Source organism: Aotus nancymaae, unplaced genomic scaffold, assembly GCF_030222135.1.
Source record: "Aotus nancymaae isolate 86718 unplaced genomic scaffold, 86718_ANA_hifiasm-v0.15.2.pri h1tg000029l, whole genome shotgun sequence".
In the NCBI taxonomy this organism is placed as follows: domain Eukaryota; kingdom Metazoa; phylum Chordata; class Mammalia; order Primates; family Aotidae; genus Aotus; species Aotus nancymaae.
Window position 1 is genome coordinate 75,924,054 of NW_026988442.1, and position 64,985 is coordinate 75,989,038.

General features: G+C 40.5%; 1 protein-coding gene and 1 long non-coding RNA gene across 2 annotated transcripts; one reads left to right on the forward strand and one right to left on the reverse strand.

Annotated features, from left to right (window-relative positions):
• Window positions 1-370: 370 nt before the first annotated feature.
• Window positions 371-46,918, reverse strand: UBXN4 (UBX domain protein 4). Its single transcript, XM_012476738.3, has 13 exons — window positions 46,736-46,918; window positions 39,390-39,492; window positions 28,854-28,882; window positions 28,140-28,258; window positions 27,013-27,187; window positions 20,067-20,160; window positions 13,698-13,752; window positions 12,779-12,943; window positions 10,995-11,122; window positions 7,537-7,639; window positions 5,389-5,520; window positions 4,123-4,325; window positions 371-2,913 (listed from the first exon to the last, which is right to left on the reverse strand). The coding sequence occupies exons 1-13, from the start codon at window positions 46,815-46,817 to the stop codon at window positions 2,775-2,777; spliced, it is 1,527 nt and encodes a 508-aa protein (XP_012332161.1). The 5' UTR covers window positions 46,818-46,918; the 3' UTR covers window positions 371-2,774.
• A 1,221-nt stretch (window positions 46,919-48,139) lies between these two features.
• LOC135277000 (uncharacterized) lies at window positions 48,140-51,822 on the forward strand. The gene is made up of 2 exons (XR_010344618.1): window positions 48,140-48,491; window positions 49,285-51,822. It is a non-coding gene; the product is annotated as an uncharacterized LOC135277000 (long non-coding RNA).
• The last annotated feature ends 13,163 nt before the right edge of the window (window positions 51,823-64,985 follow it).

The window sequence follows — 64,985 nt, forward strand, 5'->3', positions numbered from 1 at the left end:
AAATGGACATTCTCATGACTGTTGGTGGGGGTTCAAATTCACACAGCTTGTAGAAGAGGCAATGCAACAACAGCATCTTTCATAATCCAAACTGCAAGCACTCTCAGTTAGTTAGCAAGTTATACAAACATATTCTACGGGTATATTTTCACAGTAAAAGACTCTACTTCCCACCCAGGTTGCTTATGGTAGCAATGTTTGTAATAATAGAAAAACAAAAAATGTGTAATAACCACTGAATGCCACCAGAGCATGGACAGTAAGCTCAGTGGGGTACATTCATCAAGCAGAATGCTATGCAGCCATTAAGAATGCGGTAGCTCTGTGCCAATAGAAAAAGACTATATAAGCAAAAAAGCAAGATGCAGGGTAGAATATATAATATGATCCCATTTATTTAAAAAATAAAGATTCATATTTGCTTATATACGCATACAAATTTTCTGAAAATTACATAAGAAATTGTTAATAGATTACCTCTGGAGAATAGTACTGGGTTAAGAGGTGAGGAGGGAGAATTCTCATTTTACAGCCTTATACACTGTTGTGAATTATTTTTACCATGTTCTTTTTTAAAATACAAAATTGAGGAGGGATCCTCCTACTCCAAAATTATGAAGCATTCTTTTATGTACATTTCTCTAAGAGTTATATTTGATATTTTTCAAGGCAAACTGACTTGAGGTACTCGATGTTTTTCCAAATGTATTTCTAATAATTAATAGTAGGGTCACAACTATGAGACAGCTTTTTAAAATCACATATTGCTGTATTTTTAAAGATGACAAACCTTTATTTAAATGGGATGCTTGCTGGAGATTTTTTTTTTCAAACTCAGTTTTTAAGTTATGGCAATATCACTGCAGAAAATTGGGAAAACATATATAAGGGTACCAAAAATAACCACTAAAATCACATAAACCAATCTTACCATTATTAATGTTTTGGTGTGTTTTCTTTCCTTATATATATATATATTAATACCTAGTACTATCTATGTAGAAAATGTGTTTACAAAGCTGAGATCACACTACCTGCAGCTTTTCCCCCAACACTTAACAGATGCTCAGTAAACATGTTAAACCGAGTTGTTAATTAGTATTGTACCATTTCTCCTCATCAAAAATTACTTCTACAGAAGGCATTTAGTTGGTTTCCAGTTCTTGAGTAAAATAACAATATGTCTGCATTTTATGATTTAGAAAAAGCTACTGGATCAAAAGAGTATGAAATATTTTAAGTTTTTGATAAATGTTTTTCAAAAGGATTATACTGTTTTCACTTCTACCAACAGCGTAGCCTGCGTCACTGTTTCCATGCCAACACTCACCATTTTTAAAAGTCACTGTTGGGGCCGGGCGCAGTGGCTCACGCCTGTAATCCCAGCACTTTGGGAGGCCGAGGCGGGTGGATCACGAGGTCAAGAGATCGAGACCATCCTGGTCAACGTTGTGAAACCCCGTCTCTACTAAAAATACAAAAAATTAGCCGGGCATGGTGGCGCATGCCTGTAATCCCAGCTACTCAGGAGGCTGAGGTAGGAGAATTGCCTGAACCCAGGCAGCGGAGGTTGCGGTGAGCCCAGATCGCGCCATTGCCCTCCAGCCTGGGTAACAAGAGCGAAACTCCGTCTCAAAAAAAAAAAAAAAAGTCACTGTTATTCACGGGTAAAACACAGAAAGTCTGCTCTGAGAAAATTTCTTCCTCTCATTACAAAATAAAGTCACAGTCTGTCTTTCCATACGTTCACTCAAGAGTGCTATCTTCCAATCTATCTAAAACAGGAATTGTTTTTAAACATCATTAGCTTAGTGGTCTCCACTAACAAAAACATAGGGAAAAAGTAACATGTAAGTCAGATTAAGAAACGCAAATTTTTAAGAAAAACCAAATGACTAAAGGCGTGTCTTTTATTCTATACTTCTTGTCCTATAGGTACTCTAGGTCCTTGTGTGATTACTGAGGACAAAACTTCAGTATAAAAGTGACAGAGAAAACTAGGTTGCAGACTAGCAGCTGTTTTGCATCTGATGAGAACAAAGACCCTAATGGTAACGTTACGCAAACAAAGTAATGCCTCACTGACTCAGGAAATTTCTTTCTTCAGTGATATTTAAGGTAATGTAACCAGCTACTTTCCCGAGACATCTCCAGGGCAATGCTGGGGGGGAAAAAAATCAGACATAGGACATCAACAGAGCCCTGTGCAACAAAAAGATGCTAGGATAACAAAACTCAAAGCAAAAATAACATGATCATTCCGACTTTTGGGAAAGTTTTTTTTATTCAGTGTTTAAAAACTACAAGATTTTGCTTGCAGCTGATGAGCAAAAAGAGAAGTTAAACATAAATTCTCATCTGATTGGCTAGTTAAAATGCTCTGACAGAGTCAAGTTGCTCAGTGACATACCACTTACTTTGGGCTTAAGAGTCTTCGAGCAAAGTAGCTCTAAACAAAACGTGTCATCTGACAGCAAAGGGCTAATGGGCATATGAAATACTGAATAAGAAGCCAATGGAGGCAGGCTGTAGCAGATCTTTTGATTCTTTTAGGCTTCTAGCAATGGTTACCACATATGCAAGGACCTAGCAGAGAGTTATTTCCTGTCTTTACTTTTCTGAGCTAAACACCTTCAACCCACACCCACTAAGCAGGAATAAGACACTTTATAGACTAGTTGGAAAACATAAAGCAGTCCACTTCTCCAGTAGAATTTTAGTTGAATTAAATCATAAGAGAAATAATGATTATTGCACATATTATACTTGTCACACTACATCTGTTGAGTAGAATTTCCATTCCAAGTGTTGTTTTCATCTTCACCGTCATCTTGAGTCCTTAATCTATATATTTTCCCCTCCTTTTTAAAGTCGTCTCCACGTTTTTCCAGCACTCTTTTTCTCACTGGTTCCCTGATATGACAAAAGAGGGAGGAAAGGAAAGATGACATAAAATAAAAACAATAGTAATACAAAGCTGTTTTCTTCAAACTTCCATCAGTATAGGCAACTAAGTTTTACTTTTAATGCCATCTAAAGGAAAGTAAAGTCCACAGGAGACCATTATATCTAACGCAGTACTAGACTTTATAATTTATTAGTCTTTGGTAAGTTTAGCTTCATCTGATCTCTAAGTCAAGCCAGCCAAATCGTATTTTCCATTTCCATTGTGTTTCTTAGTGACTTACTAAGCTTTAGAGGAGTGTGACCATTTGCCAACTCATCTTTCCTTGGTTATTTATGCAAGCTGATACAGCTACTAGAATATTTATAACTTAGCACCCTAGAGACTCCAAAGCTCCAGTCAGCTTGACAGAAAGGGTCAATTATTTTTAATCCTCGAAAAATCATTTTAAGAATGACTTATTTATAAACAATTAGGAACAAAGAGGACTTCCTCATCTGAAAATACAAAGAAATAAGGATAAAATTTAAGCCAACAGACTTTTATAACCCTAGAAGGGAAAGAGAAAAGGAAAAATAATAGTGAAAGACAAAGCTTCACCAGTTAGACATACATTTTATTCCATCCTTTGCTCCAATCTAAGACCTTTCTGTTACTTAAAAAGTTCAGACAGGGTCTCCTCTCTGTTGTCCAGGGTAGAGTGCAGTGGCACGCTCACTACTCACTGCAGCCTCAAAACTCCATTCCAGGGCTCACACAATCCTCCTGCCCCAGCTTCCCAAGCAGCTGAAACTACAGGCACATACCATCACACGCAGCTAATTTAAAATTTTCTTTATAGAGATGGAGCCTCACAATGTTGCCCAGGCTGGTCTCAAACTCCTGGCCTCAAGTGATCCTTGTGTCTCAGCTTCCCAACAAGCTGGGATTACACGTATGAGGTACCACACCCAGCCTGAAAAAAGTTTTTAAAATCCACACAACAAGCTATCTTACATTACAGTAATTCAGGATTGAATGCTCCCACCCATTGCTCAGTAAACGCTGTAAGATTCAGCCTAGTTTGAGGTTCCCTGTGTGCTCACTAGAGTAATGTACTTAGTAGATAACTGGTCTTCCTGCCTAACAGTTATGAAATAAGGTAAAGGACAAAGCAGCCCAATCACCATACTCATGTAAGTCATTACCTTATAAATGGGGAAAACATACAAAGATACCTTTTTTCTGATTTGCTAGATGATGCAGGGTTTGGGGGTTCTGACGATGCTACTCTCACTGAAGTCTGTGCGGGAGGTGGATTACTAAACAAGAAATTGCTAATCAGTCTCCAGATGGCAAGGAATGGATAAAGTACTGTTCCCAACAAGGTCCAAATGTCTCCGCTGGAAGAGTGTACAATGGATGCAGTTGGTCTTCCTGCCTAGAAATTAAGAAATAAACAAATCTAGATAAAGACTACATCAGCATAATCACATCACACTGAAGGTTCTAGATGAAACTTTTATCTGGAAAAGGAGGTCCTACTGATTTTAGTTTACTTCAAGAGGGTAAAATGACTATCTTTTGATGTTTTTCAAGTATATATGAACTTATGGAGACTAGCAGAAGTTTTCAAAGAGGAATTATACAATATTATATAATTGTATATATATAATATTGTATATAATTGTATATATAACATACAATTATATATATTATACATATAATTAGAAAATTACATATTATAGTATTTGGAGCTCTGTTTAAGAAAAATTATAATATACAAACTAGAAAGTAGTTCTCAGTGAAATAAGCCAAGTATTTTTAGGAATTTTAAATTTATAAGAAAAGTCTTTCTTGCTGATTAAAAAAAAAGATTCGAACCTCAGTAAATACAATGAAATCCTGATTATTGGAGAGCTAACTGTTTTGGGGTGGAGGGCACATCTAGTATAGGGCAAGGAAAACTGTTAGCCAGGACACAGAAGACCCAGGCTCTCATCCCAGTTCTGGCACTTAAGGTGGGACCTTGGCCATAGTCATTTAAGCTTTCTGAGCCTCTTTTCTTCACCAGACATTAAAATATTGTTGTGCAGATTAAATGGGATAATCTGTTTGAATACTCTTGTTATTTTCATGTTAAAATAATGTTTTTTTTAAACTTGGTAAACAGTAGAGCCATATATAAATAAAAGACACTAAGTGTGTGGATTAGGCAGATAATCTGCATTTCTTATTGTCTTCTCCTATTGTTCATTTTTTGTATACAAAAATATGTGAAGAAAAAAGTTGAAAATTAAACTATTTCATGTCTCCCAAGCAGTATCAACAATGCAAATAAAGCACAGGATAATGGAATTATAAATTCATCTAATTACTGGATAACTTGAATCTTAATTACCCACAGTATACCTCTGTACTTCCTTTGCCCTAATTATAAGAAACAGAGAGTACAATAGGCAGAAAACTGTAAGAACAGAAAAAAAGCATCTGTATATACATACTGGCAGCAGTACCACCGAAGCACTTGGGGCAAGTTCCAAATCCAGTAACTTCTTTTTATAATCTTCTTTGGTAAATTCCCTCCTGGGAAACATGGTTGCTAACGAAAAATTACCGTATGTGTTGCCAACAGTCTGTAACACAAGTTTTAAAAACTTACAAGGGTGCCTTTAAAACTAAGATATTACATTACTCAGGTGAATCCAAAATGACTGCTTTAAAATTCCCTCAAGTTCAAAGTTCATTACATGTAAACTCAAAAAAAAAGGTATAAAATTGTGCTTCCATCCCCTGAGCATCTGAAAAGCTATCGAATCCAAATAGTTTTTAGCTTTTACAACTCAAAGATGACCACTAAATAGTAAAATGTAGTTTGTAAAACCACATAAATAAATTGAGTAAAAATGGACAATTGTGTATCTCCATGACGCATGGTTGCAGTTCACCATTAGGTTTTTACTATCCTTTGGCAAACGTATATTAATGTCTCATGAACACATATTTGGATTACAGGTACTCCCTATTAAGAATCTGGACTAGACCAGTATTTCCCTCATATATACCTTCAGGAAGTGTAACCTCATCCTTGTCTCAAGGCACATATGGACCATAATCAACCTACATGATACACACAATCCCATATCCAGGAACCTATATTGGACAGCACCATAATCACCCTCATAATTTTAAGTCCTCCATATACAAAAATCACTTGTAAAATCTTAGACATCTGTGTATCTTTCCCTAGAGAAAACTAAATTATTTCTTGTAATTTTTTTTAACCATAGATCGCACATACCCCTCACTGTACTAAGGACATACAAAAATACAAAACTTGATAATTGTACTTAGGTGGAGTTTTACTAGATGTAAGCAAAGATCTTTTTCCCATATAGTCCCTTCTCCATTCACCTGTGGCAAAAGCAGTAAAACTCAGGACAGGCGACACACTGGGGGAGGCTCCAAGACAAAAGAAGAATGAAAGAGCCTGTTTGAGACTGGTTCTACTATAAAACTTAGGGGAAAACAGTTTTTAAAATAAATTTTTATATTGTCCAGCATAGCTCACCAGTACAACAGGGTGAACAGCTTTTAAGGTGTCCTTCTCTTGAAACCTATAAGTAAGAAGACTAAATGGGAAGAAAAGATCTGAACCCAACACCCAACTCCCTAATTATAACCTTGAAGTTTTACCTGTTAGAAAAATACTGAGCCTAGAACCCAAAGGACTTCTGATGCTTAGAATCCATTTTGAATAAGGAATCAGTCAGAAAGTAAAAACTAATTGGAAACTACTCGTATCTTAAAACATATATTCCATGCAGATTTTGAATAAGGCCACATTTTGGAAATAAATTCCTTTACTTCTAATTCCACATTCCACATTTTGGAAGTAAAGAAGGTATTATTGTCAAAGTTTACTGCGTCTTTTTGCTTAGCCAACAGGTAGATCGTAGGAAAGTGACCAGCCCGTAAGCAATCTGCAGGAAATGGAGAGAGGACTGGGAAAAACTGCTTCCATTTCAGAGGAGTGGAACAACTCCCTTACATCAGACCTTCGGGAAATCACTTGTTTGTCCCTCCTCTAATGAGTCTACTAATCAGTGAGAAAAGTTCCCAGTGGCTGGGCCAGGTGGCTCACAGCAGTAATCCCAACACATTGCAAGGCTGAGTGGGAGGACTGCTTGAGCCCAGCTATTCAAGACCAGCCTGGCTACATAGTGAAACCCTGTCTCTATAAAAAAGTACAAAAATTAGCCAGGTGTGGCAGTGCATGCCTGTAAGTTCTAGCTACTTGGGAGGCTGAGGTGGGAAGGTTGCTTGAGCCCAGGAGGTCAAGGCTGCAGGGAGCTGTGATCACACCTCTGCACTCCAGCCTAGGCAACAGAGTGAGATCCTGTCTCAAAAAACTTTTAAAAAGTTCTCAGGGCCTATTATACAATATCAGCAAATTCCTGCTTCCTGCACACAAAGCACATGTTACTCCCATAGGCACTAACACACGACGAATTTCCACAGTATCTCAGGGGTGTCTCCCTCCTGGAGATGTCAAAATTTACTCACATTCAACTAATGCTTTGAAATTTTCCCTTCCTGCAATTTAGTAACCTACATATCTATTGTTACTACAACTCAAAACATAAATTTACCTGTGCAGCAAACTGCCTTGCCTCTTCTAGAGGAGCATCAGAAGGGAACTGATTTGTAAAGGAAGAACCATCAGGAAGACGGAATTGAATTCTTGCAACAGTGCTATGAAAAAAGAACATTAAAGTCACAATCTTCACCTCTACATATTCTCCAACAATATCATCAAAAGTTAGAGAAAATGGAAGTGGAAATGTGCAATGACAATAGTTATTTTCTACCATATCAGATCTTTTTGTTTGTTAATAACTGCTTTACTGAGATTCACATCAAAAAATTAACCCTTTTAGGCTGGGCTCGGTGGCTCACAGCTATAATCCCAGCACTTTGGGAGGCCGAGGCAGGCAGATCACCTGAGGTCAGGAGTTCAAGACCAGCCTGATCAACGTGGCAAAATCCCATCTCTACTAACACATACAAAAATTAGCTGGGCATGGTGGTGTATGCCTGTAATCCCAGCTACTTGGGAAGCTGAGGCAGAGAACCCAGGAGGTGGAGGTTGCAGTGAGTCGAGATGGTGCCACTGTTCTCCAGCCTGGGCAACAGAGTAAGACTCCATCTCAAACAAATAAAAATTCTTTTAAGGTGTACAATTCAGTGGTTTTCAAATATATTCAGAATTGTTGCAACCATTACCACTATCTAATTCCAGAACATTTCCATCAAGCCAAAAAGGAACGCGAACCCCATTAGCACCCACACCCCATCCTTCCCCCTCCTGCAGACCCTGGCAACCACTAACCTACTGTCTCTATGGATTTGTTTATTTTGGGCATTTCATATAATAGAATCATACAATATGTGACCTTTGTAACTTGCTTTTTTCATGGAAATTGTATTTTCAAGGTTCATCCAGTTGTTGCATATATCAGTTATTCCTATTGCTGAAAAATATTGTATGAAATACAGTTTACACATTCTTCAGTTGCTGGACATTTGGGTTATTACCACATTTTAGCTATTTGACTAATGCTGCTATGAGTATTCATGTACAGGTTTTTGTGTGGACGTTTTCAATTCTCTTGGATATAAACTGCTGAATAAACTGCTGCTGTAGAACTGCTGGGTCCTATAATAATGCTATGTTTAACATTTTGTGTTACTGGCAAACTGTTTTCCAAGGTGACTACATCATTTTACAGTCCCACCAGTAACAGAGAAAGATTCCAAATTCTCCACATCCTCACAAACACTTACTACTTTCTCTTTACATTTAGGCATACTTAGTGGGTGTAAAATAGTATCTCACTGTGGTTTTGATTTTATTTCCCTAATGACTAATGATGTTGAACATCTTTTCATGTGCTTACTGGCCATTTGTATATCTTCTCTGGAGAAATGTCTATTCAAATTCTTTCCACATATTTGAACTGGGTGTCTTTTTATTATTGAGTCATAAGTTCTTTTTATTTTCTAGACAAGTCTCTTATCATCTTATCAAATATATGATTTGCAAATATTTTCTCCAATTCTATGGGTTGTTCTTAGAACTTTTTTTTTTTTTTTTTTAGACAGAGTCTTACACTGTCACCCAGGCTGGAGTGCAGTGGCAGGATGTCAGCTCACTGCACCCTCTGCCTCCCTGGTTCAAGTGATTCTCATGCTTTAGTCTCCCAAGTAGCTGGGATTACAGGTGTGCAACACCATGACTAATCTTTGTATTTTTAGTAGGGACGGGGTTTTGCCATGTTGGCGAGCCTGGTTTTGAACTCCTGGCCTTAAGTGATCTACCTGCCTCAGCCTCTCAAAGTGCTGGGATTACAGGCGTGAGCCACCACACACCCATCTTCTTTGCACTTTCTTGACGATATCCTTCAAAGCACAAAAGTTTCAAATTTTGACAAAGTCTAATTTATCGATTTTTAAATTTTGTTCCTGTGCTTTTAGTGTCAGTCTAAGAAGCCATTGGCTACTCCTAGTTCAAAAAATTAATACCTTTCTTTTTTCCTCTAAGAACATATATTTTATGCAGTTTAAATTTTTGATAGATGATCCATTGAGTTAATTTTGCACATGGTGTGAGGTAAGGGTCCAAACGCATTATTTTGCATGTAGATAGCTGGTTGTCCAAGTACCTTTTGTTGAAAAGATTCTTTTTCATTGAATAATCTTGGTACCCTTTTCAAAAATAAACTGTCCATAAATGTAAGGGTTTATTTCTAGAGACTCCATTCTATTATACTGATCGATATGTTCATCTTATACCAGTACATCACTGTATAACTTTGTAGTAAGTTTGAAAATCAGGATGAGTCATCCATCTTCATTTTCTGGATTTTTTCAAGTATTGTGTTTCTTGCATTTCCATATGAATTTTAGGATTATAATTTATGAAAAAAAAGCCAGCTGGAATTTTAATAGGAATGTTGAATCTATAGATCAGTTTGGGGAGGATTATCATCTTAACAATATTAAGTATTCTGATCTATCAACGTAAGATATCTTTCCATGTATTTAGGTCTTAAATCTTTCAACAATGTTTTGGTCATTTTTAGCCCACAAATCTTATACTTTTGTTAAATTTATTACTTCATTATTTTTGGAAAATTGTTTTTAAAAATTAATTTTTCTGATTACAAACTACTACTTGTTAATTATCCAATATGGAAATATGAAAAGGCAAAGAGAAGAAAGTATTAATCACAGTCCAGCTAGCAGGTGTACTGGAAATGTGAACTTCTGTCTTCAACAAAAGACAAAAACTGCCTTACCCCTGCTATGTGTCATTCATTCTGTTATGATTATCAATAACATTTCCCCCACCTCCTTCACCACAAGGTTGGGCACGTCACCTCCTCCAACCAGAGGGCCCACACAAGGGACACTGACTGGTCTGAAGGTGGCCACATGACCCAAACAGGGGCAATCAGAATTCTCAGTGACTGATACAAGCATGAGAGAGAAAATCTCTTCTATCTGGGATCGTGAATTCAAGGTCCTAAAAGTAACATGAGGTACTGGGCTCTGCTGACACCATTTGGAGAGTTTCTCTGAGAATGAAGCTAAAACAGAAGAAACCAAGAGATTAAAGAGAGAGAGAGAAATTTTAATGATATCCTTTAGATTGCTGGATACAACTATGCCTAACCAAATTCACCCTTGGATTTCTGAACTGCAGAGCCAATGTATCTCCTCTTTTGCTTAATCCTATCTGATAGGAGATTCTGACAACTAAAGAATCCTAATACATATGAGATAAATATTTTATTCATTTTGGTTACAAATCATTTCTGTCTTTGGAAAATAGATTTCTTAGGCCCTCTTTTAAAGTTATGTATGTAGTTATAGTGTACACCCACACTAAATGATAGATATCACTGGGAGCTGTCAAATTGATCAATATGTTCCTCTGGAATTGACTGCTTATAACCACAGCACACATCAGTGTTAAAAACTAGCCTATAATCATCCCCCCTCAGCCTCTAAGTGCACAGAGATGTTTCAGCATGAAATATAGTACCTTCTTTCTCTTGCATAAGATTCCCTCTTGACTTCCATTTCTGTCTGTTTGGCTAGCAAGGCAGCAGCTTTGGCAGCCTCTACTTCTTCCTTTGTCTTTGCAAAACGAGCAGCTCTCTCAGCACGGTCCTTTAAAACATCATTAAATACCAATTACCTTTACTGCCAGAATGGTCAATTCATACAATTCCAAACACAAGGAACAAACACAAATATGCATGGAATTATTTTATTATTAAGAGACAGTGTTTGCTCTGTCATTGAGGCTGGAGTGCAGTGGCACAATCATCGCTCACTGTAGCCTCTGAACTCCTGGGCTCAAGCAATCCTCCCACCTCAGCTTCCAGAATAGCTGGGACTACAGGTGCATGCCACCATGCCCAGCTAATTTTTTTCTTTTCTTGTAGAGGTGGGGTCTTGCTTTGTTGCCTAGGCTAGTCTTATACTCCTGGCTTCAAGCAATCCTCCCATCTTGGCCTCCCAAAATTCTGGAATTACAGTTGTGAGCCACTGTGCCTTGCTGCCAGAAATTCCCTTAACACCATATGTGAACTTTATCATTCTGGACCTGTTATTTTTTAGTTTTATCAACTGTCGGAGACCAGAATTATTATTAAAGAAACAAGGACATGAATTTGCTCACTACTGTATCTCCAAAGCCTGAAACAAGGTCTGGCACATAATAATGCTCAACAAGTATTTGTTGACTCACCAAATGAACAAAAAATATTAAGGTAGAGATGGTTTTCTTTTTTTATTTTTCAGGGACAGAGTTTCGCTTCTTGTTGCGGCTGGAGTGTGATGGCATAATGTTGGCTCACTGCAACCTCCACCTCAGTTCAAGCAATTCTCCTGCCTCAGCCTTCCAAGTAGCTGGGATTACCAGCGCTCACCACCACATCCAACTAATTTTTGTATTTTTAGTAGAGACAGGGTTTCACCATGTTGGCCAGGCTGGTCTTGAACTCCCGACTTCAAGTAATCCACCTGCCTTGGCCTCCCGACTTCAAGTGATCCACCTGCCTCAGCCTCCCAAAGTGCTGGGATTACAGGCATGAGCCACCACATGTGGTGGGATAGTTTTCATATGTATTGCAGCTGCTGAATTCTAAAAGCAATTGCTGCAAACTAAGCTTTATGATATGCCTAAATCCTCTGGATGTTGCAAAAAAAAGTGTGCCTGTGATAGAAAAGACTAGTAGGTACTTGGCTTATTTTCTAGGGAATCTTTAAAAGCTGCCTTTTGACTAATAATAAAAGTCATAAGTTAACAAAATATGAAGAAAAATCACTTTAAAAAAAAAATCATCTCAGCTGGGCGTGGTGGCTCATGCCTGTAATCCCAGCACTTTGGGAGGCTGAGGTGGGCGGATCACCTGAGGTCAGGAGTTCAAGACCAGCCTAACCAACATGGAGAAACCCCGTCTCTACTAAAAATACAAAAAACTTAGCCGGGCCTGGTGGTACATGCCTGTAATCCCAGCTACTTGGGAGGCTGAGGCAGGAGAATTGCTTGAACCAGGGAGGCGGAGGTTGCAGTGAGTGGAGATCACGGCACTGTACTCCAGCCTGGGCAACCAGAGAAAAACTTCGTCTCCAAAAAAAAAAAAATCATCTCAATTTTAATCTTATTTTAATTCATGTACAATTTCTAGTAAAAAGAGACTCACGATTGGTAGTCTGAGTCACTAAAATCTACTATTTTTGTGTGCACAGTCTGGTAGTAATCTAAGCCACTGTGCATAGAAAAACAATTTCACAAAAGTCTGGAAACTTAAGACTTACCAATGCAATCTGCTGTTTTATACGTTCTCGAGCTGCCCTATCTTCTGCCTTTTCTCTGTTTCTTTCCTCTAACATTCTTTTTGTTAATTCTTCTTCTTGTTTTCTTTTATAATCCAACATTTCTTTTCCAGTTTTTCTCCTCTCAATTTCTTTCTTAATTTCTCTCTGAATTAAAGAAAAAGTTTTATGATCCAAAAACAATTTGATAATCTGCCCCAGATATTATTTTGAATGTAAGGTAAACTGCAGTTAAAAGAACAAAACTTCATAAAATGTAAGTCTAGATGAGTTTATTAACAGCATGGTTAATGGTCAAATGTCTATCAATCTATAAATTATTGCTAGTGGTCTGTTAAGATAATAATGTAGTCAGCGTAATTTGAAGGCAAGCATAATTACAGGTCTTAAGTCACAAGGGTTAAATATATTATCCTTCAGGGACAACATGGCAGTCATTTATTTGGCTTGAATGAAATGGTAACCTTCATATATTAGAACTCCTAAGAAATGCTACACAGTTAGGAACACATGGTTAGAAAAATGAAATGGTGTCCTAGAATGCTTAACAGGAGAGGAAAAATTCAGCAAAATGTCTAAACATTCCTTTTTCACAAAAATAAACTAAAACTTTGTTCTGCCTCAAGCCAAACAATTTTAGCTCAAGTCCCTTTATTCTTAGTGTAAAAAAATCATTGCAGAGGGAAAAAGCATGGTCTAATTTATTGTAGCAATTTGCAAAAAGAACACAAAAATATGTATACACTATGACTCTACTAGAGAAAACAGAAATTATCTTCATAGTGCATCAACATTGAACTATAACTAGGAAGTCACCCTAGGCCTGCCAAACTAAATGGAATAGTCAATCATAACCTCAGTTAACAAGAGGATAAAACAATGCTAACTGCATGAACTTTACCTGTTCTTCTTCTTTTCTTTTCTCTTCTCTCCTTTCTTCAAGTTTTTTTGTTAGTCTGTATTAAAAAAAAAAAGAAAAAAAAAAAACTCAGACACATCATATTAAAATAAAACACATTTAGGAGATGTATTTAGCTAAAAGATTGGAGAAATAAACAAACAAACAAAGAGCAAGCAACAATTTATCTGCCTGACTCCAGGCTCCTACAGAAATCCTGGAGTCAAAAAGAGCCCATTAGAAGCCTAGCTTCATTCTAAATGCCTCATTTTCCACTTAGGATTAGTTTCCCTCTTTTTCTGATTTACCTGATTTTGACTTTAAAATCTACAAACACATTTTCTTTTCTTTTCTTTTTTATTTTTTTGAGACAGAGTCTCACTCTGTCGCCAGGCTGGAGTACAGTGGTGAGATCTTGGCTCACTGCAACCTCCCCATCCTGGGTCTCAGTCTCCCGAGTAGCTAGGACTACAGGCACGCGCCACCATGCCCAGCTAATTTTTGTATTTTTAGTTGAGACGGGGTTTCACCATGTCGGCCAGGATGGTCTCGATCTCTTGATCTTGTGATCCACCCACCTCAGCCTCCCAGAGTGCTGGGCGTAAGCCACAGAACCCGGCCTAAAATCTACAAATACATTTTCTTTTTTTTTTTTTTGAGACGGAGTTTCGCTCTTGTTACCCAGGCTGGAGGGCAATGGCGCGATCTCGGCTCACCGCAACCTCCGCCTCCTGGGTTCAGGTAATTCTCCTGCCTCAGCCTCCTGAGTAGCTGGGATTACAGGCATACGCCACCATGCCCAGCTAATTTTTTGTATTAGTAGAGACGGGGTTTCACCATGTTGACCAGGATGATCTCAATCTCTTGACCTCATGATCCACCCGCCTCGGCCTCCCAAAGTGCTGGGATTACAGGCTTGAGCCACCGCGCCCGGCCCTACAAATACATTTTCAAACAAATTACAAATCAGTGACTTATGAATGCTCTACTCCTTATATAAAAGTCAACAGCATTACAATAAAAAACTGTAAAAATAAAAACTTAAGGCCAGCAAATTATTAATACCAAATTATTAACACCAACTTGATTCTCAACTGCAAGAAATTCATCACTTAAAAATGAATGGAGGCCAAGCACAGTGGCTCACGCCTGTAATCCCAACACTTTGGGAGGCTGAGGTTAGTGGATCTCTTGAGCTCAAGAGTTCAAGACCGAGATCGCACCCCTGCACTCCAGCCTGGGTGACACAGCGAGACTCTGTCTCAAAAAAAAAAAAACAAAAAGGAAATGGCTTGGATTCAAAGAGCCTAAACTAAATGCAATGAACAATCCTTGACTGGATCTTGAATCAAGAAAAAAAGTTAAAAAGGCAACTAGGAAATCTGAATATGGACAACGAATTAGATAATCTTACTGTATCAATTTAGAATTTCTCAAGTATGATAATGGTATTGTGCTTATATCTGAAAATATACACCATCTGAAAATGGTATATAAATGTATATATGTACCTTTATATAAAATATATGCCATTTTCAGATGGTGTATATTTTTGTAGAATTTTCTTCTGAGAAATGTATTTGTAGAATTTTCTTCTGAGAAATACAAATCCAAGTTTGTTCTAACCTGGGTGAAAAGCTACACTGCATCTAATTTAATAACAAATTGACTGTTCCATAACTTCTGCGTTTGGGCATCGACTTTCTTTTTTTTGAGACACAGTTTCCCTCTTGTTGCCCAGGCTGGAGTACAATGGCATGAATCATCTCGGCTCACTGCAACCTTCACCTCCCAGGTTCAAGCGATTCTCCTGCCTCAGCCTCCCAAGTGGCTGAGATTACAGGTGTCTACCACCATGCCCAGCTAATTTTTGAATTTTTAGTAGAGACAGGATTTCACCATGTTGGCCAGGCTGATCTCGAGCTCCTGACCTCAGGTGATCCACCTGCCTCAGCCTCCCAAAGTGCTGGGAATAAAGGCATGAGCCACTGGTCCTGGCTGGCATCTACTTCTTAATGGTCATTATACCTGCCAGGGTGCTAGAAGAGGGCAGGACATGGTCTGTGAGCACAGATCCCCAGATCCTGGCCTAGGCTGGAGTCTCTACTCAAAGCCCACAGACCCCTCAGCCAATGTCTTCCTAAGAGATGCATGCTGAGGTATCTAGGGATAAAGTAAAATTATGTCTGCAACTTTCAAATGAATCAGAAGAAGAAAAAAAAAGAAAACGATGGTCATTACATTATTTTTTCAACATTGAGGTTTGAAACTTTTCCAAATAAAAAGACTGGAATTCATGGTACTATGTATTATCTTTGCCAGATGATTCTGCCCATTTTCAACATAATGACGTGGCTGTGCACAGAGCTTCATGCCCGTAATTCCAGCACTTTGGGAGGCTGCGGCAGGCGGATCACCTGAGATCAGGAGTTCCAAGACCAGCCTGGCCAACATGGTGAAACCCCATCTCTACTAAAAATACAAATATTAGCCGGGCATAATGGCGGGCACCTGTAATCTCAGCTACTTGGGAGGCTGAGGCAGGAGAATCACTTGAACCCACGAGGTGAAGGTTGCAATGAGACCAGATCATGCCATCGCACTCCAGTCCAGCCTGGTCAACAAGAGCAAAACTTCATCTCAAAAAATAAACAACAACATAATAAACAAAATAATGCATTTTAACTAAAGATTCACTGAAAGATTCCTATTTCACACGTTAGCTTTAATAAAACACTGTATATCCTCACCAGACGTGGTGGCTCAGGGCTGTCATCTCAGCCCTTTGAGAGGCCAAGGCGAGTGAATCACTTGAGGCCAGGTATTTGAGACCAGACTGGCCAACATGGTGAAACTCTGTTTCTACTAAAAATACAAAAATCAGCCTGTCATGATGGCACACACCTATAATCCCAGATATTTAGAAAGCTAAGGTACAACAATCACTTGAACTGGGAGGAGGAGGTTGCAGTGGGCTGAGATCACACCACTGCACTCCAGCCTGGCAACAGAGCCAGACTCCAACTCAAAACCAAACAAACAAACAACCATCGTAGGCCAGGCGTGGTAGCTCATGTCTATAATCCCAGCACTTTGGGAGCCTAAAGCAGGCGGGTCACCTGAGATCAGGAGTTCAAGACCAGCCTGGTCAACATGGTGAAACCCTGTCTCTACTAAAAATACAAAAAAAATTAGCTGGGGGTGGTGGTGGTGGGCACCTGTAATCCCAGCCACTTGGGAGGCTGAGGCAAGAGAATCACTTGAACCCAGGAGGCAGAGGTTGCAGTGAGCTGAGATCACAGCACTGTACTCCAGCCTACATTTAATTCATCCGAGCTCATGCCAAATTAGGAATCTTGTTCCTTTTATGGAATCTAATTCATTAACAATGAATTAGAAACTAGTAGTTTCTGCATGACATAGTAAGACTTTGTCTTAATAAATAAATAAAAAACCATTGTTGTGTATATCCATTAATATTAAAATCTTAGATCTCACAATTTCAAATCACCAATCTGTTGGTTTTTTTTTTTTTCATTTTCTGAAACGGAGTTTTGCTCGTTGCCCAGGCTTTAGTGTAATTGTGCAATCTTGGCTCACGATAACCTCCGCCTCCTGGATTCAAGCAATTCTCCTGCTTCAGCCTCCTGAGTAGCTGGGATTACAGGCACCCACCACCTAGCCCAGCTAATTTTTGAATTTTTAGTAGAGACGGGGTTTCACTGTGTTGGCCAGGCTAGTCTTGAACTCCTGATTTCGTAATCCGCCCGCCTCGGCCTCCCAAAGTGCTGGGATTACAGGCGTGACTGTTCTTTCTTTTTAAATTATGTTTACTTGGCAAAATGCAGCTGAAGATTGAAGGACTATGTTCTCATGTACAAGATAGGATGAATTTCTCACTAATGTCAATTTGGTTTAGTCACCTTTTCCCTTAACAAAATTAGTTTTCTTTGAAGCTAGATGAGAAAAAAAGCCTAAGACTTAAAGTCAACTAGAGTAGTTTTCCAAAAACATGGTCTTTGGAAATAGATCTCAGTCTCAGTTGCAGCCTGAGAGGAAAGTAAGAATCTTACATTTGCTAATCCATCCTGCCAAATTCTATTTATTATTTATTTATTTAATAAATAAATAAATGGATGGAGTCTCACTCTGTCACCCAAGCTGGAGTGCAATGGAGTGATCTTGGCTCACTGCAAACTGCCTCCTGAGTTCAAGCAATTCTCCTCTCTCAACTGCCCCAAGCAGCTGGGACTACAGATGTGTGCCACTATGCCCAGCTAATTTTTGTATTTTTTTAGTAGAGACAGGGTTTCAGCGTGTTGGCCAGGCTGGTTTCAAACTCCTGGCCTCAAGTGGTCCACCCACTTTGGCCTCCCAAAGTGCTGAGATTGCAGGCGTGAGCCACTGTGCCCGGCCTTATTTATTTATTCATTCATTAGAGACAGAGTCTTGCTTCATTCATTCATTCATTCATCCATTTATTGAGACAGCATCTTGTCTGTCACCCAGGCTAGAGTATAGTGGCACGATCATGGCTCACTGCAGCCTTGACCTTCTAGGCTCAGGTGATCCTCCAACCTCAGCCTCCTCAGTAGCTGGGACTACAAAGTGCGTACCACTTTGCCCAGCTAATTTTTATATTTTTTTGTAGAGATGAGGTTTTGCCATGTTGCCCAGGCTGGTGTCTAATTCCTGGGCTCAAGCAAACCACCTGCCTCAGCCCCCTAAAGTGCTGGGATTATAGGTATGAGCCACTGTTCCCGGTCCCTGCCAAATTCTGAGTTTTTAATTTGTATGAAATAGATTTAAAAATATCATTAGGGTCAGAGAAAAATGCATGAATTTTGCTTTACAGAACTTCTTATCCTTCTAAAGTATCAGATTACACCACAGGGACTGATGGGTCCAATTTATCGAGTGAGGAAAACCACTTCAGTTCAGTGAGACAGTAGTTTCAGAGTTCAATACCCTACAGAAGATGGCAGGGGATGAGTTAGTTGACAGCACAAGAGGCTTACAGTCTGTAGCAGGGGATGGTGAGAATGATGGCAATTCTTAGGGTATAAATAATGAGCTAAGTAGACATTTGGAATAGGAATATTACACAGGCTGGTGTTCTTAGTTACTGTCATTGTCAATGAATTAGATTCCACAAAAGGAACAAGATTCCTAATTTGGCATGAACTTGGATAACTAAAATGCAGGATCTCAGCTTGTGAATTAATTAGTACTATGACACAGGCAGAGACTAGCTGACATTCCCTTACCTAAGAGGCTATTGAAAACTTTTCCAGTGTAACTGAATAGCACCTGGCCCGCCTCAAAATAAGGGCTACCTGATGTAATTCAGGTTTTTGCCCCAAGTCTCCAAACCCTTTTCGAGATTTTCTATTTTCACTTCAGCCCAGAGTGGTACAAATAAAGGTACAGAATAGTGGGCCTGGTGTTAGCAAATTAAGAGAGAAACTAAATAGGATGAACCCTTGGGAACTTAGTTTCCTGCTGCTATTCTAGTCTTATACTACACCACTTTCCTCACCACTGTGAGATCCAGCTTGCTTTTCACCTCAAGGTCCTGGCACTGCCCCAACCCCTACAAAGAACAATCAGAATCTAGTTTTGCTGAAAAGAACCTGATCTTTACTGAGTCAATAAGCAAACTCAAAGACATTATAAGCAATCATCTTGAAACCTGTTTCCCCAAAGCATCTACATGAACAAGAAAATATCAAGTCTAAGAAAGGTTTTTAAATTTTAAAATGCTAATAAAGAATTTTTTTTAACTTCCATATAACTAACACTAAAGGGTTTTAAATCAAGGTTTAAAGTATTCCTGCTTAACCACTAACCATTAACACATATAACTTTTAGGAATCAGAGCATGAAAGACTGTGATTTGACAATTACTGCCTCAATAAAAATACTAGAAATTACAAAGAGCCAGAAATTTGTATCTGATTATTAGACTAATTAATAAAAAGTGATATTTAGTAGATACTCACTTATGCAGAACTCAAGCTCAGTACATAGTCATAAAATGAGCTGAAGTTCTTGCCTACCTGGAGCTTATTATCCTTATGGCATAAAGAGATAAAAGCAGAAGTGACAGATGGAAACACCCATGTACCAAAATACCAGTAAAAAGGGGATTCTCAGAATGATCAGACCAAACACTGACTGATACTTCAGAGATACAGAAAAGCTTTATCCTTAGAGCGTAATGTTTATGGATACAAATTAGGGTGATCAAAATTTCAACTCAGAATTCTAAGACTTCATTTGTGTAACTTTAGCTTTTATTCAAATTAATGAAATAACTAAAAAACCATTGTCTTTTTAAACAAAATGCTATTTGCAAAAAGAAGAGCAAACCTTTCCACTCGGATGTTGAGGTCCTCTGCAGGTCTCTGATCTGAGCATCCACTAGGCTCCTGAGAGGAAGTGGCATGGCCTGCACTTTCTCCTCCTTAATTATTAAATAAAAAGAAATAAGAATACTGCATTTAATACAATTTTTAAAGGTATAAATCTTCCAGGTTATAGCATCTGTTAATAATTTTGTATCTTAAACATCATTTATTTTCCCAAAAAATGGAGCAGGAGCTAAATATGCTATTACTAATGCTAAAGTTTAGATGCGGATAAAATTGTTCACAAATAGGAATAAAGCAGTTACTTACCGAGTTAAGACCACCAAGGTAAAGGTCAGAGGTAAAACATGAAGAAATACCAATCTGGCAGGAGGCATGCCTGACTATGGGTAGGCTTCACTCTAGAGCAGTGCCATCCAATATCTATATCGTCTAATACAGCAGCCACTAGACATGTGGCCGGTTACTGCAGGTGAGGGACAAATTTTAATTATAATTAATTTAAGTAAAATGTGGCTGTGGCTATTGAGCAGTGAGCAGTGGAGGCCAGCTTTGATCCTGGGTATGGCTCTGGACTTACACTGGTCTAAGGAATCGGCTTCTGCTGGCCACAGTGATTCCTTAGAAAGCCTCTTTATGCTAGTTTTCTCTGAAGGATTTTCCTTAAAGATAGACTTTTGTCCTGGCCTATTCTAGAAGACCTCTGTCATTCCCTTCCTGACAACTTGCCACCAACCTGATTCTTCTTTACAGACTTTGGTGAACACAGACTATGGAGCCACAAAGTCTTATTTCAGTAAGTTTCTTAATCCCTCTGTACCTCATCAGTAAAATGGAGATAGCAACCTCACACGGTTGATGAGAAATATGTGTTAATACAAGTAAAATGCTTAGAACTTAACCAAGACTGGTATATGTAAGCACTTCTGTTACTACAATAGTAGTAAAAATAATTAGTATTACTAAGTAGAGACAATGGTGCATTATCTCTTCCCCCTCCACATTCAGGAGCATAACCTAGGTAGCTTGAAATCAACAACAGTGGGAGTATTTACACCCTGGAAATCAGCAAATAGTACAAATAAGGGCCTTTGCTTCCACAGAGCCTTCTGATAAATGTTTACCAGTGTATCACTGAATGCAACTCTTGGATAAGAAGTGATAATCACTAGCAGCCAGTAAAGGCTCAATAGGAAATTAACCATCTTTCTTTAGCAAATAAAATGAATGATGAGAACATGTCTTATTATCAGCAAAAATTTAACATCTTATGAAGATAACTTGTGGACAAGCTGGGGGAAAAGTGCTGATTAAGAGTACAGTTAGAGGGCCGGGTGCAGTGGCTCACGCCTATAATCCCAGCACTTTGGGAGGCGGAGGGTGGTGGATCACGAGGTCAAGAGATCGAGACCATCTTGGTCAACAAGGTGAAACCCCGTCCCTACTAAAAATACAAAAATTAGCCAGGCATGGTGTTGCGCACCTGTAGTCCCAGCTACTCGGGGGGCTGAGACAGGAGAATTGCTTGAACCCAGGAGGCGGAGGTTGCAGTGAGCCGAGATCGCGCCATTGCACTCCAGAATGGGTAACAAAGCGAAACTCCGTCTCAAAAAAAAAAAAAGAGTGCAGTTAGATGAATCTATGACCCATAATCAAAGAGAAATGGATAGAAGCCATAGAGAGGAAGATTTCTAATTGTATGCCACAGAGTTCTCTGCCTTTGGTATTTTATAAATGACTTGAAGATATAAAATATATATTTGTAACTGCTTTTTTTTTTTTTTTTTTAACCAGGTCTGGCTCTGTTTCCCAAGCTGGAGAGCAGTGGCATGATCTTGGCTCACTGCAACCTCCACCTCCTGGGATCAAGCCATTTTCCTACTTCAGCCTCCCAAGTAGCTGGAACTACAGGTACATGCTACTACGCCTGGCTAATTTTTGTATTTTTTGTAGAGACAGAGTTTTGTCACACTGCCCAATCTGGTCTCTTGAGTTCAAATCATCTTGGCCTCCCAAAGTACTGGAAACACAGGGATGAGCCATTGCACCTGGCCCATGTGTAACTTTATGGGTGACCCAAAATTGTGTGAAATAGTTTATCAGGAGTCATATTTAACTGCTAATTCCTAAATGAAAAATTCTAGGCCAGGTGTGGTGGCTCATGCCTGTAGTCCTAGCACTTTGGGAGGGCAAGGTGGGTGGATTACTTGAGGAGTTCTAAACCAGCCTGGCCAACATGGCAAAACCTGGTCTCTACTAAAAATACAAAAATCAGCTGGGCATGGTGGTGGGCACCTGTAATCCCAGTTACTCGGGAGGCTGAGGCAGAAAAATTGCTTGAATCTGGAAGGCAGAGGTTGCAGTGAGCTGAGATCATGCCACTGCACTCTAGCCTGGGCAACAGAGTGAGACTCTGCCTCAAAAAAAAAAAAAATATGGATTGAAAAAAAACAACTAATAAAAATTCAAATATAATACAAATTTATTAAGAAAAGTTCTGCCTTTAGGATTAAAAAGCCAACTGGATTAACAGGTATAATGTATCTCCTGAGAGAAATATACATCATCATCTATAAAGTAGTCTTGTCAAAAATAATGACACTCACCTCATCAAGTCTGAAGCTTTACCAATTTAGAGGAAATAAAGGGGACAGAGGAATATCTTACACAATTCCATGGGGATGCAGTAAAATCCACACTGTGGATAACTATAGGAAAAACTACCACAGAGAGCAGAAATCTATATATGAAATTTAAAAACACATCAACCAATAGGAATATACTGAACTGTAACTCAAACTAAAAAAAAAAAAAAGTATAATATAAATATTGCCTAGATAATTTATGACAAAAAGGATTATTGTTAAACTTTCTGGCTTTGATAACAGTATTGTGGTTATTTTTTTAAATGTCTTCTCTTTTACATACTGGTTTTTTAAAAGATGAAATCACATAAATGCCTGAGATTTGCTTCAAAATAACCTGGGAAAGATGGTCAAATAGCGAGACAGATAACAAAAACCAAGCAAATAATGGAATCACTGATGCAGGATGATGAGTACATCTAATTCGTTATTCTATTCTCTCTACTTTAGAATATGATTGCAATTTCCATACTTAAAATTTCTTTTGGCCAGATGCAGTGGCTTACGCCTGTAATCCCAGCACTTTGGGAGCTGAGGCAGGCAGATCACCTGAGGTTAGGAGTTCGAGACCAGCCTGGCCAACATGGCGAAACCCCGTCTCTACTAAAAATACAAAAATTAGCTGGGCATGGTGGCGGGTGCCTGTAGTCCCAGCTTCTCGGTAGGCTGAGATAGGAGAATCACTTGAACCCAGGAGGCGGAGGTTGCAGTGAGCCAAGATCACGCCACTGCACTGTAGTCTGGGCAACAAAGCAAGACTCTGTCTCAAAGAAAAAAAATTTTAAAGGCAACTATATATAATTTTAAAAGACTTATATTCCATCTTTATATTTTAGAGATACAATTGAAATATTTTACCTGAGATTTGTTCTCAGGTAAATAAGTGGAAGAGCAGTAGTAGAGGGCACAGATGGGAATATTGGCCATGAAGCTAGGCAATGGATTAATGGGATTTCTTATACTATTTTTTCTATTTCCATGTTTGAAATTTTCCATAATAGTTTTTTTAAAGGCCAGAGGCCTGGATGCAATGGCTCATGCCTGTAATCCCAGCTCTTTCAGAGGATTACTGCAGGCCAGGAGTTTGAGACGGCCTGAGTAACATAGTGAGACCCCATCTATGCAAAGGCTATATATAAAAATTTGGCCAGGGCCAGGCACAGTGGCTCATGCCTGTAATCTCAGCACTTTGGGAGGCTGAGGAGAGCGGATTACCTGAGATCAGTAGTTCGAGACCCACCTGGCCAACATGGTGAAACCCTGTCTCTACTAAAAATACAAAAAATTAGCCGGGCATGGTAGTGGACGCCTACAATCCCAGATACTGGGGAGGCTGAGTCAGGAAAATTGCTTGAACCTGGGAGGTGGAGGTTGCAGTGACCCGAGATCATGCCATTGCGCTCCAACCTAGGCAACAAGAGCAAAACTCTATTAAAAAAAAAAAAAAAAAAAAAAAAAAATTGGCCGAGTGCGGTGGCTCAATCTGTAATCCCAGCATTCTGGGAGGCCAAGGTGGGCGGATCACCTGAGGTTGGGAGTTTGAGACCAGCCTGACAAAAACATGGAGAAACCCCATCTCTACTAAAAATACAAAATTAGCCAGGCGTGATGGCGCATGCCTGTAATCCCAGCTACTGGGGAGGCTGAGGCAGGAGAATCGCTTGAACCCGGGAGGCAGACATTGAGGTGAGCTGAGATCGCACCATTGCACTCCAACCTGGGCAACAAGAGCGAAACTCCGTCTCAAAAACAAAAAAAAGAAATTAGCCAGGTGTGGTGGTACATACCTGTAGTCCTAGCTACTCAGGTGGCTGAAGCAGGACAATCACATGAGCCCATGAGTTGGAGATTACAGTGAGCTATGTTTGTGCCACTGCACTCCAGCCTGGGCGCCAGAGCCAGACTGCATCTCAAAAATAATTGTTTTTAGACAGAGTCTGGCTCTGTCACCCAGGCTGGAGTGCAGTGACACGATCATAGCTCACTGCAACAACCAGCTCCCCACCTTAAGCAACTCTCCCACCTCTCAGCCTCCTAAATGAGACTACAGGCATGTGCCACCAAACCTGGCTAATTTTTTATTTTTATAGAGACAGAGTTTGGCCATGTTGCCCAGGCTGGTCTGAAACTCCTGGGCTCAAGCAATCTGCCCACCTTGGCTTCTCAAAGTGCTGGGATTATAGATGTGAACTACTACATCTGACCAAAAAAAAATTTTTTTTAAGCTACAAAAAACTGAAATTAGAGCTGCTGCTCATCTCAGGTGAGCCAGAGCTTGCAGTTTTAGTCTAGCCAAGTTAATTGCCTATTAAAAACAACACTCTTTGCAGGAATACAAAGAAATCTGGAGTGTCTACAACAGTGTATAAGATATCCAGCAATTTTTGACATATAAACATGAAAATGTGACCCATTCTAAAGGGTAAAGGTGATCAACACAAGCCATCTTCATATGAGCTACATATTTAAACTATCAGACAAGGACTTTAAAGCAGCCATTATAACTCAAATGAGGAAAAGGGAAATATACTTGAAATGAATTAAAAAGATAGTATTAAAAGAATAAAATGTAGATGAAGAATACTCATTCTGCACAGCTTTTGCAACTTATGAATAAAACTGTTTCAAAATAAAAAGTTACAATGACGAGAGAAAGAGAAATCCTGAAGTAAAAAATTGTATAACCTAATTTTCTCTAAAATAAAAAATTCACTGGATGGGCTTTATAGCAGAATGGAGATGATAAAGAGTCAGTGAATTTGCAGATCAACAGAATTATCCAATCCAAAGGAAGAAAAAATAAGAGTGAAAAAAATAAACCTGTGGGACAATATCATGAAGCCTAATACACATGTAATTCATTCCAGCAAGATATATGGACCAAACTTCCCAAACTTAGCAAAAGTTACACATTTACAGATGCAAGAAACTCGGCAAACCAACAAAAGGATAAATACAAAGACAAATACACCTAGGCCTATCACAGTCAAATCGCTAAAAACCAAAGAAAGAAATCCTGAAAGCAGCCAGAGAAAAACCAACATACTCCATATGGGGGGAACAATCAGAATTTGTGGACACTTCTCATTAGAAAATTACAGAGACCAGAAGATGGTGGACAATACCTGTAAAGGTAAACACAAAATTTTTATATCCAGCAAAAATATCCTTCCAGAATGACAATAAAACAAAGTCATTTCACATAAAGAAAACTCCAGACCTGTACAGTAAGTAATGCAAAAGAAAAATTTTCAGGCTGAAGGAATATTATGCCAGAGAGAAACACATATCTACACAATGGAATGAAAAATTTTGCAAATGATATATATACAGGTAAATAAATTAAAGTAATTCTTCTGTTGTAGACCTAAATGAACATCCGTAATAGAGTCCCCAGTTCTGTACACATCCAGAAGTTGAATGATCCATGGAAGTAAAACCTCAAAATGAAACTGATACTTGTACTTCAAATAATCAAAACCTGTCATGTATAACTCCACAAGGCAGCATTAATGTTAATGGGAAGTTATGGGGCATCAAATTTCAGCTCAATATAAGGAAGACTCTTTCTAAAAACTAGAGCTGTTCAACAACAGAACAGGCTTCCTAGCAAGGTAATGAGCTTCCTATCGTTGCATGTATTCAAATAGAAGCTCAATGATTATTTGTGTGGGATGGTAGAGTAGAATCATCTTTTAGGACACTAATATTCTTAACATCTTGATTTATCTACCCCTCTGTTGCCTAATACAAAGCTCTATTACACCAAACAACTCCAACCACAATCCCAAAAATACAGAATAAAATTTCTCTTTTGCCTTTTCTATCAATGAGATTATAGTCACACTTCTCACATTACAAGCTCTATTTCTTAATTATCTTTTATTTCTAATTAAATATATATATAAAATACTATTCTCTTAAATATATATAGCATTTTACATGTTATAGAAACAATTCCAAATATAATACATTAGTTAATTTGAACCTTTCAAAATTCTCTAGGCTAGTAAGAGATTTATAAAACTGCTCAGTATCATGACATTCCTTAAAGCATATAGTGCAATATCAGAAATTAAAAATCAAGTGCTCTGGATTGTTGACTATTTGGGAGTCAAGACATTCACTGACTTTATCATCTTCTGACACTAAATAACACATGTATGTAAGACAATCTTTAAATTTAAGTTAAATAAATGTGAAGAAAAATACATACAATATATTTTTAAATGATTAATATTTAAATATTAAAATGTAGTGAAGGAGGTTCTACTATACTCAAAAAAGTACATTAAAAGTTACCTGTTGCAGTATCTGACTTTGCATCAGAAGTGGGTGGTGTCTCACAAAGCTCTGCATTTCTAGACTGAGTGTTTTCACAAGTGTTGTTAGGTTCAAATGAGGCAGATGGAGTAGACACTGAACTTTCTGACTGGCTGCCATTTCCTACTGATGTTTCACTTTTTAGCGAGTGCATCTAGGAAGAAAATAAATTGGATTTTCATTAATAGATAAGAATCTAAATTTACCATGGCAGTAGAGACCAAAATACAGGTTAAGTTGATTTATACTCTACAAAAGGAGAAGTACTCAACTCTCATAAATAGATGAATCCAAAATGTATAATCCTAAGCATGATATAATCACATTATAGAATTTACCTGCAAACTGGCAAGACCATAAAACGATTTGTTAAAGCACACCTATTGGTTTTCCTTCAAATTAGAATTCAAAGAAATAAGTTACAAGCTTCTATTAGCCATTTGTCCAAAGTAGGTAGAAGTGACAAAGTATTGAGTATAAAGTCCTAAAATAACATTAAGCAACATAAAGTTAGAGCCTTAATATGACAGTGGCTTTCTGTTTCAACAAAGTTATGGTGATGTTCATTATGTGTTGAGATTGGGGTAAAAGACGGTTGGGCGTGATGGCTCATGCCTGTAATCCAGCACCTTGGAAGGTCAAAGCAGGCAAATCACTTGAGGTCAGGAGTTCGAGACCAGCCTGGCTAACATGGCGAAACACTATCTCTGCAAAAAATACAAAAATTAGCCAGGCATGGTGGCACACAGCTGTAATCCCAGCTACTCAGGAGGCTGAGGCAGAAAAATCACTGGAACCCAGGAAGCAGAGGTTGTAGTGAGCTGAGATCGTGCCACCTCACTCCAGCCTGGGCAACAGAGTGAGACTCCATCTCAAAAAAAAAAAAAGAAAGGTAAAGAAGTCAGTCAAGTATTAGGTACTGGCTACTAGCACCTGTAACGTCATAATGCTGTTTACAAAATATAGTAACAACAAAGGCTGCGGTTGAACTGAGATCACACCACTGCCCTCCAGCCTGGGCGACAGAACAAGACTCCATCTCAAAAAAATAAAAATAAATCCAATTCCATATCATTTATGGAAACAACAGTTCTGTTCCTTCTTACCTGTCGGACTTTGTGAATTCTTGTAACAAGTTCATCCGCAGAAACGCTTCCTGCTATTACTTCCAAGGGAATTCCACTGTCTCCAATAAAGAAACTGGACGGAACACACACTACAGGATCTGTACAGTTTAATTAAGTCTAACCATTCATGTGAAACAAAAGGATAACTTTATGAAATACTATTGATAACAAAGGAAAACAAAGGATCTTTGTGATTTTCACAATATAATCTAACATGTTTGCTAAACAATTTCAAGTAACACATTGTTATACCTGTAGTATTAATACATGTGACATGTTAAATGATTTATGAGGTATATTCAAGAATCACTATATTCTCTTGTATCATAACTTCTTTTCCATCCATCCTGCTGCCAGCCAACTCTTGCAAGCTACCTGTAACAGTCCAACCCAACTGCTCTACATTGTTTTTCAGATTTTCACATTTTTAAAACTCTCTATTCTATCTTTAGCTACAATGTATTATCTCAATTCATGGGGTGCACTACAATGTTGAGTTACTTTCATATATGCTTGAAATTTCCTATAAGATTTATTTTTAATGTGGTCACACAGTAATAAAGTTTCCATAAAAAAGAATGCATGATTTCCTAAATAAAAATCAATAATTTCTAAATTTCATAAATTAACCAAAAGGAAGGTAAATAAATACGTATATGCATATATATAAGCAATTCTTTACTGAAAGGATACAGATTTGTGAAAACTGTAGGCAGGCTTCACTGTAACACAAAATCAAACAGAAAATCACTAGACGAATACAACATTTTATTTATTTATTATTATTTTTTTTTGACACGGAGTTTCGCTCTTGTTACCCAGGCTGGAGTGCAACCCAGGCTGGAATGCAATGGTGCGATCTCGGCTCACCGCAACCTCCGCCTCCTGGGTTCAGGCAATTCTCCTGCCTCAGCCTCCTGAGTAGCTGGGATTACATGCACACGCCACCATGCCCAGGTAATTTTTTGTATTTTTAGTAGAGACAGGGTTTCACCATGTTAAGCAGGATGGTCTCGAACTCTTGACCTCGTGATCCACCCGCCTCGGCCTCCCAAAGTGCTGGGATTACAGGCGTGAGCCACCGTGCCCGGCGAATACAACATTTTCTAAATAATGAGTTGTTCTAATAAAATTTATGGTACTAATCATAAGTATTTTCCTGAAACTACCAGTTTCTTTCACAGCAATCAGGTAGAAGTAAAATGTATTTCTTATTTCATAAGACTTCTTCTGGCTTGTTTTATAATTTTCAGATGAAAGAACTATTTGCAGCTGGGCATGGTGGCTCATGCCTGTAATCCCAGCACTTTGGGAGGCAGAGGTGGGTGGGACACCTGAGGTCATGAGTTCGAGGCCAGCCTGGCCAACATGGCAAAACCACATCTCTACTAAAAATATAAAAATTAGACAGGCATGGTAGCAGGGGCCTATAAACCCAACACCTTGGGAGGCGGAGGCATGAGAACTGCTCCGTGGAGGTTTCAATGAGCCAAGATCATGCCATTGCACTCTAGCCTGTGCAACAAGAGTGAAACTCTATAATAACAAAGGATTAAATGTAATACTCTATAATAACAAAGGATTAAAAGCAATCTATCTACCAATAAAAACTGAATATGCAATCATAGAAAAAGGAAGGCCGGCACTGCGGCTCACCTCTGTAATCCCAGCACTTTGGGAGGTCAAGGCATGTAGATTACTTGAGGTCAGGAGTTCGCAACCAGCCTACAACTTGGCGAAACCCTATGTCTACTAAAAATACGAAAATTAGTGGGTAGTGGGTGCCTCTAATGCCAGCTACTTGGGAGGCTGAGGGACCAGAATCACTTGAGCCTGGGAGGCGGAGGTTACAGTGAGGTGAAATCGCACCACAGCACTTCAGCCTGGGTGACAGAGAGAGACGCTTTGAAACAAAAAAAGAAAACAAAGAAAAAGATAGGAGGAGGGCGCCAAGATGGCCATGAGAAGGCAACACCGGAATGCAGCTCCCAGCGAATGAGACACACAGGGCTAGAGGACTTCACGATTCCAAAGGAGGTGCCGGGTTTGTTCCAGTGTGACTAATAGGGCACTGAAAATAGCCCATAGAAGAAGCCGCAGGGCGAGAGCCACCCACGGGGTGCAAATCAAGACACGGGAGGGGGAGGTTCCCACCTGAAACGTGCAGCTGGCTCGGTGCTCCGATTGGGTTACTGTGCTTACATCATCCCTCCTACAACCCACGGTCCACCAGAGCCCAGCCAGACCATGGGGCGCTGTGGGTTGAGGATGCACATCTGAGCTGGGCTCCCGCCAGACAAGTTGTCACAGGGACCTGGGCGGAAGTTTGGACTAACACCAGCGGGATGGACCGTCCCACAAAGGGAGGCAGAGTTGAAAGCAGGGAAACAGACCATAAGGCCTGGCAGGCTCCACCTCCACAGAGCTCAAAACTGAAGCCCTCGCTGGAGAGCTTGGCAGCAAATATACCAGTTTGACCCCAACCAGGAAGATCGAGCTCTGGGAGAGACGCCATAGGGAAGGCGAGGCCAATCTCACCTGCAAACAAAACTCCAGGGAAGGACCACCCACCCAACAACCTGACTAAACCCGAGAGCCCAGCAACGCCCTCTACAGGCCAAAAAAGATATAGCTCTAATCTCAACCAAAAAAAAATCCACTCAAGAGACTCCTGGAATCACCAACTTCAAAGATCAAAGATAGATATATCCAAGAAGATGGGAAAAAAAAAACCTCGCAAAAAGGATGAAACCGTCAAAGAACAGAATACCTCTTCTCCTCCTCCTCCCAGGCACCACAACTCCTCACCATCAAGGGAACAAAAAAAGACAGGAGAATGAATTTGACGACTTGACAGAAGCAGGCTTCAGAAGGTGGGTAATAACAAACTTCTCTGAGTTAAAAGACCATGTTCTAACCCAATGCAAAGAAACTAAGAACCTTGAAAAAAGGTTAGATGAAATGCTAACTAGAATAACCAGCTTAGAGAAAAACATAAACGACTTGATGGAGCTGAAAAACACAGCAAGAGAACTTTGTGAGGCATACACAAGTTTCAACAGCCCAATCGATCAAGCAGAAGAAAGGATATCAGAGATAGAAGATCAAATCAATGAAATAAAATGAGAAGGCAAGATTAGAGAAAAACGAGTGAAAAAAAAATGAACAAAGCCTCCCAGAACCATGGGATTATGTGAAAAGACCTAAGCTACGCTTGATCGGCGTACCTGAATGTGACGGGGAGAATGAATCCAAACTGCAAAACACTCTTCAAGATATTATCCAAGAGAACTTTCCCAACCTAACAAGGCAGGCCAACATTCAAATCCAGGAAATACAGAGAACACCACAAAGACACTCCTCAAGAAGAGCAACCCCAAGGCACATAATTGTCAGATTCACCAGCATTTAAATGAAGGAAAAAATCCAAAGGGCAGCCAGAGAGAAAGGTAGAGTCACCCACAAAGGAAAGACCATCAGACTCACAGTGGATCTCTCAGCAGAAACCTTGTAAGCTAGAAGGGAGTGGGGGCCAATATTCAACATTCTTAAAGAAAAGAACTTTCAACCCAGAATTTCACATCTGGCCAAACTAAGCTTCATAAGTGAAGGAAAAGTAAAATGCTTTATGGACAAGCAATTGCTGAGAGATTTCGTCGCTACAAGACCTGCCTTAAAGAGCCTCTGAAGGAAGTACTAAACAGGGAACGGAACAAGCAGTCCTAGCCACCGCAAAAACGTACCCAATGGTAAAGAACAAAACAGTGAAGAAGCCACGTCAGCTAACAGGCAAAACAACCAGCCAGTAACGAAATGGCAGGATCAAATTTAAACATAACAATATTAATGTTCAATGTAAATGGCCTAAACACCCCAAACAAAAGACACAGACTGGCAAACTGGATAAAATGTCAAGACCCATCAGTGTGCTGTACTCAGGAGACCCATCTCGCATGCAAAGACTCACAGAGACTCAAAATAAAGGGATGGAAGAAGATTTACCAAGCAAATGGAGAGCAAAAAAAAGCAGGGGTAGCAATCCTAGCCTCTGATAAAACGGACTTTAAACCAACAAAGATCAAAAGAGACAAGGGGCATTACATAATGGTAAAAGGATCAATACAACAAGAAGAGCTAACTATCCTAAATATGCACCCAATGCAGGAGCACCCAGATACATAAAGCAAGTTCTTAACAACCTACAAAGAGACTGAGACCCCTGCACAATAATAGTGGGAGACTTTAACACTCCACTGAACAGTACTGGACAGATCAACAAGACAGAAAGTCAACAAGGATATCCAGGACTTGAATGCAGATTTGGACCAAGCAGACCTAATAGACATTTACAGAACACTCTACCCCAAATCCACAGAATATACACTCTTCTCAGCACCACATTGCACTTACTCCAAAATTGACCACATAACTGGAAGTAAATCACTCCTCAGCAAATGCAAAAGAACGGCAATCATAACAAACAGTCTCTCAGACCACAGTGCAATCAAATTAGAACTCAGGATTAAGAAAAGCACTCAAAACTGCATAATCACATGAAAACCGAACAACTTGCTCCTGAATGACAAATGGATAAACAATGAAATGAAGGCAGAAATAAAACTGTTCTTTGAAACCAACGAGAATGAAGACACAATGTACCAGATCCTATGGGACACATTTAAAGCAGTGTCTAGAGGGAAATTTATAGCAATAAATGCCCACGTGAGAAACAAGGAAAGATCTAAAATCGACACCCTATCATCAAAATTGAAAGAGCTAGAGAAGCAAGATAAAAAAACTCAAAAGCAAGCAGAAGACAAGAAATAACTAAGATCGGAGCAGAACTGAAGGAGACAGAGACACAAAAAACCCTTCAAAAAAAAACCAATAAACAGGAGCTGGTTTTTAGAAAGGATCAACAAAATGACAGACTGCTAGCTCGACTAATAAAGAAGTTGAAACCCTGAATAGACCAATAACAAGGTCTGAAGTCAAGGCAGCAATTAATAGCCTACCAACCAAAAAAAGACCAGGTCCAGACGGGTTCACAGCCGAATTCTATCAAACATACAAAGAGGAGCTGGTATCATTCCTGTTGAAACTATTCCAAAAAAAGAGGAAATCCTCCCTAACTCTTTCTATAAGACCAACATCATCCTGATACCAAAATCTGGCAGAGACACAACTAAAAAAGAAAACTACAGGCTAATATCCATGATCAACATTGATGCAAAAATCGTCAATAAAATACTGGCAAACTGAATCCAAAGGCACATCAAAAAGCTTATCCATCACGATTAAGTAGGCTTCATCCCGGGGATGCAAGGCTGGTTCAACATACACAAATCTATAAACGTAATTCAACACATAAACAGAACCAAAGACAAAAACCACATGATTATCTCAATAGATGCAGAGAAGGCCTTTGACAAAATTCGACAGACTTTTATGCTAAAAATTCCCAATAAACTAAGTATCGATGGAACGTATCTCAAAACAATAAAAGCTATTTACGAGAAACCCACAGCCAATATCACACTGAATGGGCAAAAACTAGAAGCATTCCCTTTAAAAACTGGCACTAGACAAGGATGCCCTCTCTCACCACTCCTATTCAATATAGTATTGGAAGTTCTAGCCAGAGCAGTTAGGCAAGAAAAAGAAATAAAGGGCATTCAATTAGGAAAAGAAGAAGTCAAACTGTCCCTATTTGCAGACAACATGATCGTATATTTAGAAGACCCCACTGTCTCAGCCCAAAACCTTAAGCTGATAAGCAACTTCGGCAAAGTCTCAGGATACAAAATCAATGTGCAGAAATCACAAGCATTCCTATACACCAACAATAGACAAACAGAGAGCCAAATCATCAGCAAACTCCCATTTACAATTGCTACAAAGAGATAAAACACCTAGGAATACAACTAACAAAGGAGGTAAAAGATCTCTTCAAGGAGAACTACAAACCACTGATCAAGGAAATAAGAGAGGACACAAACAGATGGAAAAACATTCCATGCTCATGGTTAGGAAGAATCAATATTGTAAAAATGGCCATACTGCCCAAAGTAATTTACAGATTCAACGCTATCCCCATCAAGCTACCATTGACCTTCTTCACAGAACTGCAGAAAACCACTTTAAACTTCATATGGAACCAAAAGAGAGTCCGCATAGCCAAGACAATCCTAAGCAAAAAGAACAAAGCTGGAGGCGTCACACTACTTGACTTCAATCTATACTACAAGGCAACAGTAATCAAAACAGCATGGTACTGGTACCAAAACAGAGATATAGACCAATGGAACAGAACCGAGGCCTCGGAAGCAATGCCACACATCTACAACCATCTGATCTTTGACAAACCGGACAAAAACTTGCAATGTGGAAAGGATTCCCTGTTTAATAAATGGTGTTGGGAAAAATGGCTAGCCATATGCAGGGAGTTGAAACTGGACCCCTTCCTTACACCTTATACAAAAATTAACTCCAGATGGATTAAAGATTTAAACATAAGAAACAACACCACAAAAACCCAGAAGAAAACCTAGGCAACACCATTCAGGACACAGAAACAGGCAAGGACTTCACGACTAAAACACCAAAAGCAATGGCAACAAAAACCAAAATAGACAATTATGATTTAATTAAACTTCGGAGCTTCTGCACAGGAAAAGAAACAATCATTAGAGTAAACCAACAACCAACAGAATGGGAAAAAATTTTTGCAATCTACCCATCAGACAAAGGGCTAATATCCAGAATCTACAAAGAACTAAAGCAGATTAACAAGAAAAAAACAAACAAACCCATTACAAAGTGGGCAAAGGATATGAACAGACACTTTTCAAAAGAAGACATATACGAGGCCAACGAACATATGAAAAAATGCTCATCATCATTGGTCATTAGAGCAATGCAAATCAAAACCATATTGAGATACCATCTCACGCCAGTTAGAATGGCGATCATTAAAAAATCTGGAGATGGCCAGGCATGGTGGCTCACGCCTATAATCCAAGCACTTTGGAGGCCAAGGCGGGTGGATCACCTGAGGCCGGGAGTTCACGACCAGCCTGACCAACATGGTGAAACCCCGTCTTTAAAAAAAAAAAAAAAAAAAAAAAATCTGGAGACAACAGATTCTGGAGAGGATGTGGAGAAAAAGGAACACTTTTACACTGTTGGTGGGAGTGTAAATTAGTTCAACCATTATGGAAGACAGTGTGGCGATTCCTCAAGGATCTAGAAATAGAAATACCTGCGTTGACAGGTAGGATCTTTAAGAGAAAAAAAAAAAAAAGAAATAGAAATACCATTTGACCCAGTAATCCCATTATTGGGTATATACCCAATGGATTATAAATCATTCTATTATGAAGACACATGCACAGGTATGTTCATTGCAGCGCTGTTTACAATAGCAAAGACCGCAAAGATCTAGAACCAACCCAAATGTCCGTCAATGATAGACTGGGAAAAAAAAAAATGTGGCACATATACACCATGGAATACTATGCAGCCATAAAAAACGACGAGTTCATGTCCTTTGTAGAGACATGGATGAATCTGGAAACCATCATTCTCAGCAAACTGACACTAGAGGAGAAAACCAAGCACCACATGTTTACACTCATGGGCGGATGATGAACAATTAGAATACTTGGGCACAGGGAAGGGAACAACACTCACAGGGTTAGGTGGGGGAGTGGAGGGGAGGCAAGGGGAGGGACAGCGAGGGGGTACGGGGAGGATGGGGAGCGATGACACTGGGAGAAATGCCTAATGTAGGTGATGGGGCAGGGATGGTGATGGAGACAGCAAACCACCATGGCATATACGTACCTATGCAGCAATCCTGCAGGATGCAGGATGTGCACATGTACTCCAGAGCCCCAATACAATTAAAAAAAAAGAAAGAGGCCGAGTGTGGTGGCTCACGCCTGTAATGCAAGCACTTTGGAGGCCAAGGTGGGCAGATCACCTGAGGTTGGGAGTTCAAGATCAGCCTAACCAACATGGTGAAACCCCATCTAAAAAAAAAAAAAGAAAGAAAAAGATATAGAAAAGCATGTCAAAATGGTATTAGCACTACTTTTCTAAAACACGGAAGAAAAACAAACATAAATATATTTTCTTGATTTGGTTCCCTCCAGAGAAGGGAGCTGAGTGGTCAGGGATGGAAGAGAGACTCTGTAAGACCAGTAAGAGATACTGATCAATGTAGATGCTTCCAATAATCAAACAAATGCTTCCAACAACTAGAATTTTCTTTTTTTCCCCTGAATGTAAAGCATTAGCATAAAAACATTTAAAAACACAGTAAAATATCAAGAAAAAAATTACCAAAAATCCTACCATCTCAGAAATTGTAAACTTTTTATGCATTTCCTACTAATCTATTTTCATTGCACACTATCTCCAAAAATGTATATACACTAAATTGTTCCCAAAACACTGGGTGACTTAGTTACTATGTAATAAAGAAAATTTATTTTCCATGATTTGAAGGTACACTAGATTCTATCAGCATGCAGTTTACAGTGAAACGAACATGAACCATCACTATACATAGGCATCCCTTCATCTGCTAACAAAAATTTGTTTTTAAAAATGCCAGACACTTTCTTCAGCACTGCCTGGAAAAAAAAAAAAATGCCAGACACATTAGTCTGTATACAATCTCAAGAATTTTGAAATTCTCATGTCCTCCATATTCCCTGTAAAACCCTACATTCTTCTTGCCATTGCCAACTCTAGAAGGTGCTTCAGGAAGGTGATGGACAATAAAAATAAAATGATATACTTAAATTGACAGATTCTGGGTTTTTTTTTGTTTTTTTTTTAGAGACAGCGTTTCACTGTGTTAGCCAGGATGGTCTTGAACTCCTGACCTTGTGATCTGCCCACTTTGGCCTCCCAACATGCTGGGATTATATGCATGAGCCACAGCGCCTATCCAGATTCTGTTTTTTAAAAACTACTCAGTAAATATACAGTTTAGTAACTGTTCTGAGACAGGTTATACTACAATTTGACATTTTTGTTAATACAGAAAATTTTTACATAAAGATTACAAACTTATAGGCAAATTTCTGAATGTTTTAATCTTGACAGTGATTTTTTAAACCTATTATTCATTCTAATATTATCAATATCAAAAGGACAGGAATACCACTTTGTAAGTCCTAATGAATTAATGTTTTCAGCACCAGGCACAGTGAAGCATGCCTGTAACCACAGCTATTCAGGAGGCTGAGATGGGAGGATCTCCTGAATCTAATATTTCAAGACCAGCCTGGGCAACATAGTGAAATCCCACTTCAAAGAAAAAAATAAGTAATAATGTTTTTAGGTACTGATCACTGATGGCTGCTAAGGAGAAAAGACAGGGCATTATCTGTCTTCTGATGGAAGACACATCACAATCTATGAAGTAGTCTTGGGACAAGATGGCGGAGGGAAAACAAATCTGAATCTGCCTATCAATTTAGGAAACAGGAAAGAACCAACTTGACACTAACATGTTGCAGTCAACAAAATCCAAACTGTAGGAAACCACAGAACAGGCCGAGCGTGGTGGCTCACGCCTGCAATCCAAGCACTTTGGAGGCCAAAGCAGGCAGATCACCTGAGGTCGGGAGTTTAAGACCAGCCTAACCAACATGGTGAAACCCCGTCTTAAAAAAAAAAGGAAACCACAGAACAAATGTATAGAATAACCTGGTGTCTTTAAAATATAAGTTGCAAAGAGCAGGAGAGTTGGAGGAGAAGCCTACATACTGAGGAAAATCAATGTATCCCAATGTGTGGACCTCGAAAAACTTTGAACCAAAAAGTTGCAATAAAGTAATAAAACTACGACTTTGATGAGACAACTGGAAAGTTGAACACTGGCTGGTTATTTGATATTAAAGAATTATTATTAGTTTGTGAAGTATTAATATTATAGTTATGTTTAAAAAATTAACAATCCTTATATTTCAGAGACATACTAAAATATTTATAGATGAAGTGATATGGTGACTGTGATTTGTTTCAAAATTATTTGGATTGAGTGGAAATGGGCAGGGGTATAGATGAAACAAGACTGACCAAAGCTAGTTGACAAGTACGTGGGGTATGTTCCACTGTTATTTTCATATATGTTTGAAACTTCTTATAATAAAATTATTTTTTAAAGATGGGGAGGAGGAATGGAGAAACAAAACAGACTTGTGGACATCAGGTACTGTGAGGAACCTATAAATGTCTTTATTTCTACTGATTCAATGACTCCATTCCCAAAAACAGGATTCAAGACAGTGAGTAATCAACCTCTCAGAGATATTCAATGTATGTATGATTTACCGCTACTTCCAAGTTTTTAGAAGGTGGAGATCACTGTTCTTTTTGCATTCCTGGTACATGTTAGATAGCCACTTGATAGAGTAGGAAAGCTTGAACTTTTTTCAGCAAGATTCATGATGAATTTAGCAAATGGCAGTCAGAATTTAAGATCATAATATGTCTTAGATAGCCAAAAACATAACATAAACTTTTTTTTTTTTTTGAGATAGAGTCTTGCTCTGTCACCCAGGCTGTATGTAGTGCAGTGCTGCAGTCACTGCTCACTGCAGCCTCAACTTCAACCTTCTGGGCTCAAGTGATCCTCCTACCTCAGCCTCCCACTGGGATTACAAGCACGTGCCACCACACCAGAGTAATTTTTGTTTTTTTAGTTTTTTTTTTAGTAGAGACAGGATTTCACTTTGTTGCCCAGGGTGTTCTCAAACTCCTGACCTCAAGGGATCCACCTGTCTTTGCCTCCCAAATTTCTAGGATTATAGGCATGAGCCACTGTGCCTGACCAACATTCTTTTTTTTTTGAGACAGTTTCACTCTGTCACCCAGGCTGAAGTTCAGCAGCATGATCACAGCTCACTATAGCCCCAGACTCCAGGGCTCAAGTGATCCCCTTACCTCAGCCTACCAAGTAGCTGGGACCACAGGCACACACCACACTCCTGCCTGATTTTATTATTATTTCTGTAGAGACAGGGTTTCACTATGTTGCCCAGGCTAGTCTCTAACTCCTGGGCTCAAGTGATCTTCCCACCTCGGTCTACCAAACTGCTGGGACTACCCAGCCCAACATCAACATTCTTACAGTCCAAAAGTATCACTATAAATCACAAAGATAATACTTATAAATTTTAAAACTAATAAAATATTAAAACATAAACAAACCTTTTGGTATCAATTTTAATAGCAACAAAACTGTTTGAAGATGCTTCTTTAACTTTATCATCTTCCCAACTTGCAGCCATCTGGGTAGACTGTTCATCATCACCTGTAAAACATTTCAAAAATTCTTATACCAGGCCAGGATCTGCTGATTGCAAATTCCTTTTCCCTGGAAAACAGAAACTTCAAATAAAACATAATCCCACCAATACTACTTTCTGCCAAATTTGAAAACGGAATTTTCCACTAAATGAAAAGTGTGACTGCATACACAGTTCACATAATAAAGAGCAATGAAAACAAACTACATTGGTCTATTTAGATGATACAAAGTATTTCCTAAAAGAAGCCATCTAAATTATGATGCAAAAAGTACAATAATAAGTAGTAATGGGTAGAAACACACAGTGCCTACTTGGGCTTCTGAACATGTGATTTTAGAAAAATAAAAGTTCCAGGCTGGGCGCAGTGGCTCATGCCCGCAATCCCAGCACTTTGGGAGGCCGACGTGGGTACATCACCTGAGGTCAGGAGTTTGAGACCAGCCTGGCCAATATGGTGAAACCCCATCTCTACTTAGTCGGGTGTGGTTGTGCATGCCTGTAATCCCAGCTACATGGGAGGCTGAGGCAGGAGAATCACTTGAACTCGGAAGGTGGAGGTTGCAGTGACCCGAGATCTTGCCACTGCACTCCAGCCTGGGTGACAAAGTGAGATTCTATCTAGACAGAGAGAAAAAAAAGTTTGATATCTGTCCTTTATGTGGCTCCTTTCTGTTGAGTTCAACATTTCCACTCCACAGCATTTATTCTCCAAAATTCCTCCAACGTAGACAGAGGCAGATATAATTCTATTTGAAATTTTGGACTTGCTTTTTATTACAGGTATGCTAATTATAAAAGGTATGCTAACCTAAAACTAATCTATGGGGTTCAGTATAGTGGCTACCTTGACAGAGGGGAAAGGTACTACCGACTGAGAAAGAGCATGAATGAGCCTTCTGGAGTGCTGAAAATGTTTGTATCTTGATCTGGATTACAGAAACACAGATATATTCATATGTAAGAATTTGTCAAGCTGTTCACCTAATATATGTTCATTTAATATATTGTATGTCATACTGCAACTTAAAAATGTTTTAAAATTTATACCTATTGGCTGGGTGCAGTGGCTCATGCCTGTAATCCCAACACTTTGGATGGCTTGAAGCCAGGAGTTCAAGATCAGCGAGATCTTGAACAAAGTGAGACCCTGTCTCTACAAAAAACTAAAAAAAAAAAAAATTAGCCAGGTGTAGTGGCATGTGCCTATAGCTCCAGCTATTCAGAAGGCTGAGGGAGGAGGATCACTTGAGCCCAGGAGTTCAGTGCTGCCATGAACTACGATTATGGCACTGTACTCCAGTCCTGATGACAAAGCAAGACTCTGTCTCTAAATAATATTAATAAATTTAAAATGAAAAATAAATTAGTTTGAGACCAGCCTGGCCAACACGGTGAAACCCCGTCTCTACTAAAAATACAAAAATTAGCCAAGTGTAGTGGTGCACTCCTGTAGTTCTAGCTACTCATGAGTCTGAGGCAAGAGAATCGCTTGATCTCAGGAGGCAGAGGTTGCAGTGAACCGAGATCACGCCACTGCACTCTAGCCTGGGCAACAGAGTGAGACTCCATCTTAAAAAATTTTAAAAAGAAAAATAAATTTTAAAAGTTATACCTATCAAGAGATCGTTTCAAGTTTAGACTCATAATATTTAGACTTTAGCATAACCACTTATTAGTGGGCAGAGATAAACCTACCCAAGTAAGTAAATGAAAAGTATTTCTGAGATTAGCATAGCTAAGTGGTTTCTCAAAGGTGAGCAACCTCAATTTACAGATTTTTAAAAATGTTTTCAGGCCACAATTTTTGTTTTACAAAAGTGAGATCATTATTAACTGACTCTTGTAAGCTGCTTTCTTCCCAGGTATACCCTGCTCCAATTTAATCCACCCTTAGCCTTCCTCATGGCAATTATCCGTTTATGGTAACTCCATCCTTTCAGTTCTCAGGCCAAAAATTTTAGTTTTCCTTGATTTTAATTGACTCCATCTCCAAAATATATCAAGAATATAACTATTTCTTACCACTTCCACTACTATTACCCTGATCCAAGCTATCACATTTCACCTAGATGCCTAATAACAGCCTCCTAATTGGTTTTCCTGCTAAGTCTATTATTAACACAGCAACTTTCTCTAAAAAGAAATATCACATCAATCCTCTGCTCAGATCACAAAATGACTCCCCATTTTCCTCAAAGTAAAAGCCAATATCCTTACAGGGGCCCACAAGGCCCCATACATCAGGCCTCCAACTACCTCATTCCTTTTTCCTTTCTTGCTATTCCTTTTCCTTCTATTCCTCAAATATGAAAGACACTCCAGCTATAAGGTCTTTGTACTAGTTTCCTCTGCCTGCAATGTTCTTTCCCCAGATAACTCCCTTAAAACTTTGCTCAAATATCAGCTCAATAAAGCTGATACTTAATCACCCACTTTAAAATTACAACTTCCCTAATCACTCACTTTAAAATTACACTCTTGGGACATTCCCAAAGCTCCCTTATCTCCTGTTCTGCTTTTCTGTATTATCACCTTCCAATACTATGCATTTTTAATTATGTTTACTAGCATCTGTCTTCCCTAACTAGAATGAAAGTTCCATGAGGGCAAGGGGTGTTTCCATTTTATTTATCAACAAGACTAAAATCCCTACAAAAGAACATCGTAGGAACTCAGTAAGTACTTTGTGGAATAGCTAAATGCCTAATATACTAAGTGTTGTCATGCCTATAATAATTGACTCTAATGCTGTATATTTGAATATATTTTGTGAGATGAGATCCAAAAATACCAGAAATAGGAGTTTAAGAAATTTGGCCATGGGAAGGTAAACAGGACTAGAATGTATCCACAGACAAAATGCTCCATTGAGAATACTCCATTAGCAGACTCCCAGGTGCTATAGATGCAAAATAATGAGAAGTTACCATTTGCAAGTGAGATCATTCTAAATGCAACTTCAGAAACCATCAGATGAGGACAGATATAATATTCCAAATAAATGACTCACCTATCAAAGAAAAATAACCATATGGGAACATTCTAACTATAAACAATTCTCAGAGAAGTCTGTGAAGAGTGAGATATCCTTTCCATTTGTTCTTTTATATGTTCACTATTTTATTGCACATTTATTTTGTGCTAGACATTGAACTGTATACTAAATATAAACCAAAGTGTCTGCCTTCAAACAGCTTAAGATCTAATGGTATACAAAAGTTTTAAACAGATACTATAAATAATTACAGTAATAAATGCTATGAAAAAGAAAACTGTGAGAGAAAATAATGAGACCTCTTTATAACAGTTAGAGAAGCTCTCTCTGAGGTGACAGTCAAGCTAAAATCTAAAGGATGAAAGAGCTCAGCCATGTCAAGAGCCAGAAGAGTTCACCACGCAGAAAGAACACGTGTGTAGGGAAAGGCCTGTGTGATTGGGAATGTCGTGAACAATCCGGAGCTCAAGATGAGACTGATGAGTTAAGAGTCAAAGATGACTCACACAGTTATGGTTTATTCAAACAGATGTATGGTAGAGCCACTTAGATGCAGAACACTGGGGAGAGAAACCCAGGTTTAGGCAGTACATACACTTTTAGGCTTGAAAATCCTCGAATATCTAAATAGGGATATCATGTAGGTAGCTGAAAGTATAAATCTTGCTTCTTGTAAGGCTGATATGTCACTCCCTCGCCTATACTGTACCATATGATTAGGGTCCCAAATGTCTCAACCCCACTGGCAGTGTCTGTCCTAGATTCAACCTAGTGGTGGCAGCAGCTGCTTGACCAGCAGTGGTGGAATCTGAATACTCAGTGCTCAATTACAACTTTCTTAATACTACTGAGTGGGTTATTAATTGCTAACTCTCATATCTTTCCTTTCTTATTTTTAATCAAATTATCACTATGGAGATAGGTGGGCCTAAGATTTTAGGAGAAAACATTGTATCCTTTGTATCAGCAGTATCCTAAGTGAAGGCACTTAAAGAGAGCAACACAAACTCAGAAGCAAAGAGTTGCAGACCCTCATACAGCCAGTCTTTCTGATGTTTAAAAAAAAAAAACTGCTCAAAACCTAAAGGCTCTGTGGTCTACATTCACCAAAAAAGCCCGTAAATGGCGTCTGTCATTAACAAAATTTAGCCTACCTACCTGGCAACACTAACCAGTGAACAGATACTTTTACTTCAGTCTCCTTGACAGATTATTCTACCTTCCCAAATATTAAATGAAAATCGGGCCGGGCGCGGTGGCTCAAGCCTGTAAGCACTTTGGGAGGCCGAGGCGGGCGGATCACGAGGTCAAGAGATCGAGACCATCCTGGCCAACATGGTGAAACCCCTTCTCTACTAAAAATACAAAAATTAGCTGGGCATGGTGGCATGCACCTGTAGTCCCAGCTACTTGGGAGGCTGAGGCAGGAGAATTGCTTGAACTCGGGAGGCAAAGGTTGCAGTGAGCCGAGATTTCGCCACTGCACTCCAGCCTGGCGCCTGGCGACAGAATGAAACTCTGTCTCATAAAAAAAAAAAAGAAAATCGTTTTGTTTCACTTCTTTCAATTTACACAGCCACAATACTTTGAAAATCATATTGTTGGCTGAAGTAGTAGTAATCTCTCCAGTCTCCAAACATCAACTCTACATTCTTCTTTAATTCATCCATGAAAATGTCACTAAAGACAACTTGCCTAAAACGAATCTCACTTGAATAGTTCTATGAACTGAAGTGTACTCTTGAGATCACTTCTTCCAGCTATGAAGATATTTTTCAAATTTTCCATTCAGTTGGTATTACTGAGATCTCAGACCTAAGAAAATCACGAGTTCTGGCTTCAAAGTTATAAAGAAAGCTCTAAGCAATCTTTAAGTGTTTCAGTTTCATGAGTCCACTATCTACATATGCCTAGAGTGACACTAATCCTACTTAGTCTTGGGGATTAACTGGCTAAAACTCTAAAAAAGCTAACTGTATTCTGGAACAGGTCAAGGGACAGACAGACTCCTTTATGAGATTTCTAACAGTCTTCCTGTAAACATTCAAGAGTCATTATATTCTAAATACATGTAATACATACCAGTAAAAACTTAAGTATATATACACACAAAGCCCCCAAAAGCAAGACCTGTAACTTAACTATTCCAATAATTTGTACTAGTTTCCAAATATTAATATTTGTTAATAAAATCTCTGATTTCTTTTTTCAATTAACTGACTACCTCAAGAGTGCCTTCTAGGAATGTTTGGACATTTGTTCAAAAACATGACTACCATAATCCTAGATTTCTGTTTTCTATACCAATTTAAATCACCAATTTACAACTGTTCAGTTTTTTCCTTAAGAAACAAAAAGCAAGACAGTTTTTTGAAGCTACTAAAAAAACTGACTGTTGGGCCGGGCGCGGTGGCTCACGCCTGTAATTCCATCACTTTGGGAGGCCGAGGCGGGTGGATCACGAGGTCAAGAGATCGAGACTATGCTGGTCAACATGGTGAAACCCCGTCTCTACTAAAAATACAAAAAATTAGCTGGGCATGGTGGCGCGTGCCTGTAATCCCAGCTACTCAGGAGGCTAAGGCAGGAGAATTGCCTGAACCCAGGAGGCGGAGGTTGCGGTGAGCCGAGATCGCGCCATTGCACTTCAGCCTGGGTAACATGAACGAAACTCCGTCTCAAAAAAAAAAAAAAAAAATCTGACTGTTAAGACAGCATGTAAAACCTTTTTGTGGCCCTAGTGCAAGTCACTTTATGACTGTTGACCTAAGTTCCTAATCTATAAAATGGGGATAATTAAACCTGTTCTATTTACTGCAAGGATCAACAAAGATTTCAGGAGAAAAACAATTTAAAATGTCAAAAACCTACTACTGTATGGAATAAGCATAGTGTCATTTACTTTTCATTTTCAATCCATTTTTTTCCTTACAGGATTACAGAAATAATTTATGTAAAGTATAATATAACCCCCAGACAGCATAACAGAATCTATTCAAGCTCTTCTAATAAACAGCACTGAGCTAAAAATTTAGCATGACAATTATAAATTCCAAATTTAATGCTAAATGACATTCACATTTCAATAATTCGTTCTTCACGGCAGGGCATACAGTTATAGAGCTATTAAAAGACGTGAGTGAATTATAAATAAACCGTTATCAAACACAAACCGTTGAAGAAACACACCTCAAATTAACAATAGCCACAAACACTGATTTGGTCCATGTAACGAGAATGAGCAGAAGTGTACAGTCAGGGAGTTTACTGAAAATCTACAAGATTTCAGTAATAAAACAGGAAAATATGGATCCAAATAGTCCAGAGCAACAGAGAACAAATGAGTTAATCGTGTAGATTTTAGCATAGGAAAACAACAAAGGGAAGAAACCAAGGACTGAACGTCTATTTCTTTGAAACTAATGGATTTAAAAAAAGAGAAAAAAAACTTGTAACATTATTTCACATTAGATCTCCTACCAATATTGCCATTAAAAAAAAAAATAAACCTCTATAAAGCAAAAAAGTTTACGTTTCAGGAACGTACTAATACCAGTAACCGTGAACATCAGGTGGTTCTTCTTTGTTGCTTATCGATGACACAGCTTTCTTCCTGACAGTCCACAACTAATTACAAGCCAACTACTTGCCTAATGGCCCGTTCCTACCTCCACCTAAACAGTAGTAACGAAACGGACATTCAAGCATCCCAAAGAGGGTCCTCGGGTACAGAGAGGGGCGTTAGGGAGGGGTCGCGGGGGTCTGGCTGCGTCGGGGAGAGGCTCGGGGCAACGAGCGGCGCTGGGCGGCTGGGGCCTGCTAGCCGCGTCCCTCGCCCCGAGCGGGTAGATTTCGGCGGGGCTCGGGGCGCTTTGGGGACCAGGCCAGACCATGCCTCAGGCCCGGGTGCCGGGAGAGGCAGCGGTGGAGCCAGGCCCGCTGTATCACAAACGGACAGGCGAAGGCGCTTAACAGTCACGGGCCGGCAGCCCGGGCCTCTCGGGCTAGGAGGAAAGGCTGGGGGCGCCTGGGGCCTGAAGGAACAGGGCGCGGAGAGTCTGCATGGCCCCTGTAGGGGATCTGGCGGCGGAGTTGCGGCCGTTCTTGGGGAACGGGGTAGTAAGGGCAGTAGTGTGAGCCGAGAGCCGCCCGCGTCTCGGGGAGGGCGGGCCGGTGGCTGAGGTATACTAGAGGATGAAGGTAGGCCAGATGGGTGTCCCGGCCGCCTCTCTAGCCCCTGCCTTCTTCACCTGCCACAAACACCACGAAGACCGCGCCGCTTCTTTTAGCCGTCGCGATGGCGGCTGGAATGGCGCCCTGGAACCACAGCATCGCTCCCTTTGGGCCCAGGCGCTAGCTCGTGTGTAGTCGCTGCGATACCGTAGCCGGCTCCGCCCTCCGTCTTCGTCGGGCTCTGCGGCCCGGACAGCCTCTGTTGGTTCGGCCCCCACCTCCCGCTCCGCGCCAGTCAGCGGCACCCGGAGACGCGCGCTAGCGCGTGCGAGAACAACCCACGTCACAGCACGCAACCCGTCGCTGTCGGTGCCCCAACGCCTTCTCTCGTTGGCGAGTCGGTGGTGCGTGCGCGCGCCCGCGAGGCCACCAGCCGCGCAGTACAGGAAGTGGAGGGAGGCGATGGGAAGGATGACTAACTGCTACGGCACGTCGGCGGCGTCTGCAGTGAGGCATGACGGGAATTGTAGTCCTCTTAGGCTTATTCGCCTCCATAGTGTGGATAGTGTAGCTGTGGGTTCTGAGGCATGGCTAAAGTGGGCAGTAGTGAGGGCCACTACACATTCTATGAAGGGGAGAGGGAGGACAGGAAGTGTCACTCTGACTGGCATAAGCTATTCTCGGCCTCGTTGAGACGCTAGTGTGGAGGAAATCGTCCACGCATGGAACTAAATGGGCTTTGTAGGGATTAACTCCAAGTCTTTGATTTCTACTGAACTTAGCCCAACCTTGTAGAAAAACAGGATGAAAACCTCAAGTCACCTTCTGTAATAACCTGTAGTTCCTGTGCCTAAGTGGAGGAATTGGTAGAATGCAGGCCTTCAGCAATTTCCTAGACACTAGCAATTCCTAGACACTGGCAATTCCTAGACACTTCAAAACGCGTTATGCTATTGCCACAGCTACTTTTTAAAGTAACACAAAAGCAGAGAATAGATTATTTATTTTCCAGCTACTTTTCATGGTCATACAAAAGAGACTAGAAAGTGATTTCTGATTTTCTGAGAGAATGTCCTATAATCAAGACGTGGCACTTTGTGGTTGACTGCCATTAAATGAAAACTGATCCATATTTAATACTTTCATGAAATAATAGGGTGTGTAATAACTATTAGCTAAAGGCTTGCAGGGTTTATTTAAAGTTGCATTTACTATTATGTTAAATTCTACATCAATTAAATTTATCTTCCAGCAGTACAACTATCTGACAGTCTTTGCAAGATAAAGGAAGTGATGCATCTGAAAATACCACCTTTCCTACAGATATTTTCCCTAAACGTAGCTAATTATTTGCACTCCGATTTTTGTACTTCTTTTTCCCCAATCAGGCCTTTCATATATAGGGTTATTATACACTGAGTCATAATGCTGATTAGGGACGGTTGCTCCTACATGTAAGGGTTAAAACATTTGTGTCTACTTCTCCTGTTGTTTTTAAATGAAGTTATGTCCAGAGCTCCATGCTTGGGAGTCTGTTTTATCTTCATTTCCTTGAACTGTCTGGGAGCTTTCGGAGCTCAGAAGGTTCCCAGGTGTACTTAAATAAACAAGTAAGGCACGGGAATCTGGCCAATTCCCGTGTCTGCTCTTTAATAAACAACTTCAAGGACGTAGTTACAAAATGAAGTTTGCTCTCAAGACGGGGGGTCTGTGTAACCAAGCATAATAAAAAACCAGTGTAAGACAGCTTTAATGGAACAGACGGACTTCTGCATCTGACTTGTGCCTACCCGCTGCTGTACTGCCGGTGTTGATTGCAAGATTGCTGTTTGGGTATGATACCGACCTATGTATATATTTGTAAATAAACCTTTTTCTTATTCCTATTTCTTGGCTGGTGTTTTTCCTTCCCACGAACCTGCCTGTTCAAATTAAATCCAAGCTTGGTACTAACTGAAACTGAAACAAATTGGTGTAGTAGGCAGGATTCGGGGAGAAGGGAAAGCAACATGCCTCTTTTTAAGCGAGAAATTAAAGCTGTAACTTGTGATATTCCAAGGTGGGATGATCCCACCTTCTCATCAGTAGCTTGTATTTGGGCTTGTGGGACAGGATTAAGTGAGAATTGGGATGGTCGTTTGCCATCCGCTGACCCTATGCAGGTATGTGAAACGTTAGAGTTGGTTCCAGTGGAGAAAGGAAAAGAAATGGCAGCTGTAAGTCGCCGAGGTTGGATCTTGTTATCTGCATGTCGAAAGCAATATATAGACAGACAGAAGGTTATGCAAGAAAAATTGCAGCTGGAAAAAGAGTTGGCAGATTTACAAAGTAAATTATCTATGTTACAATGTCAAAACTTTATTTTGGGAGATCAGCTCAGAACGTATCAGGGGGTAGCTGAAAAAGCTGCAGTGCGTTGTGCTCAGTACAAATATCGTAAAAGGAAGGGAAAGGTAAATGCTCAGAAGGTTCATGCAGTCATTGCTACCGCTAAGGCTGATTGGGATCCAGACACAATGGGAACATGATGGGTGGAAAATTCGAGATAAATCATTATGGGGAGCAGAAATATGGCAAAACATATGGATTATTTTACAATGTACTAATGTTTCTGTTTTTCATGTAGATGCTCACACCTCTTTGGATTCTGTTGAAAAATTACATAACAAAAAGGCAGACGATTTAACTAAAATTAGTTCCAATACCCATGCTGAAGATCATCTAAAGTTTGCCCAATGGATACACAAGCATACTGGTCATACTGGGGCAAAAACCATGTACAGGTGGGCTAATCAAAGAGGAATTTATCTCCCGCTTGATATTTGTAAAACTATTACATATCAGTGTCCTGTATGTAATCAGGAAAGGTTGCAGCAAGTTCCACGCATAGTAACTGGAGAATTAGCCCGAGGAAAACAATCTGCCCAAATTTGGCAAATTGATTATGTAGGTCCGCTGCCCATGTCCAAAGGCTGTGCTTATATTTGTACCATTGTTGACACGTATTCTGGTGTTCTTATTGGATGTCCTTATAAAAGAGCTACTCAATTTAATACTTTAAAAACCTTGGATTATATAATATTATACTATGGAACTCCTTTACAAATTCAAAGTGATAATGGATCCCATTTTAAAGGTAAGTTAATAACAGATTACTGTGCTAAACATAATATAGAATGGATATATCATATTCCTTATTATCCTCAAGCTGCAGGTCTAATAGAAAGAATGAATGGTTTGTTAAAAGAAAAATTACGAAAACTGGGAAGTCCTTCATATTATGCTTGGAAAGATTTTCTACTAACTGCTCTAATGCAATTAAATAATCGTCCTTTAACTAGTGGACAAACCCCATTACAACACATGTTAAGCGCCTCATCTTTATTGGAAGTTAAATCCCAAGCTACCAAAGTTACCAATCTCACTATTACTTGGTGGAAGTTTCATCCAGATGCTATACAACCTTGGAATGCCACAAATGCAGCAGCGGGATATGACCTTTTTACTTATAACACTATAAAATTAACTGCACACACACAACAGGTTATACCTACTGGAATTGGCCTAAAAATTCCTTCAGGTTATTATGGTCAGCTTGCTGCTCGTTCAAGTTTAGCTTTAAAAGGTATGATGATTATGGGAGGGATTATTGATGCTGATTATTATGGAGAAATTAAAATTTCAAGTTACAATTCTTCTGCTACTGATATTATTTTACCTAAAGGACACCGAGTTGCCCAAATTTTGTTTATTCCAGTTCTACAAACTTTGACTTGGGAAGCACAAAAATATCCCCCATTACCTGAACATCTTGGTTTTGGTAGCACTAATAAAACTACTGCTGGACATGTATGGGTACAGACAGCCCCTAATAAGCCCCTTCAATCCGGTGAAGTAGTAGCCAAAGGAAAAGATAATTGTGTATATGTTCTCATCCCTCCAGCAGACACTCCTGTTTTAGTACCGTCTAATCATTTATACCACCGATCATAGTATTTTATAGGTTTCTTGCTGCTTGGATTCCACAACATCCATCCAGTTCTTCCGTTTACGCCAGGAAATATTTTGACACTGCAATCAAATTCCACCACAGAACTGTTATTGAGATGGGGATGAAAAAATGATAGAACAAACCGAACGCAAGATAATTTCATTTGTTCTCCTAATTAAGAATGTTTGAACGTGAACTTTACTGTGAGTGAAAGTAATCTGTTAACATGGAAAGGACAGTTTCCAGTTAGAAGAGTGCTATACAGTGATAATCCTGTTCACATAAATATTACTTCTGTTGTTAATATTACATGTTGCATGGTAGATTTACGCTCCTTAATGCATATGTCTCAGAAACAAGCAGCTACATATATATATAGAAAAATATAACCTGCTATCAGTTATTCTATATCAAAATAAACAACTTAATCCTTACAAATACTAGCTAAACAATTAGCTCAACATAGAATACAAACTACTATTATTAGCAATACTCTCCAAAGCTATTCACATGCTATTGCAACAGACAGTAATCATAATTGGTGGGACTGGTTATTTGCCTATCCTAAAGTATCATATCGTTTTCTCCCACTTTACAGTTTCTTTTTTATTGGAATTATACTCAGTATTTGTAGTTGTAGTTGCAGTCTATATATATATAAGCAAATTAAATCTTTGCATACCTCTATGTTACATGCTCATTTTGCTTACAGTCGTTCTGGCCATACCTAAGGGCCAAGAATGTAAGAGTTAAAACATTTGTGTCTACTTCTCCTGTTGTTTTTAAATGAAGTTATGTCCAGAACTCCATGCTTGGGAGTCTGTTTTATCTTCATTTCCTTGAACTGTCTGGGAGCTTTCGGAGCTCAGAAGGTTCCCAGGTGTACTTAAATAAACAAGTAAGGTATGGGAATCTGGCCAATTCCCGTGTCTCCTCTTTAATAAACAACTTCAAGGACGTAGTTACAAAATGAAGTTTGCTCTCAAGACGGGGGTCTGTGTAACCAAGCATAATAAAAAACCAGTGTAAGACAGCTTTAATGGAACAGACGGACTTCTGCATCTGACTTGTGCCTACCCGCTGCTGTACTGCCGGTGTTGATTGCAAGATTGCTGTTTGGGTATGATACCGACCTATGTATATATTTGTAAATAAACCATTTTCTTATTCCTATTTCTTGGCTAGTGTTTTTCCTTCCCACGAACCTGCCTGTTCAAATTAAATCCAAGCTTGATACTAACTGAAACTGAGACACTACAGGACAGCAGTCCTCAGGAAAAATTAAAATTGACCTTTAACATAAAATTTAACAGACTTCTTGAAATTTGATCAATCTAGAAATTATTCCAAGAGAGCTATGTCTTTAATTATTTATAATTTTAGAATTAAATAAGAATCCTTCATAGTTTTATGTTCATTTGCCAAATGTTTATCACTCATCTATTATGAGCTAGGCATAGTGCCTGGCACTGATAAGGAGGTTAGGCAGTCCAAAGGCTCTGTCTTTGTGACTGTACAGTCTAGTCAGGAAGGCAGACATTGAACAAATGATTGTGAGTGAGGGTGAATGTCACAGAAGGTAAAGTCAGACTGCTGCAGAAGTGTATGAGGATGGGACCAAACATGGACTAATGGATTCAGAAAAGTCCTTCATGGGCCGGGCTGGAGTGCAGCAGTGCAATCTTGGCCCACTGCAACTTCTGACTCCCTGGTTCAAGCAGTGTCTCCTGCCTCAGCCTCCTGAGTAGCTGGGATTACAGACACACGCCACCACGCCCAGCTAATTTTTGTATTTTTTGTAGAGACGGCATTTTGCCATGTTGGCCAGACTGGTCTCAATCTCCTGACCTTGTGATTCGCCTGCCTCAGCCTTTCGAAGTGCCAGGATTATAGATGTGAACCACCCACCTGGCCAAGACTTCTGTTTTTAAGTTGTAGCATAGTAATTGAATAGATTGGATTTGAAGTAGAATGGCTGAATGTGAAGAGAACAGGTAAGAGTCACTTATTCATGTATTAACATAAGGGAGATGGAGAAGTAGGTATTTTTGATATTTTGGAGACAGATCCAACATATTTTGTTGATTACATGTGGAGATTGAGGAAGAAGGACTCAAGAAGGGATTTTTGTGGCCAAGTATAGTAGCTCATGCCTGTAATCCAAGCACTTTGGGAGGCCAAGGCAGGAGGATCGCTTGAACCCAGGAGTTTGAGGCTGCAATGAGCTATGACTACACCACTGCACTCCAGCTTGGGCGACAGAGCAAGACACTGTCTCAAAAAAAAAAAAAAAAGAAGTGGCCAGGTGCGGTGGCTCAAGCCTGTAATCCCAGCACTTTGGGAGGCCGAGGTGGGTGGATCACGAGGTCAAGAGATCGAGACCATCCTGGTCAACATGGTGAAACCCCGTCTCTACTAATACAAAAAATTAGCTGGGCATGGTGGCGCGTGCCTGTAATCCCAGCTACTCAGGAGGCTGAGGCAGGAGAATTGCCTGAACCCAGGAGGCCTCAGGAGGCTGAGGCAGGAGAATTGCCTGAACCCAGGAGGCGGAGGTTGCGGTGAGCCAAGATCGCGCCATTGCACTCCAGCCTGGGTAACGAGCGAAACTCCGTCTCAAAAAAAAAAAAAAAAAAGAAGGAAGAGAGAGATTTTGGGTAATCCCAGCTATGGGAGGCTGAGGCAGGAGAATCGCTTGAATTCAGGGATGGGGAGGTTGCAGTGAGTTGAGATCATGCCATTGCACTCCAGCCTGAACAACAGAGTGGGACTCCATCTCAAAATAAAACAAGTATAAACTAGTAAAAGAGATTCAGCAGGAAAGGCAGAGTGTGGGGTGGTGGAAGAAGATGGGAGAGTGTATAGTATCAAAGAAGCCAAGGGTCGAGAGAGTTTTGAGTAAGGAGTGAGAAGCAGTGGTGTAGAATGCTGCTGTTGGGTCAATTAAGATGAGAGACTAAAAAATGTTCATTGTTTTGATTAACACAGAGGTCATTTTAAGCATAGCAAGAGCAACTCTCATGGGTTCTTATATGAGGAAGCCAGGTGGCAGAGGGTTGAAAAGTGAAGAGCCGTAAATAATCAGTGAGTGTGAAGGCGAGGAGGAAGAAAGGAACATTAGCTGGACAGGAATTGGGACTGGGAAAGACAGCCTTTTTAAAGACAGGTGAGATTTGCACAAAATTAAATGCTGTTTGAAAGGAGCTGGTCTTAGATTGAACAAATGAGAAAACAGAGGGCCCCTATGGAGATGGGAAGGAAAATGGGGTATACAGCACATTCTGCTGATGGCCGACCCAGCAGTCATTCTTCTACCATGCCTTCTATTATCCCTTCCTGACATAGTTCACTTTCTACTGAGAGGCAAAGCTACCAGATGCTGGATGGGGTGCAGTAGCTCATGCCTGTAATCTCAACACTTTGGGAGGCTGAGATGGGGGGATCACTTGAGGTCAGGATTTCGAGACCAGCCTGACCAACATGGTGAAACCCCATCTCTACTAAAAATACAAAAATTAGCCAGGCATGGTGGTGCATGCCTGTAATCCCAACTACTTGAGAGCCTGAGGCATGAGAATTGCTTGAACCCAGGAGGTGAAGGTTCTAGTGAGCTGAGATCGCACCACTGCACTTGAGCCTGGGTGACAGAGCGAGACCCTGTCTCAAGAAAACAAAAACAAAAAAAGCAACCTGCCAGATACTGGCTTTTCAACCTCCCCTTGAAGTGGGGTGGGAGGGGCTGCTTCTAGGAGAACTTTTCCTAATAAAAGACACATAGAAGAAAGCACAGATTGGACAAAGTGGCTCATGCCCATAATCCCAACACTTTGGGAGGCTATCGAAGGATCACTTGAGGCCAGGAGTTCAAGACCGGCCTGAGCAACACAGTGATACTGTCTCTACAAAAAAAAATAAAAGATTAGCCGGGTGTGGTGGTGTGTGCCTGTAGTCCTAGCTACTCCGGAGGCTGAGGTGGGAGGATTGCTTGAGCCCAGAAAGTTGAAGTTGCAATGAGCCATGTTCACACTATGTTACTCCAGCATGAGCAACAGAGCAAGACGCTGTCTCAAATAAAGAAGAAGCAAAAAAAGAAGGCACAATTTTTTTTGCTGGATGTGGTTATATGCAAATGAAGCCTGGTGCTGCTGCAGCCATCTTGTGGCCATGAGGAAGACATTGCTTATGCTCTAAGAATGGCAGAATGGAATATAGAGAGCACTTGTGTCTATGATGACCTCATAGAGATCCTGAACCAATCCTGGGACTACTCAGTCTCCATACATCTTGTTTTGTGAGATAATAACTGTCCTCACTACTTAGATTCCTGGAAGTTGGATCTTGCTTCTTGTAATTAACACCATCTAAACAATTTGGGATGAGATCCAGAACGCAGGTGGATAGAAGAGATACCCTTCCCATTTTAATAGACAGAGGAAAGAAAAAATAACTTATGTATTTTTGTTTTTTTGTTGTCGTTTTGTTTGTTTGTTTGTTTGTTTGTTTTTGAGACAGAGTCTCACTCCATCACCAGGCGCCAGGCTGGATGGTTTGTATTTTTAACAGAGTCGGGGTCTCACCGTATTGCCTAGGCTGGTCTCAAACTCCTGAGCTCAAGCAATCCACCACTTCTGCCTCCCAGAGAGCTGGGATTATCAGCATGAGTCACCATACCTGGCCGAAAAAAAAAAATTTGAGATATAAATAAGTTAATTTAAAAAAACTTCAGATATAAATAAGTTTATAAATTCCAAAACAATACTTTGAGGAAGATTTTATGTGAACACTTTAACTTCATTTTCTATGAAGGAGAAGTTATTTGCTGAGAGTAAGGGGGGAAGTAAGGAAATTGGTGCCTTGAGTACAGGGAAACGAGGTTTGAAGTAATGTTGTTCAGTGTTGGAGGGCAAGTGGACGAGGCAAACACAGTGCGGCAGACAGTGCAGAAGGGGCCGTGAAACTGGTGGTCCTGAATTTGCCCAATTGTGTAATTTTCTTCATTGGTCACTTAATCCCTGAGGGCAGGCATGGAGAAAGTGGAGACTTGGATTTATCCAGGGTTTTAGATGTTAGGCAGTGGGAGAAAGAACAAATGAGAAAGGAATTTAGGAGATTAGCAATGGAACACACCATGTCATGAAACATGGAATCTAAATTGGTTGGGGGCTGGGTGTGGTGGCTCACTTTGGGAGGCTGAGACAGGTGGATCACCTGAGGTCAGGAGTTTGAGACCAGCCTGGCCAACATAGTGAAACCCCGTTTTTACTAAAAATATAAAAATTAGCCAGATGTGGTGGCTCACACCTGTAGTCCCAGCTGCTTGGGAGGCTGAAGCATGAGAATCACTTGAACCCAGGAGGTGGAGGTTATAGTGAGCTGAGATCACACCACTGCACTCTAGCCTGGGCAACAAGAGTGAGACTTGGTCTCAAAAACAAACAAACAAACAAACAAACAAACAAATAAATAAATAAATAAGTTGGGGAGGGAAATAAATGCAGAAAGAAGATGAAAACAAACAAAATGGTACAAGGGAGGCAATGCCGTGGAGGGCTCATAGTGGGCAGGAAACAGGTCAGCAATATGGGGTTTTATTGCTAACCTGTTTGGCTGGGCATGGTGGCTCATGCCTATAATCCCAGCACTTTGGGAGGCTAAAGCTGGTGGATCACCTGAGGTCAGGAGTTCAAGACCACGCTGGCCAGCATGGTGAAACCTTGTCTCTGCTAAAAATACAAAAATTAGCTGGGTATGTTGGTGGGCACCTATAGTCTCAGCTATTTGGGAAGCTTGAGGCAGGAGAATCACTTGAACCCAGGAGGCGGAGGTTGCAGTGAGCTGAGATCGCATCATTGCACTCCAGCTTGGGTAACAAGAGAGAAACTCCATCTCAAAATAAATAATAAATAAATAAATAAAAAGAAAACCAGGGCGGGCACGGTGCCTCACAACTGTAATCTCAGCACTTAGGGAGGCCGAGGCCAGCAGATCACTTGATGTCCGTGGTTTGAGACCAGCCTGGCCAACATTGTGAAACCCCATCTCTACTAAAAATAGAAAAATTAGCTGGGCATGGTGGCACACATCTGTAATCCCAGCTACTTAGGAGACTGAGTTAGGAGAATCACTTGAATTCAGGAGGCAGAGGCTGCAGTAAGCTGCGATCATGCTGCTGCACTCTAGCCTGGGCAACAGAGTGAGACTCTGTCTCAAAATATAAAATATTGAAATGTTATGCTTTCTGGAGTGGGGAGAAACAGGAATTATGGAAAAGATTCTTGAGTCCTGAAGTCTGATATTACAAAATTCAATTAGAACATATCCCGTCTTGGCCGGGTGTGGTGGCTCATGCCTGTAATTTCAGCACTTTGGGAGGCCAAGCTAGGCAGATCACCTGAGCTCAGGAGTTTGAGACCACCCTAAGCAACATGGTGAAACCTCGTGTCTACTAAAATACAAAAAATTAGCCAGGCATGGTGGCGGGCACCTGTAGTCTCAGCTACTCGGGAGGCTGAGGCATAGGAATCACTTCAACCAGGGAGGCAGAGGTTACAATGAGCTGAGATCACGCCACTGCACTTCAGCTTGGGCTACAGAGAGTCCCTCTCAAAAAAAAGAAAAAGAAAAAGAAAAAAAAAGAACATATCCCTTCTTGAATCAACACACCTTTCTTTCTTCTGCCACAGAGTGAAGCCAGAGTCTTCCCTTTACTTGTATGAAACCAGTTAAAACAACCTTCCAATTGTTTTGTGTTAATCTTAAATCCTTTTAATTTATACTGTAATGGATACCCCACCTCCAGGACCCTGGCACTCTTTCTCCCCAGCTGTTGAGAATATTGAAAGCTATGTCCTTTCCAGGAGTGATGCTCCACTGAGGACACAAAGTCTTGGGCCCCTCGCCTCATTCTGGCCTCTGAGGGGCTTCCCATCTCCAACCCTCTTTGGGTGCATCTGAGGCTTCTATTACAACTGCATCTCACCAAGGTTGTTTCCCATGTAGCTCACTCCCTAATCAACCTTCTGCAAGCAGATCTCCTCATTGGTTTGTTGTTTCTGTTGTCCCAGCTGAGAGACAGCCCTAATTACCTGATGCCCGAAAGATCATAAACTTTCCTAATTACTCTGTCTTCTCTCCAGTCTATTTCACACAATTATGTCACATCCGTCTTCCGAATTTTTAGCATGTTTCGGCTTAAAAAATCTTCAGTGCCTCTGTAGTGCCTCCAAAACAAAGTACAAATTTGTAGCCATTCAGAGTTCTCTACAGTCTAGCTCCAACCTGCTTTTCCAACATTCGTTTCTTCTCTTTGCCCACTTGGGTCCTCTAAACCGACAATACTGTTATTCACCCACCAGGGCATACTCTTTGCCAACTCTGTTTGTTCACAGCATGCTGCTTTTTGCATGGTTCATTCTTGCATGGAATTCTCTCCCTTATTATTATTTTGTTTTCCAGACAGAGTCTCGGTCTGTCGCCCAGGCTGAAGTACAGTGGTGCCATCTCAGCTCACTGCAAGCTCCACCCCCTAGATTAAATTGATTCTCCTGCCTCAGCCTCCCGAGTAGCTGGGATTACAGGAGCCCGCCACCATACTTGTCTAATTTTTGTATTTTTAATAGAGATGGGGTTTCATCATGTTGGCCAGGTTGGTCTTGAACTCCCTTTTTTTTTTTTTTTTTTTTAAGATGGGGTTTCACCATGTTGGTCAGGCTGGTCTTGAACTCCCAACCTCAGGTGATCCGCCCGCCTTGGCCTCCAAAGTGCTTGGATTACAGGTGTGAGCCACCACGCCCGACCTTCATCTTGAACTTCTGACCTCAAGTGATCCTCCTGCCTCAGCCTCCCAAAGTGCTGGCATTACAGGTGTGAGCTACCACGACCAGCCTCTCCTGTCACTTATTCAAAAACATTAATGCCTGTTGTGGATCAGGCAATAGATTAGGTGCTAATAGGATTGAACTATTATCACCTAATCTGGTTAATTGATTGACGTTATTTTTGTCCTCAAAAAGGTTGTAGTCTAGTCAGCGAGAAAGATTGATACATGAATAGGTGACCATAATTCTTTGGCTTGGATGAAATGAAAAAGCCATGTATTGGTTATTGTAGAGGGGAAGGGAGGGTGAGGGGTGGCCTGTTGAGGGAAGTGGCATCAATGCTATTTTTCAAATAGACCTGAATCACAAACTATAGCTCCCTTTTACACTCAGGCCCTTACCACAGAAGTTTGTTTACTGCTGCGCAGCAGGAAAAATATGGCATGGGTTGTATTGTTATTTTTCTTCCCATTGCAACCTCTTAATTCTATAGACAAAAGAGTGGAGTCCCAAGGTTTTATGGGCTTCTTTTTTTTTTTTTTTTTGAGACAGAGTCTTGCTCTGTCACCAGGCTGGAGTGCAGTGGCACAATCTCGGCTCACTGCAACCTCTGCCTCTTCGATACACAATGATTGGTTTCACTGCAATGAGCTCTTCTCTGAGGGGTCTTGGGTCTTAGACTGGTTACCAGGTCTAGAGCTGCTGAAGAGGAAGGCCAGGTTTCAGTTGGTGTCTCTGTGACCATTGGAAGAACCCTCACCACATCAGCTTGACCCCAGTGTGCATACTCAAAGTCCTGCTGTTTGTCTTCCAAGCCAGAGAGATTATTCATTGTGGTCCCAGGGTAAGATGGGGAACCATCCCATGACTGGCCATAAAGCCCCTGGCCTTCCACCTTTGAAATCTACCTGTTTTCCTCTGTGACCAATCACTGTGTGCGGCTTCTGGTTTGCTCTATGAAGGCCCTGAAGCTGTTGACCTCACACAGGGCCTCTAACTCTCTTCATGTCTTGGCAGTGTGGGATGTTTAGATGTTTTGATCCTGCTTGTGCTAGAGCCCATGTGTCTGCTCTCCTGATATTCTTACTGGGCCTGCACAAGGTTGTAGTAAGGTCATGTGCATTCTCCTTTGCCACAGCCCCTCCCACTACTAAGCTTCAATCATTTACTTACACTCAGGCTATATCGAGTATTTGAGTTTGCGGTCCCTGCTGGCATCGGACAGGCATCAGTGTACTCACAGCATTGGCCAGTGTGTCACATACCTGCTCCGTACCAGCTTCCATCACATCTGGGGGAAGAGCGCAGTCTCTCATGGTCATTTATATCCTGTGAACATTTTATTTTATATAGTTACTTAAAGTTCTGGGTTTATGTCTTCTCTCTTTCCCAAGTTTAGAAACAATAGCTTTGGCTGGGCATGGTGGCTCACGCCTGTAATCCCAGCACTTTGGAAGGCCAAGGTGGGTGGATCACCTGAGGTCAGGAGTTTGAGATCAGCCTGCCCAACATGGTGAAAACTCATCTCTACTGAAAATACAAAAAATTAGCCTCCCGGCATGGTGGCTCATGCCTGTAATCCTGGCACTTTGGGAGGCCGAGGCGGGTGGATCATGAGGTAAAGAGTTCAAGACCAGCCTGACCAATATGGTGAAACCCCATCTCTACTAAAAATGCAAAAATTAGCCAGGCATGACAGCACACACCTGTAATCCCAGCTACTCAGGAGGCTGAGGCAGGAGAATGACTTGAACCCGGGAGGTGGAAGTTGCAGTGAGCCAAAATTGCACCACTGCATTCCAGCCTGGGCAACACAGCCAGACTCTGTCTCAAAAAAAAAAAAAAAAAACCAGGACGCAGCGATTGCAGTGAGCCCAGATTGCACCATTGCATTCCAGCCTGGGTGACAAGACTCCATCTCAAAAAAATAAAAGAAAAAAGGAAACAATAGCTTTACTGAATCTTTATTTGAGATGGAGCTTCACTCTTGTTGCCCAGGCTGGAGTGCAATGAGGCAATCTCAGCTCACTACAACTTCTGCCTCCCAGCTTCAAGGGATTATCCTGCCTCAGCCTCCCAAGCAGCTGGGATTACAAATGTGCACCAGGACCAGCAAATCTTTGTATTTTTTAGTAGAGACAGGGTTGCACCATGTTGGCCAGGCTGGTCTCAAACTCCTGACCTCAGTTGATCCACTCACCTCGGCCTCCCAAAGTGCTGGGATTACAGGTGTGAACCACTGCACCTGGCCTCAATCTTCTTTCTGTTCTCAGTGTCTTGTATTTTTTTTTTGCCAAATGAATGAGTTAATAGCATCATTGAAGCCAAAGGTTTCCCACTACTAAGGTTCTATTTCAATTTTCACAGAGGAAAATGTACCACAAATAACTGAATTCTTAACTGTAGTCATTCAGAAGAAATCAAAGTGCATTTCTTTTTTTTTTTTTTTTTTGTGAGAGAGAGTCTCACTCTGTCACCCAGGCTGAAGTGCAGTGGCGCAATCTCGGCTGACTGCAACTTCTGCCTCCTAGGTTTAAGCGATTCTCCTGCCTCAGCCTTCCAAGTAGCTGGGATTACAGGCGCCCACCACCACGCCCAGCTAGTGTTTGTATTTTTAGTAGAGATGGAGTTTCCCATGTTGGCCAGGCTGATCTTGAACTCCTGAGCTTGTGATTCATCCACCTCAGCCTTCCAAAGTGCTGGGATTATAGGCGTGAGCCACCGCACCTGGCCCAAAGTGCATTTCTTACCAAAATTGGATTGGTAACATCACCTTGAAATATAAAGTTTCACATCATGCTTTAAAAAAAATGAAACATTTTCTGTCCCACAGAAGCCTGTACCTGCTCACCACTAAAGGAGGCTTTGTGCTTACTTATTGCAAAGCCAGTTATGTAAAAACCATGTAAAAGGAAAATATTATTCTCTATTCTTGTTTTTTTCTTTAGTGAAAATGAGAAGTATAAAAAATGCTAAATATGGCCAGGCACGGTGGCTCATGCTTATAATCCCAGCACTTTGGGAGGCCAGGGCAAGTGGATCACCTGAGGTCAGGAGTTTGAGACCAGTCTGGCCAACATGGTGAAACCCCTTTTCTAGTAAAAATACAAAAAATTAGCCAGACATGGTGGTGGGCACCTGTAATCCCAGCTACTCAGGAGACTGAAGCAGGAGAATCACTTGAAACCTGGAGGCAGAGGTTGCAGTGAGCCAAAATCGCACCATTGCACTCCATCAAAAAAAAAAAAAAACAAAAAACCTCACCTGCAGACCAATGGGAGAATAGTTTAATTACCACATAAAGTTCATGGGTGCACGTAAAATAAAAAAAGAGAAGAGGCATTTTAATATGTTCCCAGCTTCACTCACAACAATCAAATTTTCATGTGGAAGATAGGATGATACTCTTCTCTGGCTTCTCATAGACATCCAGATGAATAAGACAAATCAAAAATGGCAATCATGGCTGAGCGTGGTGGCTCACGCCTGTAATCCCAGCACTTCGGGAGGCGGAGGCGGAGGCGGGCAGATCACGAGGTCAGGAATTCGAGACTAGCCTAATCAACATGGTGAAACCCTGTCTCTACTAAAAAAAAAAAAATACAAAAATTAGCTGGGCGTGGTGGCATGCACCTGTAATCCCAGCTACTTGGGAAGCGGAGGCAGGAGAATCGCTTGAATCCGTGAGGCGGAGGCTGCAGTAAGCCAAGATCGCGCCGCTACGCTCCAGCCTGGGCGAAAGAGTCAGACACTGTCTCAAAAAAAAAAAAAAAAAAAAAATTGTCAGGCCGGCGTGGTGGCTCACGCTTGTAATCCAAGCACTTTGGAGGCCAAGGTGGGCGGATCACCTGAGGTCAGGAGTTCAAGACCAGCCTGACCAACATGGTGAAACCCCGTCTTTAAAAAAAAAAAAAAACATAAAAAGTATTAAAAAAAAAATTGTCAATCACTACGTTAGCAAGGCTTGAAGCAGTAATATAAGTAGTTTAGCCCATGACCTCTGGTTTATGAATACCACCATCACTTTTATTAGCTGAGACATTAGGCAAATTTCCTCACCTCTCTGACACTTCAGTTGCCTCACTAGTAAACTAGGGTAAAAATAGAATTTATTCTTTAGGGCTACTGTGATGATCACATAAAGACCCTTACATATGTTAGTTATTATTTCTGACAGCCTGTCAAAATCTTGCATATATGTATATTTTTTCCTTTCAAGATTCAAAGCAGCTGGGCACAGTGGCTCAAGCCTATAATCTCAGAATTTTTGGAGGCCAAGGCTATCGCTTGAACCCAGGAGTTCAAGACCAGCCTGGGCAACATAGTGAGACTCTGTCTCTACAAAAAAAATTTAAAAATTAGTCAGTGCAGTGGCTCACACCTGTAATCCCAGCTGCTTGGGAGGCTGAGATGGGAGAATTGCATGAGCACTGGTGGTTGAGGTGCAGTGAGCTATGATCATGCCACTGCACCCCCAGCTTGGGTGACAGAGCAAGACTCTCAAAAAAAGAAAAAGCAAAAGCATTCAAAGCATTTGACTCTGTCAAATCATTTGTTCATTTAATCGCTGGACAAATATTTACTGGGAAAGGCACTGGTGGTGCCAGGGATATATTAGTAAACAAAAGTAATAGACATTTTCCCTGTCCTAAAGATGACATTCTGATGGGTAGAAAAACATTAAGCAACTAATTGGCCAATTACTCATGTAATTACCATTGTGATAAATGCTTTGAAGAGGATGTACAGCATATTATTAAAGTTTATTACTTGCAGAAATGAGCTACTCTGTAGGACTGAAATTGGGCAGCTCAGGAGGTAAAGTGGGCTACCTGAAGGAAGTCATATTTGAACTGAAATCCGAAATATGAGTGCACATTAACTAGGAGATTTTGGAAGACAGGGTGGGAAGAGTAAGTGTTCCAGGCAGAGGTAAGTTACATGGGGAAACATACAACCCTCACATTTCAGTGGCTTAACATGACACAGGTTTATTTCTCATTCACTTCATAGACTATATGCCAATCAGAGGTGTGAGGGGTTGTTGGTTCTGCTCCATATAGTCATTCAGGAACTCAGGATCTTCCCATCCAGGGGCTAGAGATCTCCATTAGATCCTCTGAGTGCAGGCAACAAACAAATTTCATTATGTCCACAGATTATATGGAGACCTTGTTAATAACACAGGTTCTGATTCATAAAGTCTAAGGTCTGAGGTTCTGCGCTTGTGTCAAATACTGATAACTGCTAGTTTCTAGCCTCCATTCTGACTAGCAAGGACAGAGAGAATCTCTCAAATGGTTTTAAGGGTCAGGTGTGGAAAGACATGCATCATTTCTGTTCACATTTCATTGGCCAAACCTTAGATACATGACCCACCTAGGTGCAGGGAGCTTGAAAACCTAGTTTGGCAGTGTTTCAGGGAAGAGAGACCCACCCTCCCCCACCTCACAGATTAGTGAAAAATAAACCAATTTTTGCCACAGATTGGGACAATTCTAGTTTCAAGGAGAAAATCACCATAGTATAGAACCCCAAACACAGGAGAGCATGGCATGTTTGAGGAACTTAAGAAAGTTCAGTTTAACCAGAACCTAGCTTGGGAGAGGGCAAGTGCCAGATAAACCTGGAGAGGTAGCGTGAGCCAGAGCCCACAAGACCTGGCGGGGTTTTGGAAAGATAATGAAAAGTCACTGAAGGGTGTTAAACAGGAAAGTGATGTGATCAGATATGTGTGTGGTGCTTTTTTTTGTTTGTTTTTTAGATGGAGTTTTGTTCTTGTTGTCCAGGCTGGAGTGCAGTGGTGTGATCTCGGCTCACTGTAACCTCCAGGTCCCCGGTTCAAGTGATTCTCCTGCCTCAGCCTCCTGAGTAGCTGGGAGTACAGGCGCCGGCCACCAAGCCCAGCTAATTTTTGTGTTTTTAGTAGAGATGGGGTTTCACCATGTTGGCCACTTTGGTCTCGAAATCTGACCTCACGGGATCCACCTGCCCCAGCCTCCCAAAGTGCTGGGATTACAGGTGTGAACCACCATGCCTGGCTTCAGATTTGTGTTTTTGAACGTTAATTCTGACTGCAGCATGGAGAGTGGATGGTGAAGGGAATGAGGGTGAGTGGAAGAGCACTCAGAACTTAATGCAATTGTCCAGTGAGAAGTGACAGGATTTTAGATATGATGCAGTCATCTTATGCTACCAAAGGGAGATAAGATGACAAGTTGACTATTCCTGCCCATCTCTCTGAGTCTTTTTGAACGTCTACTTCTTCTTTTTTTTTTTTTTGGAGACAGAGTCTTGCTCTGTTGCCAGGTGTCAGGCTGGAATGCAGTGGCACAATCTCAATCTCAGCTCACTGCAACCTCCGCCTCCTGGGTTCACGCAATTCTCCTGCCTCAGCCTCCCAAGTAGCTGGGACTACAGGCACGTGCCACCACACCCAACTAATTTTTGTATTTTTAGTAGAGACGGGGTTTCACCATGTTGGCCAGGATGGTCTTGATCTCTTGACTTCCTGATCCG

Excerpts from the sequence above, each read along its gene's own strand:
- UBXN4 (XM_012476738.3), bottom strand. The coding sequence starts at position 46,817 with ATGCTGTGGTTCCAGGGCGCCATTCCAGCCGCCATCGCGACGGCTAAA. Across the intron at positions 13,753-20,066 it reads CTCAACATCCGAGTGGAAAG|ACTAACAAAAAAACTTGAAG; the intron begins GTTTGCTCTTCT and ends TTTTTAATACAG. Across the intron at positions 2,914-4,122 it reads TCTAGCAAATCAGAAAAAAG|GGAACCAGTGAGAAAAAGAG; the intron begins GTATCTTTGTAT and ends TTGTCATATCAG.